At 41.8% G+C, this 65,687-nt stretch overlaps 2 protein-coding genes across 2 annotated transcripts in view; both read right to left on the minus strand.

Moving 5' to 3' along the window:
- LOC108500136 (coiled-coil domain-containing protein 42A-like) overlaps positions 1 to 254 on the minus strand; it is a 3,784-nt gene extending 3,530 nt beyond the window's left edge. The window contains exon 1 of the mRNA XM_017820690.1: positions 1 to 254. This exon is cut by the window's left edge and continues 200 nt beyond it. The gene's annotated coding sequence lies outside the window, so the exon portion shown is untranslated.
- A 28,077-nt stretch (positions 255 to 28,331) lies between these two features.
- LETM1 (leucine zipper and EF-hand containing transmembrane protein 1) lies at positions 28,332 to 59,609 on the minus strand. Its single transcript, XM_017820754.1, has 14 exons — positions 59,525 to 59,609; positions 55,330 to 55,387; positions 51,779 to 52,235; positions 46,969 to 47,112; positions 45,882 to 46,019; positions 42,899 to 43,102; positions 42,320 to 42,439; positions 41,115 to 41,246; positions 40,257 to 40,436; positions 39,488 to 39,637; positions 36,439 to 36,573; positions 35,695 to 35,882; positions 33,651 to 33,789; positions 28,332 to 32,282 (listed from the first exon to the last, which is right to left on the minus strand). The coding sequence occupies exons 1-14, from the start codon at positions 59,601 to 59,603 to the stop codon at positions 32,133 to 32,135; spliced, it is 2,274 nt and encodes a 757-aa protein (XP_017676243.1). The 5' UTR covers positions 59,604 to 59,609; the 3' UTR covers positions 28,332 to 32,132.
- Positions 59,610 to 65,687: the final 6,078 nt, after the last annotated feature.

Consider the following 65,687-nt stretch of genomic DNA (forward strand, 5'->3'; position numbering starts at 1 on the left):
GGGATGAGCCCCTCTGCTTTCCTGGGACCTTCCTTGACCTGTGGCCTTTGAAGCTCTTTGGTCCTGTGGCTACTCCAACCCCTGTGCCAGGCCCTGTGGCTACTCAAGCCCTGCAGACCGGCTCTATGGCTACTCCAACCACCGTAACAGTCCCTGTGGCTACTCCAACGACCATAACAGCCCCTGGCAACTGAATGGTTGCTTGGCAATGGAGTGTTTGCTTGGAATTAGGGGGACTGACCACTCTGTCCAGAACCAAGAATTTTTTCATTCCCTTTCTCTCATTTCCTCTCATTCTTCCTCTGCTAAAATTTGGGCCCCCGTGCCCTGTGACCTCTGCTGTCTTGGGTGGGTATTTCAGTGCCACATCCTGACAGCCACATCCCACTGTCCCAGTGCTCAGGGCAGGGGGCTTTCTCCTCTCCCTCAAACCCCAGATGGAAACACTGTTAACCAGGCACATCCTCAGGGATGTGTGATCACTGTACTGCCATGGTAGTACCCTTCCCTCACAGCTCTGCTCATTGAGACCACCTGCTCAATGCTTTCTCCTAAGCAAAAACATCATTTTCCAGCCCCTAAGCCCATCATCCAGTGGGCCACGAAGCTCCTGTGCATGGCTCTAAAAAGAGTGGCTGCTCACTTCATAACAGCAACAAATTGCTCCTGCTGGAGAGTGCAGAGGATAATGCTCCTGGCTGCTCCCTAATGGGTTATTTAAATCCTCCTAATCAAGCAGTGGCAAACCATCACTCCCTGAGAGTGGTTTTCCATTTCCTATTTTTCTTCTGACCCTTCCCAAAGCCCAGATCTTCCTGCAGGAGGGTGCCCAACCGTCAGGCACCAGGCACACCAATGCAGCCAAATTAAACGGATTTAATGGCTCTTGCAGCAAAAGCTCCAGGTCCACATGCATGAGATCTGCTCCTGGAGTCTGAGGAAGAGAAAGTTTCTTCTGCTCAAAAGGAATTTTTTTCCTGTCCATTATGATAAAAGCTCAAACTGGAGATGATTTACAGAGAACGGGCTGAATAGTTCAAGGGCTGACAGTGAGATTAGAGAAGTTGCTATAGCTGGGGAGAACTTGGGAGGAACCATCTGTCCTGCAAACTCTTCTTGATGGCTTTTCTCTCATTTGTCCCAGTGCCATATATGTGTCTCTACCAAGATTCTCTCCAGCAGCAGGAAAAGATGGGTTTGAGGAGAGAAGCCGTAGGAACAACTGTGAACATCATCTGGACTCCAACACTCCCTGTTAGAAGTGCAGTTTCTAACCTCTTTTTGGTTTATTGGCTAGATTTGCCCTGGGGCTGGGGAGACTGACAGAGGAAAATTACGTTTTGGAAATCTTCAGAAGCTTCTTAGCATGGAAATGCTAAGGAAAACACACCAGCATGCTACAAAGGACAAGCTGTTGCTCCAGCCACAGTGTGGTCTACTGGTAGGAGTGGTGGCTTCAAAAAATTTTGACCAGTGTCATTTTGACCATTTTAATTTAAAAGTCTATGAATCTTCTCTTTCCCCTCCAAAACACCAGTTTTGCTTATCAAACCCTTCCAAGCAATTAGCAAAATGAAGAGGCACTGAAGAGACACAGGACATGACAGCTGCTGGTGTGGAGCCCATGCTGTGCTGTGGTCACAGAGGCCACTGGAAGAGGGTGGCCCATGCCACCACTGACTTTTCAAACTTCTAAAAACCATTAGCTTATCAGGCTGCTGATCCCATCCATCTCCAGCTACCAGATCCACACACTTTCCCCTGTGCTGAAGAAACTGCCCTGGGCAGCATCCCAGGCCACCTTTAAAGGACACTTTGCAATTTAAGAAAAAAAACAAAACAGTGCTTTTCAGAAGCAAGCAAGCAGCATCCTACAAGGTGCCCACAGAGCCTCAGCCTTACTATTTTATTGCTTTCCTAATAATTTTGTTTACTCTGGACAAATAAAAGCTCCCCTGACAAGTGGAAAGGTGCCTGGATGGAGGAAGAGGGTTGGACCAGAGGCCAGTTGGCCCCTGCAAGTCCTCATTCTCTTTTCCAGGCTCTCCAGCATCTCGCTGAGAAACTTTCCCAACTGGGGCATGGTCTGCTCTGCTGGGGTCTGCAGGAGAAGCTGTTCACTTGCAGGTGAGGCACGTCAGGAAAACTGCCAGGCAAGGCATTAAGCAATGAACTAGAAGCAAACTAGAGCACAAAGTGCTCACCAGCTGCAGCAGGAGCAGTGTCAAGGAGCCACCTAATATCCTATGTCTGCTGCGTCTTGCAGAAACACTAACTCCTCCTCTGTCTTCCTCTGCCACATCTTACCCCTCCACGGGGCTCTGGCTTGGTTTTGGAAATCTGAGAGGTAGGATTATCATCTTGGTTTGCTCTGGTGTGGTATCAAAGGGCTTTGGGAGCATTAGGGTACAAACAGTGGTCAGTTCCCCTTGCCTTGACCCAATGTGTGGCTGGCAGGCAGTGTGACAACACACTGCCTGAACCAGTGCTCACTATCACAGCCTCTTCTTGTAGCCAAAATCTCAGCACAGGCAGAGGCAGTGGATGGAAATCAAAGTCACATGTTTCAGACACAGGGTCAAACAGCCTGTGTGCACCACTCTGCAGGGAAACAGGCATGGGGACAGGCTGAGTGGCCACAAATCTGCTTTACCACCAAGATCTTTTTCCCCTGGGACCTCCAAGGAGCACCAGCCTGAAATGGGGCAACTCAGGAGCTGTTCTAGTTTGGGCTCAGTGCTAAAGAGCAGGTCAAGCTAGATTCAGTTGCTTCTGCTGTCTCCTCTCCACACCTTTGCTGGGAGACACATAGAGGCACAGAGCAGAGAGGAGCTTATGGAGATAGAGACTTGCTGTTGACCCTGCTTGGAGATGGAAGTCAGACTGAAAAATTCCAGAGGGCCCTGTCAGCAGGTCTGCTGAACCATTAACTGACCCTATAGGCTCCTCATGAGCCTTCCTCCCCATACTGTGACCCTTCACAGAAAAAACCCACCCAGGTGAGGACAAGGGCACTTGGCAGCCCTTTTCCCCACAGCCTGGGTACATAAGGCAGAGCTTTCATCTCAACCCCTGGTACTTTGAAAACCTCATGAATTTTTATCAAACACTAATGGTTTAACTCCTGCTCACATATGTAGAAACCTTGCCATGAGACTGAGCTTTCTGGGGGGGTTGTTTTGTTTCTTTTTAACTTTATAACAACTTTAATTTTACAAGTTCATAGATAAACTCTTCTTCCTTGCTCTGCCCCACATCTCCTGTCTAGGTGTGGCTATAAGCAAATGAGACCATTGAATGAAAACTAACTTTTTTCTTCTTTTTTTTTTTCTTTAAGAATCACTCATGTCTCCTCACAGCCTCAAATATTTCATGCAGGTTGTGCCATGTATTTCTTAAGCTAAGCCAAGCAAAACACTGCCTTCCATATACACGGTAAAAAAATGTTTTTCAGGCTCAAAGCATTTCTGTCTTTGGCAGAATCTTTTCTCAAAGCATACCGAAGGAAAAGTATGGAAATTAAATACAAAGAGTGGTTAAAATAATATTTTGGGTAGAGATGAGCCCAAACCCCAGATTACAAAGCCAGATACCCCCTTAGATACCAGGCCTAACATGAGGAGGTTTGTTGTGATACTTGGAGAACAACTGGGAAGCACTGCAGGTCTCCCACCAAGTTTAATTTCTTAATTGAACTTATAAAAGATTTAACCCCTACCAGTCCTCAAAGCTGACTCAGATCCTATTATATTTATATCATAGATTATGTTTACCCAAACTGGCCCTGGGTGGATTAGATATGGGGTGGGCAGGCTGTGGAGGGGCAGATGGGGGTCCAGCATGGCAGAGAGGATCCACAAGGCAAAGAGGCTGTGCTGAACCTGGGCAGTGGACCCAAAACTTCCCTGGGTTTCGGTGTGGTTATATCTGCTATTTGGATCCATCCCATCACTGATGTGGGCACAAACTGTGGTGTAATTTGGGGTTTCAGACCCAGCATTTAAGACTGGATCCAAAACTCAGACAGAAGAAATTTGGGAAAGAGGCTTTTAAGAGTCTAATTTGAAACAGAAAACCCATGAAACTATTTTTGCCCTTGGTCTTTAATTGAACTTTTGTTTTTAATCTTCTAGTATGCCTGGGCTCTTCAGGCATCCAACAGCAATGTCTCAGTGTTAAATAGGATACTTTATGCTGTAGGAATGATGAATGACTGACAAACTCAGCTCTGTGTGAACCTGGTGTTCTGGAAAGGTGAACAAACAGCATGTTACAGCTCCATACGTGCACTCAGCAGCCATAAGGAAAGCTGACTTTAAGGAAAGACTATCTTAACAGAAGATTTCAAGACTATAATTGCACCTACGAGTTCTTAAATACTCTCAGACACTGATAACCCAAGTCTTAGACTCAGAGGCATCTTTACTTTTTGTACCCCAGCAGAGAGTCCATATATTTGACTATAAATTAAGACAGTTTAATAAAGTGTATTTTACTTTCTAGTTTAATATTTTTTATAAACCCTGAAATAGCCTTAAAAATATTTGTCCTAGTACTTGACAGGATTTGCGTTTGTTTTTCCATCAACTTAGTGGTTGTAACACAGGTCTCAAAATAGAGAGAGAGGGAGAGTGTTCTGTTGCTCCAGAAGCTGAGGGTATACCCAGCATGTCAGCCTGTGCCAGCCCTGGTGTAGGAAGCACCTACCATCACGAGCTGAAACCACTCCAGCTCCCTGCCAGATAAGGATGGACATGTCCTGGGCTTTGGCCATTGCTCTGCTCCATCCTGTACTGCACAAGAATTGCTCCCATTCGGTGTCCACAGCACAAGCAGGTGCCCAGCTGAATCCTCCCCCATCTTCAATAAGCCAGTTAGTCACACCTCTGTTCCTCCACCCTTAAAACAAGGACAAGACTCAGATAAGGTGCTGGATCTTTGGTGAAGCACCTGCTACTAGGCAAAACAAAACCTGGCAAGCATGAAGGGTTTACAGTGCAGGAGAAACAACTCATTAAAAATCCTTTTTTTCATGAGAGGTATCATGTGTTTTTAATGTTTCATTTTGTTAAATCCTTGCCCATCACAGCTTGACAATTGTTGGTTTGCAGGGGTCATGTCCCACCTTTAATGCATCCAGAACAAGCCCAGCTCTGCCCCAGCAGTGGTGCCAGCACCTCCTTGCTCCTATTCCCAGATCCTTGCTGCCACTTGTGCACAGGGAGGGACTCCCTCTCAGCCTTCTCAAGCAGTTTTGGGAACTGCAGGCATCCAGGCTTGAAAGCAAACTCCAGAAGCCAGTTTTGTAGCAGACAGTGTTCCTGGATTCTATCAGCAACATCTTCAGACTTGGTCACCTTTGAAAAAGACAAACTCCATGTACACTGCTCACACATACATACATGCACACAGAAAAACAGTTATTAGCTTCATACGGTATCAAAATGCAACAATAAATTATCTGACATCTTTATTGCTTAGAATGACAGATTCAAACAAAGCTAACCCTTTAATTATGTTTATATAATGTAATTTGGCATAAATCATAAAGCACCCCTTTGGCAATGCCAGATTAAATATTTTACATTTGCTTGGGCAGCATATTACAAGACTGGAAGTGGGTATTTTTGCCCAGTGCTACAGAGCAGTGACTGTAGTAGTGTGGATGGGAACAAGGGCACAGAGGCTCTCTCCCACAGGAATTGCACCGGGATCAGGGGACCCCAGCCCCACATCCCACTTTACAGAGCTCCCCTTCACACTCTCACACCCGTTTTATGCCACAAACATTTTGGCTAATGGGCTTTGAGAGAATTCATACCTGGGATTTCAGAGAGAGGATGAAGCACTGTGAGCTGTTCTGCAACAGGGCAGGGAAGAGAGAGCAGTCTCGATGTCCAGATTCTCAGGGCCCATTTTCCCATCCCTTCTAAGTGTCTTTCCAAGAAAAAGGAGTTCCCACACCAGGCTTGGTGTCTGGGTTCCTCTGAAGGAAACTCTTTAAAGGTCCCACATCCAAGCTCCATGGCCCTCTTCACTATTGAACTAGAAATGCTAATCATGCTTGTTGCCTCTTTCAAAGGGATGTCAATAAACATGGCTCTCTCTCACAGAAAAGGTCCCATGAAGTCATCCCTCCACTGCCAGCACATCAGGTAAGTACATGCAGATGAAGTTAGAGCAAAGCCCTTCAAGATCCAGAATGGCTATTTTAGTATCAACAGACTAGTTACCCTTCCCAAAGGATTTTCCAGGAATCACCACCACCATGCCAGGAATCTCAGTTAGCTCTCAGCCCCCTTCTTACTCTGACCACGACCACCTACTCCAACATATCTAAATCCAGGACTGCCAAGGACCAGGTTTGTCCAGCCCAACCACATAGGTCTTCCAGAGAGGTTTCCCTGACTAGGTTCTGCTGCTACCAATAGCTTGTAGCTGAGATGGTTTTGCTTCCCCTTTCCCATGTCTGCCTGTCTGACCCTCACGTGTCAGCTGTGACCCACATGGGCCTCTGTCTTCAACTTTGCTTCCGTGGTCTTGGAGTCAAGATGAAGAGCATATCTTCATGTCATTGCCTCTGTAGGTAAAGGCAGAGAAAAGGCAAGACAACATTCTTAAAGTCCACCAAGTCCTTCAAAACTCCGGAGATGCAAAAGGTTGGGAGAGAAGCATTTTACCAGCCTCCATCACAACCTCATATGGCGTTGAAACTTCCAAATGTAAAAGCAGTAAGGTCACATCGTAGGAGGCATCCAAAGTGCTTTTGTTTTGGTTTGGGTTTTTTTAGTGTTTGTTTATTGTTTGTTTGGAGGTTTTTTTGGTGGGGTTTTGGGGTTTTCTCAGCCTTGCCATCTATGCAGTGAGTGATTTTATCAACCATGGCAGGATCTGCATTTTTCTTAAGCTGCCACCAGTACACAAAAACCAGACACGGCACTGCTGTGGGAGATGAGCAAAAATGCAGCCCAAATGAAAATGTGGAAGTGTTCAGTCCTGCAAAGAACTGTCTGCAAGCAGTGGGATGGGAAGCCACACTCACAGTCTGCTGGAGCACCCAGCATAAACTTAGTGTAACCCCACTACTTTAAGTTCAGACCATTTCACACACACACACACACACACACACACACACTCTGTCCAGCATATTCTTTGTATAATGTATAGTAGGTAGAGGTTTGTATTGCTCATTATGAACATCAATCTGGACTCTGCTAGAGTTACCTAAATCCCTCTTCACTCTCATAATAGAGTGATGGCTGTGGAGACGTCAAGAATGAATGAGGACACAAGACAGACAAAAGGACCTTGAACTTCTTCAGTAACATCTGGAGCCAAATGGTAAAGACTTGACTTAACATCAAAATTTAAAAAAAAAAAAAGGCAAAAAAAACCAACTAAAAATAATTCAAGTAGTCCACAGAACAATATATAATGTACCATTTAGAGCAGAACACTGAGTAAAGTGAAGAGACTTAGGAGCACTAAGCAGAGCAGCAGTTTACAAATTCTGTAGTATGTCATGTTTGCATCAAAGTGTTTTAATTACAGAATTAATAAATCTACCCAGACAAAAATTCCTTGGCTTCTTCAAAGACAGCCTTGACTGTTTTGTCAAAGCACTTTCCCTTTTTGCCTTCATATAAATTACGGTGTGCAAAAAAATAAGTCAAGAGAGAACAGGCATTATGAAATACTTCCCTTTGCATAAGCACACAGGTTTGCAAATCTCATTGAAATTCTGTTGACTTGCATTGCCCACACAACTTGCAATCTTAGCAAAAGCCACACAAAAGGCTTTCCTCCCTATTGTTTACAGGAGCGTTTTGGGAACTGGGCATATATTGCTACGCAGAAAGGGAAATAGAGACAGGAGTGAAATGTAGTTTGTTGAACTAATAAAACAGCAAGCCTTCCATTTGTTTCCTTAGTCCTATAGAGCCATTGCTGTTTAAGACTTGCACACTCCACTGTTCGCAGAGCTGGTGACAAGCATTTTCACTGCAGACTGTTAAAGCGTGTGGGCTGGTCTAGTTTTAACTATGAGGATGTTTCCCAGCCACTATTAATGGCAGTGGCTTAATTCATGATTTAAGAGGTTGACATATAACAACAAAGGGACAGAAAGCCCTAAAAAGACAAGCTGAACCATCAACCTGACTAGTTAAACTCATTTAGAGGCTACAACAACTCTAGAAAAACATAAAATTCATCTAAATTCAGGGACTTCTAAAGTTTGCAAGGAGTTTGGCCGAAAGCAACCTAATTATTTTCATATTCCTTTACATAAAGTTACCAGTACTGCCTAATTACATGAGTAATAAAAGACAACAAAGCATCCTTCTCACACGCTCAGAACACTCTTTCATGCAGCAAGGAATGGTGTATATATAAAATAATTAAGACGGACATCAATGAAAGCAAGAAGGGGCATGAGCTTCGGAAAATCTGCCAAACCACTGGGGCTCCTGGCAGAACATCCTGAATGTCTGTGATCTACTTATTCAAATATGGGCACCAGAGTTCTCAGCAGAGGCACCCCATGCAGGTCAGTGGTCACACAACCACTGGACAGCAGTTGCCTCCTGATGCCCTTACAGGTGAGCTTCCCACTTCAGCTCCAAGGAGACAATGACAGAGAAACTGGAAACAGATAAGACAAATTCGGTAGCAAATAGCTCTGAAGCAAAAGGTATCAGAGATGCCCATCTTCACGTCCCAGGAACTGGGGTTGCTCCAGCTCCATTCCTCCACCTCTAGAAGGGCTACAGACCATTTCTGAAGACTCAAGCAACATACAGATGGAAAGAAACGCCCGGGTGTGTTAGTGTTTCTTTTTTCCCCCTATCCCAAATATTCAAATTAAATGACTAAGGAAAAATCCAACTTTACTTGGTTGGTAACTTTAGACCATCATGGCTACAGCAACTTAATGCTGCTCCATACATTTACAATGCCAATATCAAACCTTTCCACTACTCTAAAACTTACTGAAGGCAAAAGGTCGCCTTCTGCTCAGAAGAAAGGGCTAAGGACCAGCTCCAAACTGCTTTTCTTGCCTATTGGAAATCTTAATTTACCCCCTCACTGTTGAGGAGGAAATACATAACCAGTTCACTCTGGATCTTCAGTTAATTTCAGTAGGACAGTGATAATTTACAGGAGGTGGTAAAGCCACCAACAGGTGAACTCATGTCTTTCCTGATTTACGCCAGGGATGCGATTCACTATCAGCAGGTGAACCAGCTTTGTGTAGACGAGACCTCCTCAATAACCAGGTGACTTCAGTGTGGTTTAATTCTGAACCTCATGTTTGCTCCAGAGTAACAGGTGAAGGTGTGCTCCTCTGCAAAACTTCATCTTTACATGGTTGTGTGCTGGGGTATTGGGTGAAGCATCCTGAAGATTTTCAGGAAAAGAACTGAGGAAAGATCCTTTCCATAAGAAGAAAAATACTTTCTACAGGAGCAAGGCTCTGATCACAGCCCCAAGCACGTGGAAGGAGTGTTAAAGTCTGCAGATCAGCTGGTGAAGGTCATATGAGGAAACTGGACAACTTCTTTGGGCTGTGCAATCCCTTTCCCAAGCACTGACACGCCACCATGGCCTTCCAATCCAGCCTAAGTAGAAACACCTCCCGTGGAGCAGTACTGAGAGCTGAGTGTTTGAACCAAGTCATCCTTTTTTTGTTCAGCCTTCAACTCAGAGTCAAACCTCCCTTCCTGTGCTTTCTCCTCACTAATCCACACAACGTGTCTACCTGGTTTGGCCCATGGCAATCTCAGGTGGGTGGTCACTCCCCTGCTGTGGCTGCAGTTTGCTCCCATGCCTGTGGCCATGCACAGCCCTAGCAGCTCTCTGGCTACCAGGGAATTTGCAAACCAGAGTGATGAACTGTAGGGACTCTTCTGGGAAAGCACGTCTGGCACACACATGCTTATGCAGCTGGAATTAAAATCAGGTTTTATTTCCCTCTCTGGGTCAAGTGGAGTAAAAAATCATCATTTGCCTGGTAAGCCCAGAGCCTGGGCCAGCCTCAGTGACAGATATATACCCACAGCAGCAAAAGATCTTCTTTCACTTGCAGTGTGTTGTAGCCTGTCCCTTCTTCCCCCACTCCTGCATGTTTTCTGCTTATAACAATTAATTGCTTCGTTGCTGAAGGCAGGGTTTAATCCCACAAGCATAAATTCTCACGTACAGTGATGTGATCAGTGAGGCTTGTGGGATTAAGTCCTTGGGTCCACCAAAAATTTTCACAGGAGTGTAATTATAATCAGACATGCAGCTACATGAGTGTTTCAAGGGAAGCACACGTGCAATTCCTTGTGATTTGTTGCAGTTTTTAAAATCAGAAAAATTGTTCAGGATCAAGTCAATATGAGCTTCCTGGGCAGACATGCACAGAATAAAACTGTTTAGAAAAATCATTTTTTACAGATTCTCCTGTTGATCCTTTACCTAGTCCCTCCTCAGACCCCAAAACCTTTCTGAAGAAGTGACTTTCCTCCACCAGACTTTATACTGTTACTCTCCTGACCTGAGCCCCTCCTGACACCTGCATTAGTCCTGAACCTGAAATTTCAACCAAACACACTAAAACTTTCACCTGAACATCTCATTGTTTTTTCCTTGCAGCCCAAAAGACAAAGAAGCATAAATATGCAATTAATATTTTATTAATGGTATGTTTTTCAACTGAACCCCCATGTCAACCCAAAAATTGGGAAGTGAGGATCTTCATGTTGTCTCCAAGACGACCTGTCTGGTTCATGTGGCTAAAGAAACAGCTCCTTGTCCTCTCCTGAGGGCATGCATCTCCCCCACTTTGCTCAGCCATGTCCAGTTCCTCTGCAGGTCAGATGAAATCCCAACTTGAGGCAGCTCACTGCTGACTGCAAGGCACAGCCCGAACAACAGGCAGTCATTGCAGCAGGGAATTCCCACCAGCAAACTGCAGCTCTTCATGCCAAGACCATTAAAGAAACAACTCATAAAGATGTGTTCCTTGAATTAGGTCCTTTTGCAGAACCTCTTCAGCCAGTCACTGTCCCTTGTTTCCCACTGCATCCCCAGCAGCCACTCCTGACCCAAACTCTGCCACCAAGCCCAGCTTTCACATTAAATTTCCCACATCACTGTCACAACTCGTGTATTTACAAGAATCTGGCAGTGCCAGCCCACGCTGTGCCTGGCCCGGTGCCCGGTGCTGGTGCAACCTCCCACATGCTTTTGATCCACATTTGCAGCTGCTTCAGAGCCTTTCCCATTAAGGGCTGTTCTGCAGAAGCAAAGTGTCCTGACTACACCCCTCAGGGCTCAGGGGTTTGGAGATGAGCTTTCTCCAGGTGAACCCAGTTGCAATTACTGGATGAATAAGACATTTCAGCTGAGTAGTCCCACACCCTCTCTGCTGCTGAGAGCTGCAGCTCTGATGAACAATTCCTGAGACCTGTGGCTATTGCTCTGGGCTTTTCTCCAGCTTCACAGCAGGAATCAGATCATTGGGGTTGTGCTTGCACCCTGCAACGCGCTTGCAACAAACGTGGGTAGAGCCCTTCCCAAATCCTCATTCGCAAAGCCTAGCCAGGATGATGATGATGATGATGATGACTTGCACCCTGACTTTGGCTTTGGACCATCAGATATAAGCCATGGGCTATGCAGCCCATGTTCTGTTTGCCCTCATGATGTCTCCAAAATAACCAGCTGCACCAAATTATATAAAAATCTCACTAATTGATGAGCTACTGCAATTGGTGACTGCCAGATACGACAGACCATCTGAAAGGAGGTTGTGGAGAGAGGGGGGTTGGTCTCCTCCCCCAGGTAATGAGTGACAGGATGAGAGGAAATGCCCTCAAGTTGTGCCAGGGGAGGTTTAGATAAGATATTAGGAAAGATTTCTTCACTGAAAGGGTTGTCAAGCACTGGAAGAGGCTGTCCAGGGAGTGGTAGAATTACAGGGAGTTAGTGTTGGTCCTCTTTGACTTCTGACTTTTGAGTCAGCAGAATAGAGAAGCAGTTCTCACACCCTGTGCAAGATTCTCCATGCATTTTATACCTGGGCACAAACTAACCTGAGGCTGTGTGCACAGCATCCTGCTGATGCAGTAAAACTATCAAGGGTAGAAGGAGAAACTTCTCTTCATGGCATAAATTTTGTCCCCTTCTGATGGTATTGCCATCAGCCTGGTTCATGGGCTGTGGGTAAAACTTCTAAATCAGAGAAGGAGCCAACTAAGTTTGATTTAATAACAATTTGCTTAATGAAACAGAGTGCCAAATTGGGAAATTATTCACTGCCCTTACTAGAAACACAATATGGTAATGAAAGAGAAAAACATATATTTAATGTTTTTCCATCAGTCTGAAAATCAGACTTATTGTCCTAGATGCTTTCAGAAATATTTGCTCCCTTCGTGCCATGCTGGGTTTTGAATGAAAATGGACTGAGATAATCAGTATTTAAACTTCTACATAGAAGGATTTATTCCAAACACACAAAAATGTCCTTAAATATTACCTCTCCAGTTATGCACTGCATAAAAATTTTGCTTTCTTAAAAATGGAATTGTTAATTTCTGTACCGAGTGACAGCTGCTTGCACAGCTGATTCTACTGAGAATTTATGCCTGGTCCAGGCAGAGGAAAAGAGCCTGGAATTAACCTCTTGCTCTCTGCTACTGGTAATTACCTTTGCTGCAGAGTAGAGCATGCCAGGAGCACAGCAGTGAGGCAAGGCCCTGCCATCAGCAGCAATGGCATAAATCAAGATGTGACAGCATGAAGGAACAAATAAATCACCAGGAGAGAGATGATGTGAGGAAGGGTAAGACCTATAAGCAATGCAAGCACAGATGAGCATGTGGCCAAGGCCAGCTGTGCAGGAGCTGTTTTGGTTGGCATCAGTTGAACATCTGCAGTTGAGTTGGGTTTGTGGTACAACCTGTACCTCGAGGACAGGAAAAATGAGAGGCAGAGAAGTTAAGTTTGAGTTTTCCAAGAGCTTCAGGGAAGCAAGACACCCTGTTCTGGTACAGGGTCTCATCTAAACAAGTTTCCACAGGGTGTTAGTACCAGAGCTAGAGACAGCTTAAAGGCATCCCAGATCTTCCTCTTCTCACATTGGCATGGGGAATTTATTTCATCCTTCGCTATTCAAGTATATCAGAAGCACTTCTACAGGAAAAAATTATTTTTGAGCTTCTGCTGTTCTTTCTGAAGAGAAAAAAGAAATCTGTGTTAAGATGCATTACAGGTATTAATAAGGAAATATCCTAACAGAAACTTGGAAAGCAACACAGAGAAGGAGCCTTTCATCTTTAAACTATACATTGAAGGTGGAAAAATAAAGAGGAAATCTGCTTTTTGAGGGGGTTGGGTTTTGTTGTGTTTTTTTGGTTTTTCGGTTTGTTTGGGGGTTTTTTGTCGTTGATTTGTTGGTTTGATTTGGGGTCTTTTGGTTGTTTTGTTTTAAAAAGAGAGAATGAGCAGCAGGAGGGATTTGGCTGTTGAGGGTATCTCTTGGCAGTAGGTGCCAAAGATGCCCCAATGCTCCCATGTGACATTTTGGTGAGATGATGTGGTTGGAAGGAAAGCAAAATGAATGTAGCTGCTTCCCAGAAATAATCTCCCGAGGTTTTATCTTTAGTCTCTTTCCCTCCATGCTCTGATATGAACTACATTGAAAGAATCCTGAGGTCAGCACAGCAGCCCGTGCTGATGCCAAAATGTGTAACCACGTCCCAGCCCCTCTCCAGAAGCAATTGCAAGTGTCTCATTTCCTACAGGATCTTGAGCAGGCTCCAGCTTTAGTCGTGTCCTCACTGCCGCCAAGCCACAGACAGTGCATGGAAATACCCACGTTGGGCTGTGGGTTTCTCCAGCAGGGAGGACACAGGCACAAAGCTGGGATGTTTTAGCAGGAAAGGGCCACTGCCAGGCAGCTCGGTAGTTAGGGAAGAGAAATCTCTTCTTTGGTGGAAAAAGTGAACATACACAAATTAGCTTGCTCAGCTCCTCTGCTATCCCACTGAGGCAATTAACTAGCTGGGTTTTATACCATCAAGATGTTCCTTTCTGGTTTGGTTTCTTGTCGTGAACTCGAAGACCAGGACACGCTTACATGTGGTGAACAGCAAATACCAATGATCATTACAAGCATAGAAGCCATGTAAAATGGGGGAAGAAGAAACAAGGCAACGACTGAGTGAAGAGAAACCGCTAAACACCTGGAGGAAAACAGGACCAACAGACCAACAGGGAGCCAAAATAACATAAAATAATAATAATAAAAAAAGAACATAGGGTATTTTGAGCAAGATTCTTACTTCAGTTTGTGTTCCACAGCACTTATGAGGCCAACAGCTTGCAAAGTGCCAAAGGGCATCAAGTGGTTTTATCAGTATTAGGTCTTGGGAAGATTTTGTTAATGTGGAATGGGAGGAGAGGGTATTTTTAATTATTATTACTTTTCCATGCAACTACTTTGAAGAACCTATCCCTGAGGAACAGAAGTCCTCCTGGAAGCTGATATCAGCTAAAAACTTTAGAGCCAAAATCTCAAGGTGCTTCAGAAAACTACCTCTGGGGGGACATCTATACATGCACTGTGGAGAAAATACCAACCACTAATTATGATAAAGGGGCATGCAGAGGTGAAGAAACCTGCCTTACCAACCTGCTGCCCTGCTCCAGCAAAATATTTCTTACACTCCCTCCAGCTTGCATTTGATTTTGTGGAATCGAAATCCTGCCAGTGTCCAGCTTTCTATGTCCTTCCCCCCGGTTCTTTTGGACAGAACTGCAAAATGATAGGGTTAATAGAGTGCAGAGCAGCTGCAATCTATTTGGGTTTCACTGAAGGACTCTATGCTGTCTCCTGAAATCTTATGCTCCGTATTAACTCAGGTTGGCTCGGGCAGGAAAACACTGTCATGCCGACTGAAAGCTGACTGAGATGACTGCAAACACGGGGTACTGACTGACTGCACCACAGTGGGGCTGAGAGCTCCTGCTGCAGCTCAACCTCATCGGCCATCCGGGGAAAAGAGAAGGGGAATCTAAGAAGCACTGACAAAAACTTCCAGATGCAGTTAAAATAAAAGGGGGTTGCATCCAACTGGGCAAAGTTCAAGGGAGTTAAGAAACATTGATAAAACAAGTCAAATTTTCCATGGGAAGGAAGGGGGAAAAGGGTCGTGTACCTGTGCAGGGATAGAAGAGCACACATGTAACAGAGGGGAAAAATCCAGGAGGCAGAGGTGTTAATATCCTTGCAGCCACACAGCTGTCAGCAGAGCCAGAGGCTGCTTCACAGATTCACACATCCGTGTTTCAGCACAGATTCACACCTTGATGACATGAGAAACTTGACCAGAAAAGCTATTGCAGAATAACCCATTCCACAGTCACCATTCTGGAACAGCTCCCTGCTCAGACTGTCTTCTGTAGTAACAGTCATTTTAGGGTGGAATAATTACTACTCTCTTCCAGAGGGAAATAATTGCACTGGAGTACACTGCCTTAGTAGAGTTCAGAGGAGCAGCAGGTCCAGAGCAGCTCTTGCAAAATAGAACATTCTGGACAATTCTGCCTGGTAAACAAGCCCCAAAATTCAAACTCTTGATCCATAGCCAGAAATCTATGTGGTGACAGCAGGAAGGAGTTGTGCAGCTGAAGCAGTCAGGAGACTGCTGCCCTTGTCAATGCCAAAATCTACTAACCCATCCCACTGCTCTTGAAATCTGGGGCAATTTTGCTGCATTGATATGAGAGGATTTGATTATGGCCAGTTGCATGTTTTCAAGGAAAAAAGGCTTTCTATATTAAAAGTTTTTAATTGCTTCAAGGTTTAGTTGGGTAATTCTTTTACCACTGAATCTCAATATATTGAAAGTGTTTTAACTTTGGAAGGGCAAGAAATCTGGACAGAAAATTGAGAAGAGCTTGGGAAAATCTAGGGTAAGGGGACATTTTTAAAGAATTATGGACAGGGGAAGTTAGCTCGCATTTTCCCAAGCACTGTTGATAATTGCTTTGTTTGACATCCCTGCTTCTTCACACACAGAGTTTCCAAATTCTCCAGCAGAAAATAAAACTACAGGAACTTCACAGATATTCACCCATTGCAGTGATGAGCATTTCCCAAAGCACCCAGGTGGCTGAGGAAGTCAGTTGTTCAAAAGGCTTTAAAAATTGTTTGGTCATTCAGCTGTTGGTGTTCTTCCACTAATTTGGATTTTGCATCCAAAGCTCACAAAAACAAATAAAGTCTCAGCTCCTTCACCTCCCTGGAGTGAGCTGCACGTCCTGGGAGCGGTTTTGGATAGCTGGTACAGGGGACTGCTCCCATGGCCACTTCAAAGACCGGCCTTGAGCCTGATGGAATTCACTACAGGAGTGATTCTAGTTCCTCCTTTCAAATCCAGAAGACTCCTATCCATTTCTGCCCATGTCAAGCTTGGAAATTTGGATGAGACAGAGCTGGCATGCAGGGCAGGGTGGATCACCCCTCACACAGCAGAATGGGGATCCTTCACAGCAGAGTTCCCTGTGCTGCACGATGCCCTGTCTCATCACTGGTATTCACAACACTAACCCCTCAACACAAGGACATCTCCGGGGTGGAAAAAAGCAACCTTAAAAAGAGCCTGACTTTCAGTTTAATGCAGACTCCATAACCAGCCAATCACTGGGGACATGAGATTCAGCCTTCTTAATCTCTTCCTGACTAATATGAAGCAGATGTCTTCTATTAATGAACTATTTGCTAATTAGTAACCACTTCATTTCTCTTCCATCAGTGTTCTTCTCTAGTTCAGACTCAGGGAGGTCAGGTTGTGTAAATAAATTGGTTCCCATAGAAATGTACTGCACATAGAACAATTCAGAAGCAGTGAGGTAGGAGATGAGCAGGGAAGTGCCTCTGATGAGATGGGACACTTGACAGGGGCGTGGGACACGTCATTTGCCCCTTTGCATGTCTTTTGACTTGCCAAGTTTCTTTACCCTCCGTATTTTGGACTCAAATCCTTGCTCATACCTTGTCTGTTCACATCATAAACACTGAACAAGGAACACGTCTCTGATTTCAGTGTTTAGCAGAAATGGGCTGTGATATTTTCTATCTCCTGGGAGACTGTAACAGGACAAAACTTCACAGCAGTTTCTCCTTGTTTGCAGCGGTGCAGAGCTGAGCATTGTCAAGCCAAAGGCAAATTCCTATGCCTGGCACAAACTCATACAAAGACAATCTGAATGGACTTTGAAAGGGAACAAGGGCAAAGCCAGACCTTGTGCTCTGAGCCACAAGGATATGTGGGTTAAGCTGATGTGGCATAAAGCACAAGGACTTCTGTTAGCATGATTTTATCACTAAATCCAGAATTTCATACCTCCTTGGAGCCAGGTTCACAAAACTTCAAAAACAAAGCCCATGGATGCTGTACTCCATTGTCCTATCACCTATGGGACAGTGCACAGGGCAACCCTGTGACTCTGGATCTAGGTGGCAAATACTCCACTCAGGGTCCAGAAATGAAAAATTATTCACAGTAAGCATCCCATTTTCATGGTGGGTATTGTAGGACATATGGAACAACCCTCAAAGCAACAGGCTGCAGCCTCTGATCTGTTTTTGGTGCAGGATTCTCATGCCTTTGTTCCCAAGATATTCAAATGGGAGTGGAGAGCACCCAGAAGCTGGGACACACTGCCCAGGACCCCTGAACGTGGTACCTCTGAATTCCAGTCCAAAATGTTACATCCCAGTTCAATCAAGAGAAATTATTTTCCTCTGGCCTTGCCTTAAAAAAATACAATGATGCTTATGCATTATTTATAGAAAAGGGATGAGATTTAAATTCTGTCTGGGTCCCAGCCATCACATTGCATCTTTCTAATGGTTTCCCAATAGAAACAGATTCCTCTTCTGGCTGCCTGACTCTCCTTTCCCCTTTCCCCCTGATACCAGGGGATCTTAAAAGCTTAGAAGGCTATAGCCATGCAAATTTTGTAATACACTGTAACACTCCTTTTGCACCGTCCTGAGGGGGATTTACTCTAATGTGGTTCTTGGAAATGGCTTCTCCCCTCATAAAACACCCCAAATTGTAAAACTTCCAATGAACTCCTTACATTAAGGTATTTTAAAGTTTTATTTCGGTAATCATCATAATAAACAACTCCAGTCTTTACAGAGCTTTTCATCCCCAAGGATCAATAAGTGCTTTCAGCCACTCCAAACCAGCTACGGACAGGGATGAGCCCATTGCCCTGCTAAAAGGCAGCTGCCCCCAGGGCTGCCGAGCAGGGCTGTGCGAGGGAGGTTTCAATGTGAAGGAAGAGCAGCTTCTCTGCAGCTCAGCCGGCGCAGGGGTCCTGTTACAACGTCAAACCCGGCCAAAGCAGGAGTGGTGCATGTCCTCCACTTCTGCAACATAACCAAATCAGAGTCCAGTAGGTGGTTATGAAGAAACAAGTTATTAGTTGAGGGGTGTATTAAGTAGGAATTAACAGTGTTGACTGCCCCATGATATCAGAGAGCCAACGAACAAAAGTTGCAACATGGGAAATTATAACTGAATATAAAGGTGGTTATATGTCACAAATAGGTTGTCCAGAGGGGTAGTGGAGTCTCCATCCGGAGACTATGTCCTTGAATTCAGCTGGATGAAGCCCTGAGCGACCTGGTCTTGCTGGGACCTGCTTTGTGCAGGGCATCAGAAGAGAGAGGTCCCGTGGTCTCGTCCCAAATTTTTCTATGATGTCGTCTGGCACAATAACTTAGAGCACGAGTGGCGTTGGTTTAAATTAACACATCAACTGCTGAGCTGCAGCAGCTGTCACAGCTGTTAGCTGCAGGCCTAGCAACCTCCAGCCAACACCAGAAATGCAATGCCTCAAGTTGCACCAGTGAGAGTTTGCGGAAACCCCACTGTTCTGGTACTTTCACTGAAAATTCAGTTGCTCCTGTCTCGTCGCAGCAGCTGTTGAGGAGAATGGAGCCCGTGCAGCAAATGCTTCCAAACTTGGGTGTTCCCTTGCCTTCAGCCCCGTATTTTCTGGATTAAAGCCATGCAATGCCATAAACTATTCCTCACAGCAAACGGCCTCTCATGGTTCTCATTAATCTGGACCTGCTCCAGCTCATTGGTATGAGGGGAGGAGTGCAGTGCCCAAACCTGGCTTCAACGCACTGCACTTCAGACCTCATCGACACCCAGTGTGGCCACCTCCCTTATCTCACATACAGCCTTCCTAGGAAGCTGGCCCAGAGAGCTCTTAGGAGGCAGACAAACGGCGTCATGCTGTCCCACTTGGATTAGAGTCTCCCATAGCTTCCAGATGTTTCTCCATCGCGCTGCAGCCGCACCAGCTGCTGCCTCCTCTTTAGGAATTTGTTCACTGGATCACACCTTCTTGCTCACGTCTTCACTAAAATCTGTCTTGCTGCTGGCAGGTTTGTGGTTAACCCCTGAAAAGTGATATTTCCTCTCCAGGGAGCTGTGCATCCTACACAAGGAACGACAACTAGACCTGAGGTGGAAGACAGCGAGGCAGAGAGACTCTACCACTGCCTGGGGGTTTTCTTCAATAGTTAATTTCCAGCTAACCACTTTTCAGCTCACAGTAGATACTCAGGAGGTTACAGCATGATGTAAAGACTTGGTAGCTTGACAGCAACTATAGGCGAAGTCATTGCGTAAACCGAATCTTCCGGGGCTGGGAGCCAGCGAGTGTGGAACTCAATATGGAAGATATCACACTGTCTATTGTGTTGATATCATTATATTTTATATTCTGTTTCGTTACAGTCTGAAAATACTTTTTAATCCACTGCTTTCACTGTGATCTGCAGTCACCTGATTGCCTTGGTGATGCTTATCCCAAAGGAATCCTCACCTGGATTCAGGCTCTGCTTGGATTTAGACAGTTCCGGGGTTTAATAATTTTTTTTTAACCTTTAGCAACTGCTGGGAAATAAACAACCCAACAGTTCCTGTGGCTGTGGAGACCTTTTTGACAAACTGCAGCTCTGAACTATAAAGGCAGTATTTAAATCTCTGTTGTAGGGCAGGGAGACCTGGGGCAAACAGTGTAGATATTTATAGCTTGAAAAAAAAACCCCTAACCCACTGACTTTGGACAAAGGTCTGGCAAGTTCCAGCTCTTCTGCATAGCAGCTTCTAAACTGCAGTTATCAGCTCTGTTGAATTAACTGAAAAACCCACATTGCTATAGTTCACATCTAGAAAACATGTAGGACAGAAAACACACAATTGGAAGGTGAATTGAAGAACAACTCTTTGTTTAAAGTTTTACTCCGTGTAGCGTAAATAATGAACAGGTCATTTTTATCTTGTGGGATCAGTATGTACAAAAATCACATGAACTTTTCAACTTATAACATTTCTGAACACACATCACTGCTAAGCAGAAATAGGGTGGGGGGAGGGGAAAACAAACTTCCCCCCAGAAAGTAATGAAATGAAAGTTAGTTACAGGATTTTTGAAGAAATAGTTGTTGGACTTCATCCAGAAAGCTTTCTGTTTGGACCTGGTTAAGTCTTCCTAAGGGAAGCATTATTTTTTTGATGCAGAGGCTCAAGTCTCTATTTTTAGAGCACATCATAGTCAATGAGTTTAGCACTTTCACGTTTGAACTAACTGTTTATTAATATTTTCTTCAGACCTTCTGCAACACCACATGGTAGTTTGTCCACTTAATAATAATTTTGTAAATTGTCATGCCTGTCATTAAATTGGTTTTACCCTGAATAACCCCTTGGATTTGGCGAGTGAGACTCAGCTATCCCATACTGTGCATTAACTGTGTGACCTCCTTGTTTCCTTTCAACCCTTCTTGTTCAGTGGAGTGTTCAGCTCAGTGATCATAGCAGCCCTTGTGTGGGAGGGGAGTGAGAGCTGAGCGCAGGGGAGAAACCAGCTAATGGGAACACCATGAAGTGCTACAAAGGCAGATGCAGAGCTCTTCACCTGGGAGGAATAACCCCATGCACCAGTACATGATGGTCTTCGAGAAGTTGGACAGCATCTTTGCAGAAAAGGTCCTGGTGGAGAAGTTGACCATGATCTAGCAATGAGCCCTTGCAGCAAGGAAGGCCAACAGCTGCATTAGGAAGGACGTTCCCTGCAAGCCAAGGGAACTGATCCTTTCCCCCTGCTCAGCACTGGTGAGACACACCTTGAGTGCTGGAACCAGTTCTGGGCTCCTCAGCACGAGACAGATGTGAACTGTCCACTGTGGGGGGTCCAGCAGAGGCAACCAGGATGGCCAGGGGCTGGACCACAAAGCCTATGAAGAGAGGCTGAGCCAGCTGTGCCTGCTGGCCTGGAGAGGGGAAGGCTTCGGGGGGACCTTATTGCAATCTGCCACTACCTACTGAGAAGGTGTGGAGAAGATGGAGCCAAACTCTTCTTGGGGTCGCACAGCAATAGGACAAGAGGCAGTAAACACTAGCTGTGACATAGGACACACCCATCAGATTTTAGGAAAAAGTTATCACCCTGGAGGTGGTCAGACCCAGGGCTCAGGAATTTGTGTAATCACCATCCCTAGAGACAAGCATGACTGGACAAGGCCAGGAGAAACCTGATCTAAATTTGGCCCTGCTCTAAGCAGGTCAGGTGACCCCAGGGGTCCCATGCAGCCTGAATTATTCTAATTCTCTAATTCATACCTTTTCACCAAGCTACATTTTTTTATAACAGACATGAGTAATTTGAAGTATCACATCCAAACCACTGAATCACATCTGTGTAACCTATTTTAAACTGACTTTAGCATTTGATCCTCAAAATGCCTCATCGCAAAGAAATGAGAGTGGACTTTCAGTTTTTGTTCACTGAGTGTTTATAGCACTGAGTAACACACTTGCTAAGCCCCCGAGACAAGAGCTGAATCTACCTTTGCAGAGGAGAGTGCACTGGAACCTCTGCTTTTACAGCAATGGGAAAGTGCTGGGCTCTGTGGGGAGATACAAACCCAGATTAGTACTTTAATCCATTACAGAAGGAGGGGGGTTTGGATGTCACCTCTAGATGTGGAGTCACACGGAATGCCCTGCAATCAAAGCAGACAAAACCTCACCAGGCACGGCTGAACACCTTGCTCACAGCGTCAATACTGAAGAGTTAATAAGCAAATCTTATGCACCACCTGCACAGAGGGAAGGGCTCTGGGGAGAGCAGGACACAGGTCACTGATGAGAGAGTCAGGAAACTTTCAGAAGAGCTGAGCAGCTCTGGAGTCACCCACGGTAATGCAGCCCATAGCAGCCCCACAAAGAAAACATTGTTAGGGGCTTTTCCACTGAGCCAACTGAAGCCAAATGAACAGAAGCTGGCATTAGATAAATTTATTAGAGACACTTTGGCTTTTTGTTATTTGATTTTCCAAGGGTGGGGAGTTAATTTATTTTTTCTATTTTTAAAGACTTTTCCCCCTCTCCCTTCCTCCACAAGAAAACCTCCACAAACCACAGAGTGATAGCAATAGCAATACATGAGTACAAGAGCTCACCCAAAGTTTGTGGTGGATTCTATTTCACTGTCAAATTTTAAACCTAGATTGGAGAACTTCTTAGAAATGATGCTGTGTTTGAAAGAGGGATTCATTTTGGGAAGTCCAGCGTCTGATTATACCAAGTAATTTGACCAGACAACAAAGATTTGTTCTGGTTCATGTGAAAGAGTTATCTTGCTGACAGACAGAGAGATGAAACATGGGAAGAGGGAGAATGGGGCACTGAAACAGCCACACATCCCCTTGAGTAAACAGCATCCTCAGTGGGAGGAATCAAAGATTTTAGAAACAAGAAGCTGGGAAATGGTGGACAAAAAGCTGGACATGACCCAGCAATGTGCATTTGCAGCCCAGAAAGCCAAACATATCCTGGGCTGCATCAAAAGCAGCGGGGCCAGCAGAGCAAGAGAGATGGTTCTGCCCTTCTACTCTGATCTCATGAGACCCCACCTGGAGTAGTGTATCCAGCTCTGGGGTTCCCAGCACAGAAAAGATACAGACATGTTGGAGTGGGTCCAGAGGGGGACATAAAGATACTCAGAGGGCTGCAACACCTCTGCTATGGAGACAAGCTGAGAGAGCTGGGGTGGTTCAGCCTGGAAAAGAGAAGGCTCTGGGGAGTCCTGACAGCAGCACTTCTAGCAACTTAAGGGAGCTTGTAAGAAACATGGGGACAGACTTTTCAGCAGGGCCTGTAGCAACAGGAGAAGAGCTAATGGTTTTAAACTAAAATTGACTAGATTTAGATTAGACATAAGGAAGAAGTTTATTAGCACTTAGTGCTATGGTCTGGTTGACAAGGGGGTGACCAGTCAAAGGTTGGACTTGATGATCTTGGAGGTCTTTTCCAATATAAATGATTCTGTGATACCAGGAGGGTGATGAGGCAATGGAACAGGCTGCCCTGTACCAGAGAAGCTGTTGGTGCCCTGTCCCTGGAAGTGTTCAAGGCCAGGTTGGATGTGGCTCTGAGCAACCTGGTTTGGTGGAAAGTGCCCCTGCCCATGGCGGGGGGGGGTTGGAACAGGATGATCTTTAAAGATCCCTTCCAACCCAAACCATTCTATGATTCTATGCAACAGAGCCCGTGAGTGCAGGACAAGAACCCGGACACAAAGACAGGGCGAGGGAATCGGGAATAGGATGGGACCCGAGCAGCGACGCGCTTGGAGCCCGTCCCGGGCCGCTCCCGGCGGGGGGCGGGCGCCATCCAGCGGGAACACTGGGAATTGCCCGCCGGGCGGGGCTTGGGAATTGCCTGCGGTGCAGCGCGAGGGTCGTTCCTGGGGTGGGAAGCCCGGCGGGACGCTGGCCCTAGTGCTCTGACAGAGCAAATTGTTCTCCGCCTGCTCTTCTGCAAAACGCAAGGGGCGTATCCGCTTCATCGGCCGCCGTGGCATCGCTTAGTTAAAAGTCGAGAAGTTTGGAAGCCTTTCCCCGCTTTCTCAAGCGCCCAAGTTCCAGCTTCAGGAAGAGTATCAGGCCCGGTGGTACCTATATTACAACATCTAGATTTCTATATTTCTAGTATATTTATCTTGACTGAGGGTAATTTTATCTTCATAAAATTAAAACAAATAGATATTATAGTCTCCCATTTACTCAGGGGCAAATTACAGGAAGGAATGCACAACCAAAATGCTACCACCGGCTCTCCCCATCTATTTGCATTCACTGCTACAGATGCTCCATGAGCCTGGCTAGGTGATCCATGTCAGATTTCTCTTGAGCATTAAGGTACAAAAGAGGTACAAATAAGGTTTTTCTGTTAATGCTTCCTCCCCTGTCATTTATCTGAAGAGGTCTTTTGGGTAGACATCGGGCAATTCTTGAATTTGCAAGTCCAAAACCTAGATACCCAAAAGGTTGTCATTTTCAGAGTACAAAGGATTTTCTGTGGAAAGAGATCCTGAGTGGTTTGGGTAAACCTCAAATTAAATCATACTGAGTCACTAAGGGACCACAGCTTTAGTTTAATCACAGAATTTGATGGGTAACTGGTTACAGAAGGTTAGTCTAAAAATAGGGATGTGCATGCCTTCCTCTCAATGTCACTCTTGATTTTGAAGACTCATCCTAAGAACATATTTTCCACTGGAATGTTGTGGCTTATAGAAGAGCATACACAGTTTCCTGTGATAAGAGCACACAGAATTCAAAGGGAAAGAAAAAACATCCTGTTCTTAGGAGGAGAGACTGAACAGAGTATACAATGGAGCTGGTGTAGTTGTGACAGAGGAAGATGAGGGTGTAGCTTGATGAAGGCTGATAGTGACTGGAGTTTACATAAACCAAGCACTGAAAACCATCCAGTGAGGAGATGCTCATTGGAAAGACAGTCTCCATATTTCAACTCCACTTCCACCAGTGCAAAGCAAGGTTCTGAGAAATTGAAGTGCAAGAGGAACTCCATAAATCCTTCCTACTTGGTCCTGCATATTAAGTAAGGGAGAGAGAAAAGGCAAAGGCTGGGAGACGGGAAGGATGGAGAAGAAAAACCTGCTGGTTTTCTCACCACTGTGGGATTAGATTTGTGGAAAAAAGCCCTGTTATATTTACAAGTCTAGAATAGGCTGCAGAGATCCTCAGGTTTTCTGCATAACATGTTGTTAATTCTGATCCTAATTTAGTAAGATTCTTAAGACTTTTTTTTTTTTAATTATTTTTTTGTTGTTGTTGCTCATCTCCCAGTTGCCCTTCAGCTCCTTGCAGAAGCTCTCCTTAGGACAGAGTCTGAAAATCTTGCTTAATCTAGGACCTGAAAATGCAGTTAGAAAACACTAGAAAGGAACTTGGGCTGGAGCTAAGACAAAAGGAGGGGGAGGGAGAATTCGCAGTCACTCCCAGCACACACGAGAGACCTGACATCTCTAAGTGCTGGCTGCAGCATTCCCTGAGACATAAATCAGGCCATTCATGAAGGGGCTGCTCTGCCAATATACATAGAGAGAAATACTAGACGGAAAGAGGCAAATCTGCATTAGATCCACCTCTAGCACAGCAGAAATCCTTTACGCCAGTTAGATGAGAGAAAATGATGTTTGCAAACCACAGAAGGTTTGGCAAGGGAAAAATTGTACATGCTAATGAGCCCCCAAAGAATTTTTACCTGTGAAGGATATTTAACTACTGAGAAAGATCTATATCCAATAATACACAAAAATAGAAGTGAGCACAGAGTACGGGGAATTAGAAACACATTACAAACATCCTCCTGATCACATCAGTCTGCACTGAGAAATAATTCAAGAAAATACCAGAAACACTTTTCAATATATAAGCAGCGAGAAATTAAGAATCCTTAGCCTGAGAAACTGCGTGGTATGGTCTGTCATTGTCTGCATTCAGTATTTAAAAGCCTTATTGCTACAAAACACTGTATCAGGTCCTTGCACAAGGAGACTCTGCTCTGGAGAACTTGTTGTCTGCCCAGTCACTATCAAGGAGGTTTTATGTTACAGTGGCACAAGAGCCAAGTGATGTATTATTGATAGACTAGGCATTAACTGAACACAGATTTCTCAAGCCTCAGGTCAATGAAACAACCGCAAGACTATTCATCTCTCCACACCACTACGCAGATGTGTTCACCCTTTAAATGACATTTCACCAAAAGAGTTGGCAATAAAACTTCTATATTAATCCTTTTCAGACCATGATTTCATGGTCAGACATTTTCCTAACCAGCTTTCTGCCCAGCCTCACGTAAGAGAAGATTCCACCCAGTGAAGTCACAGCAGTATCTCCATTATTTACTGTTAGTGCAGGCAGTTGCCATTCCCTCTGTGTATATTTGCAGACAATGCATAAATTCACATCTGTAAAAAAGATTATCCCCATCTGTCACAAGGGAAGCATAAGAAAAAACCTCCTTTATTCCTGAGACTGATCAAACACTGGCATAGGTGGTGCAGAGATCCACCCAGAGAGGTTGCAGAGAGGTGATGGAGTCTCCATCCTTAGAGATACTCAAAACCTGATGGGACATGGCCCTTGGAAACCAGCTCTGAACAGGCAGCTGGACTGCATGACCTCTGGAGGTCCCTTCCAGCCTTACCTTCTCCAGGATTCAAATTTGGCTTGTGCCTACACACCAACCAGACTGGCCAGGCACCCTGTGTGGCCACAGGTACCACTGTTTTGATTCCCTCCTACATCAAGGAAAGAGAGTCCAAAAAACCACCAATTTTTCCTTTAGACTATAACAATAATTAGACATAATTGTCATAAATGTGTAATAAGGATTCATAAAAAGAGTGTAATTTCTCTGATATAACCGATATATCTCAGGAAAGATAACATTGGATCCAGCAGTCAGTCTCTCTTGAGAATTCAGGACAGTGGTAATTATGATCAAGGGCACTTGACAATGTCCACATCTAATTCACAAACTCAAGCTCCGGTTTCTCTGCTACTGTTTGACCACACTTGCACAACACTCCTCTTCATCCTAAATAAGTCTGTCATTAAAGGAAATTCTCAAAGCAAAAGCCATTTCTCAAGCTTTTTATTTGATACTTGGTTTTAAGCAAAAGAAGGAAAAATCTGCAACCCTACCTAGCTTATTTATTGTTATTTTAAAAACATGTCAAGGCAGGAGGTTGTTTTCAACCACCTGCTGAAACACCTAGACACTAGAAAGCAGACTCCACATTTCCATGTTCCCAAATCCTGTTTGAAAGCAGCCAGGAGACTACTTTTATCAATGCAGCTCCACGAACCAGGACCTTCCCACCTTTTGGGTCAGGATCTTCTCTGCTACACATTTCTCTAAGTGCCAACCACAGCTGGGCCAAGGCGAGTGCTGAAGCTTCCAAAACAGCAGCAATGCCTGTTGTTTGAGATAGCTCAGTCATTTCCAAGGGACCAGACATGCACAGGACATCTTTTTGGTTCAGGGGCTCTCTGCCTTCCCACCCAGGCTGCCGAGGCATCAGGTGGTGAGTTAAGCATTAACAGCTTTTTTAAAGCATATTGTTGGAAATGCTCAAGACTTGGCCTGAAGCTGTGTCAGGAGAGCTTTAGGTTGGGTATTAGAAAAAGTTCTTCACCCAGAGGAGGGTTGGGCACTGGAACAGGCTCCCCAGGGCAGTGGTCACAGCACCAAGCCTGACAGTTCAGGAATTGTTTAGATGCTACTCTCAGGTACATGGTGTGACTCTTGGGGGTGGTTCTGTGCAGGTCCAGGAGCTGGACTTGATGATCCTTGCGGGTCACTTCCAACTCAGCATATTCCTTGATTCTGTGACTTAAAAGTCTGCTGAATACTTTGTGAATAATATTGATTACAGAGGAATACATGTAATTTTCCAAAATCAGGAGCAAGGGGCACAGCCTGGCATAAAGTAAACTCTGGAACCACTTCAGGTATGTTTTTCCCCTAACTTGGACAAAGACCGAACAAGGATCTTTCCTAAGGCTATTTCTGTTTGGAATAGATCTTAATCTTTCCATTAGTTCTGTAAAGAGTAAGCTGCTCCCCACCTTCCCCACCTAAAATACAATAGACTGAAAGAATGGTTTATCACAATTCACTACAGCAGGCAAGCGGCCCCACATTAGTCAAGAGAATTTCTGCAAGAACTACCACTCCACCAAACCCCATATAACCCACCAGCCCCCCCGTTAAAAGATCTGTCCTTCACTTTCCCTCTTCTACCCCAAACATTTCAGTTGTAACACTCAGCTCATCGGCATCCAGCTCCATGCCTGGCATCTCATCTGAACAGCAATAAATTAGCACTAAATAATCTAAAGCAACAGAAAAATAATGGAGAGATTAGGTTTCAAAATGATACTTTTATTATAACTAAACAAAGGACACAAGCTCCAATTAACATAAAAATTTTATACTGCGTTATGGCAAACACAGGACCAGTATGCTCAAAGCACAGACAAATGATTTTCAACTTAAATTTGTAAAACGGGCTGAAATTCATCAACTGAAAAGCAAAACTCAGAATACATACAACGGACAGAATATGGGATTATTCTTTTAATTAAATATACCCAATTTTTTTATATTAACAATTTAAAAGTATTTAAATAGATGCTGAAGTAGCTAAAGTTTATATGATTTGCACGGTATGCAGATATAAAGTTACAAGAAGTATTTTGGAGTTGTATAAAAAATGTAACTTTTCCCCTCAGACAAAGCCTATGTAAGTGTAAGGTACTATCCTGGCAAGAGACTATTCCCTGCCTGCATGCAGTCCTGCTGAAAACCTCCTACTGAACCAGCTTTCTGGTACTTAACATGCAGGCAGATTTACTCTCACAGCATGCAGTCAGTGATGAAAATCTCTGTAAAAACCATCTTTTGAGTTATGATGAAATGGAAACAAGTTTTTCAATAAAATAGGTCCTATAACCCACTTGTTTTGAAGGGGAAAAAAGAAATTGCACCCTACTCTGCTTCTCTTCCCTGTTGCTAAATGGATTTTTAAAAAAGCTTTTTTTGTGTGTTTTACATTTTCCCCCTGAATAGTTTATAGTCAAAAATCTGTCTTATTTGAATCTGTAAGAATCCCAACAATGGTCTTACCAATTAGGTAACTCTGAGCTCAGAGGCTTTGCCTGTGTAAGTCATGGTCATCAAAATTTCACACATCCTTTAATTAAGAAATATTTACATCTCCTGATTAAATATTCCTTCAGGAATAAGTTCTGACCAGTTACTGTACACTCGCAAGTCATCCTTTCTCTGGAAGTACTGCAGCTCCTGGTTTTTTGGTCAACACAAAAGACAACCAAGCTTGTTATCCAAAGCTAGTCCTCAAGCCACTGATCTGCTGGAGTTGTCTGTTTTGCCGGGACAGAGCTGCTTGGGAAGGTTCACAACTGGGTAAAAGTGGATCACCGAGGGCTTCCTAATCCTGTAAAGCTTTCAGAAAATGTGCTGTTCAAGTCCAGCTGTCATGGGTTTGCCTACTTTCAACAACGTAAGGAAGACATACCCCGCGGAAATCCTTTGCTGTGGTCGATGCATCCATTAAACGCTTTTGATAACAGCGGAAAACTGGCATTTGTGATTTGACATTTAAGTGGATTTTATGTAACCTGTGGAGATTTCACAATACTCCAAATTTCAAACAAGTCCAAAAGCTAAAAATGTTCAATAAATGTATGACAATTATTTTAATCAGGATGTTCTGCATTAAAAAAAAAAAAATCAACTATTTTTGACTCCCTTCTTATTTAATCCACAGAAAATTTAAGTGAACAGTAAACACAGAATGGCATCTGTCCTAAACTCCCAAATACTACAATCTGCTAATTTACTGTAAGGACAGTTAAAGCTCTGTAAAACTCTAACCAATAAATCTTTGAAAACAGCTTTTTCTGCTACATCCCTGTTTTATATCTGCATGCATTCAAATGCATACAATTCTTAGGTTTTTATATTCCATGAAAGGTAGCAGGCGATTTTAAAGTATCTTTGCCGTGTTTCAGGAATGTCAAGTAATATCATCATACATTGTTTTTAAAATGAAAGTATGCAACAGCAAAATTTAGCATACTTCAAAGCCCATTCATTCTAACTAAATTATACGTTAAAATAGTTTCAAGACTGTATTTTTGTGAAAAGTTTCACTCTTTCAATTTCATCTAAGTGTTGGCCTAAAAAAAAAGCACCTAGTGAAGTCTGATCTTCAAAAATCTACAAAGTGAATTCCATGCTGAAATCTCCAAGTCAACCTCGATTTATGAGGAAGAGAACAGCCCCCTTGTTTAGGGACACAGGAACCACAAAGATTGTACTGATGTGAAATTTCAGCTTTGTCACAGCAATTTCACACTTCAGATACAGTTACAGTAATTCTCAGGAGGATCGTGCTGTGAGCAGCTTTCTTTGCAAACTGTACAGAACATGAACTCAATAGCTGAACTAGACACTGACTCTTTTTCTAGAACTGTACATCTCACTGTACATATTGCTTTGGAAACAACTAAATACAATGGTCCATCATGCAAGCCATGAGACTGTCAAAACTTCTCTTGTTCCACTAACTTCAAATAAGTTTATACAAATAATTTAGCCAATCTGCATAAATACTGCACATGGAATTATGCTGAAATACGCTTGGGGGTCAACATTTTCTATGAAAATATACAACTACGACTAAAAGCATTAAGTACTAACTGCCCACCTCACTATCACCGTGTACAGCGCCATTGTAAGATGTGCTCTCTATAGTGTACACAAAATCAAGACTGTTCATACATTTTAAAAGACTGGGTGCAAAACAAGAATAGAATAAAAAAGCCAAACCACAACCCTGCTGGTTCAAGCCACGCAATGTGTATTTTATAGCAGATTTTAAGAAAAGTGGAAAATTTAGGCTACCAGAAGTTATGGAACATCCCAGAGTTAGTATTTTAGTTTTAAAACTTTAAAATTTACTACTAAGAAGGAACATTAATGAGCAAAACTTGACCTACTGCCAGTATTCAGTCATACAGTTAGACAGTGACTATAAGCAATTAATTGGAAAACCAATGATGTAATTAAAGCACTGGCAATACCAGACACGACTTGTTGACTGCACAGTAAGCAAAGCCATGAGATGAACATATTTATGTACTCTTGACTATAGCTGGTTAATGACTTTATACCTGAGACGAAAATTGAGAGGTAAGAGAACCAGTTATGATGCAAATAATTCTCAGATGAAAAACAAGCATGCAGAAATATCTGCATTTTAAAAAAAATATATGCAAGATCACAACTGACATTTCCCCCTTATGATTATTTTCACTTTGCTATTTAGACAAACACTTTAACTCACTTTACCATGTGACAGAATTGTGTTCTGAAACTATTTTAAAGGCTCCTGTGATTCCAATGCTTTAACAATTCATGGAGTTTTGAGTAGAGGCAGCACACTCTACTCCCTAGTCTTAAGAAATTTAAGGCACCCATAAGTAGCAAACTTCATGCCATGTTTCCATTCTAAGGAAAAATCTGATTTTTCCCTTCAACAGAAAAAAAAAAACAACCATGAATTCGTAGAAGTGATCAGAATGCCACATTCTCTGTCAGTGAGGCAACAGCTTAGTGATATTTAGCTTAAAAAAGCCACAAACTACAGAGTTACTACTGAAGCCACAGAATCTTCACTAACAGGTTACGAAATATGTAATATTGTGACAGAACAGAAAGCTTGTATTAAATTCTGAAAAAGCTAAAAGGTAGAAGCAGAGCAAGGTTGGGCCCCAAGTAACAATGAAAGAAAATAAATGGGAAACATTTTTCCATGATAGATACACTTAATTTATACAGCAAATTTCCAAGTTTAATGGATCACTGTACCACAACAATGAGTGCAAATACATGTTTCTGTGGGCAGGAGCACTGCTAAAAAAGCATATTTTGTTTTCATCAGTATGGAATGACAGTAAATCACTTCTCTGATGAACGGAAATTTCATTCCATATGTCAGAAAACGCATCTACGATTTATTACCAGAATCAGCTCAAAACACTTCCCATAATCACAAAGCTCAAGTAATATGTAGCCATTAGACACAAAGATATACAAGATTTTGGTTACAAGTGCATTAGCTTCAGATTCTGAAGCTTAATTCTTTGCTTCTGCAGCTTCTTTATCATGTTTCTCCTTTGCTTTCTCTTTTTCTTCCAGTTTTTCTTCTTTTTGAAGCAGTGACATAATCTCAGCAACCTGACTAGTGCCAATATCAATATCTTCTTTGTCAATCAATTCTACTACCTAGATGAACATAAAATGAAATTGAGAGAGCGTTTAGTTTTTACATGATTGAGGAATTTTCCTATAATAATCTGTTAAGACAACAAAAGTGTTCAGTTCTCATGTTCAAGAAAAACAGGATTTTTTTTCTTACAAGAAAGACAAATTCAAATCACAACCAGTACCTCAAACATATCCAGAGTACTAAAAAAAAGCTAAAATGTAAAACAAATTATTTAGAACTTTTGAGCTTTTGTGTGTGCAGCATATAAAGATTCACATTAGAAAACATATCCATTTATTTTATTTATTCCAATGGAAAGCCCAGATTCAGTACCTGCTGAAACAGTATTTACGACAGTAATTTATCAGCCTACTTTTATCAAAAAAGTTCTACTGTATTAATAGGCACAAATTTAGAGTAGAGGGGGTGGGCTTTTCAGGAAGGAAGTGAAAAAAATAATCTGGTGGATGATTCCAAATTCCTTTATATAGCCTTTTATATGAATGTATTCTTGGCATAACTCCTCAATTTCCTAGAATTAATTATTCTGCAATACATGCAGAATTCAGAAGTACAGTTTATCTGTGTTGCTAAATGTACGACGGCTGTTTAGAGCAACAGGGAAGATAATCACCACTGGGACAACTTCAGTAGAGAGGGAAAATGTGTTTCAAAAGGCTGTTACTGGATTTTCTAGCTGGCCTTACTCTACGTGCTATTTCTGTATTGAGTAGGATAATGACTTGCAAGAAGATGAGTTTCAGGACATATCTGAATTTACCAAGTAAAAAAGAAACAAGAAAATGCAGGTGAAACGCAGAGAAAATCTGAGAATGTTCCGCAAAATCAGAAAACAGGACAAACAGGCAACAAATACAGGTCGTTTACAGTGGACTTAATGGACAACTGATGGTCTGTTGCCCTGCAAGCATAGGAAATACAGGTCTCAGTGACAGCCAAGGTACACAAGTAGGCAAGAGCAGCTACTATCTTGTGTTGACATCAAATATATCTGTGGGCATTTTGTCAAGACATTTGCCAACAATGGTGTTCCTGAAGTAGTTCTTCTACTCCCTCCCATTTTTAAGTAGCAAAAAAATGACCATATTTTATCAAACTTGACATAGATGTACAGAAAAATCTACAGCTTTGAAGGTAATGCGGATAACAGACACAGGATAAAGATCCTTCTTTTCCCCCCCAAAAACAGCCATATAGATTCTCAAGATGCTAGCATGTATTGCAAGATCTATTTACAATACATTACCAAAAACCTCAGTGGTATAAAGACTCTTCAAAAGACAGCACTACCAATTTAAGTCAAAACAGATCCAATGTTTGAAGGATAGTTAGCCTTATTTTCTTTAAACAGTCCACAGACTTACCTTAACAACATTATCTATATCAATTTTTCCATCCTTGTTTTCATCTAGTGCCTCTGCAATCCTAGTTAGCTTCTCCTCTGGAATCTTCTGAATTTGTTTCATTGCATTGATTAGTTCAGCAATACTGATGAGATTCCCCCTGAAGAGAAAGCACAAACTGTATATGGCAAGCAGGTACTCCAAAGGAGTAAAGTTGACAAAAGACAGTACTGAAAGTCACTACACTGCAGACATTCATTATGTAACTACTTATAATCCTGAAAGAATGCAAAAAGCAAAAATTAGTTACTGATCAACAAGCAGATTTTTATCTTACCATTGAATTTCGTGCTTCTAGTTTCCACATTTTATTTCACAAATACAATATCCAGCAGCATTTGAAAAAAAAAGTTTAGCCCAGTTCCTGTGCTTCCCAGACTGTGTATCTATTGCCCTTTGGACCCCCACCCCCATTTACCAAAGATGCAGTGCCATGCATTTGTCATCCTTTTAGATTTAGAGGTTGGCCTACAGAAAGGCACAGGAAAACAAAAGCTGAGAAATAATCACTTGAGCAATTTCTCATATCAAGGACTTGGCAGAAGAAAGGACTAACAGGTTTCAGATGTTTGCACTGTCTGCTCACTGATCTTATGAAGTTGTCTGTGCTACCTAAAGCCTCTGCTTGCCTATACAATTTGCTAGTTTGAAGAACCATCTTCCAGTACAGATCCAGCTGAAATTTAGGAGACAGTGAACCCAATAAATACTAAACAGAAGAGCTTTTTATCAGTGTAGTCTCAGCTCCTCTGGGCACAGACTGACTTTTATTCAAGAAGCATTTTTCCACCTGCCACCAAATATCCTGGACTGGTGTCATTTCTATGACTCTCGATGGCTTCATAATGACTGCACCAACTTGAGGGTTGAAAGACAAGCCTTTGACAACTAAGCAATACTCAAACCAATAATTTTCAATCATCCACAATCACCTACAAAATTATCCAGAAAACCATCCATTACAAAGTATAATTACATTCAGTACAAGCAGATTCTGCATTGTATTGTTAATTTACAAATTCAGATGGTTTTGATCAACAACTTCTCTGCAGCACCACTCACATGGTTGCCTCAATGCTACTACACAAAATCTGAAACAAATGACCGTTTGCCCTGGGGACTGGAAAAAACAAAGTTCAGAAGCAACAAAAGCAGAATCCTTGTTTCTGTTCAGTTATGCTCTTTGGGAGCTGGAATCTTCTCTCAATGAATCACACAAAATGGTGCAAGCATAAACTAGATTAATACAGCATTCATGATCACAAACCATGAGAATTTGAGTCACAGTTTCCAGGTGTTTCAGTGTCTTTAATATGCAGCATATGACTGTTTGACACAGGATGGCCTGAAAGACTCTCCAATAATATTAAGACTTGGATAAGTGTTGCTAAATGAATTTTGTAATGAAACTACCAGGAAAGACCTTCCTTTGAAAAACTGAAGTGTCACAAAAAATTGAGATGAAGTAAATTGTCTTTGAAAGGGACTGTGTAAAATGATCTCCTCGCTTCCACCAGACCCGTTCCCCCACTTCTCTCTAGAGACACCACAGAGTTCCTTGAAATCTTTTTCCTCATTAACATCTTTGCTAGTAACAAACAACAAACGTGAACACGCTCACCACACCACTGTGCATCTTTTCAGTCAGTGACACAGGGCAAACCTACTGCGTGAGGAGCTTGACTAAAGGCATGATTTCATCTGTATCACCACTAGTGCCAGAGACGTGAACAAGATGGTTAAGATAAGCTTTGACTTTCAGAACACCCTCAGGACTAGCATCTAGGGAATTAGAAGACATTTTTTCCTTCCTCATTTCAACCATATTTAACCTTATAAGAGAGAAAATCTACAGCACAATTTTGTTAATTTTGTTTTTAAAATTAATTACCTCAACATTCTAAACAGCAAGCTGTTTACCAATTCTTTTCTAACCACACATCAGACAAAAGCAAGAGTGAAGATGAACAGCCAGAGACATATCCAGTGCTTCCAAGTCACTTACCCAGCAGGAACATCACCAGCAGTCACCTTTGCATCCACTGTCTCTTGACTTGTCTCTAATTCAACAATAATTTTGTCTATCTGACCAATCATTCGGTTCACTTTCTTTGTCAACCTCTTGCTTGCCTTTGACTCTTCCACTGCCTCTTCCTGGCCAGTTTTAGAGAGCTCTTTTATCTCTTGCAAATCCTAAAAGAAATAGTCAAGAGAGAGAGAAAAGCTTTTGCTGGTGTGAATTCACAACAACAGATTTCAACTAGCATTTCAAGACAGGAGCCATTTGTAAATGAAATGCAAATGAAGAGATAAATTGAGCCAGACTGGAATTGAAACAATAAATTCTAACACTGCTGCCTATTTCATGCACCACTTAAATGTTATTTTCCACATCTTTCATAAGACTGGATAAGATTAATTTTACTTGACTTGAAGTTTCTGTCATACTGACATCTACCCTTGATAAGAAAGAACTGCAGCATGCAGCAGTCAGTCAGCTCATGTTAGCCTAGTCACCCTGGGAATAAGAGCAGGAACAGGATTCTCATCTGCTGGGAACTACTCCAGTGACAACTAGGCTTTGAACATGTTATACAAATGAGGCTCTGCATTGTCCCATACAAAGTTCATTCACAAAGCTACCAACTTCAGGCTAACAGACAACCAACCAAGTTAATCTGAATTTGTGGGTCATTTCTGCTAAAACTAAATATGCACAAAAAAAGAACTTCCATGCCCCATTCTTCACCTCACTGTACTCCTGGATATCACCCTTCAATTCCTCAAGCTCCTCCTTCTCCTTAGTTAGTGATTTTTTCTGTTCCTGCAGCTTGGTGCAAGCATCACTCAGCAAGTCAATCTCCTCCTTAGTGATTTCCTCACCCTGTAACAGAAAACATACACAAATTAGTGAAAGGCACATTCGTGATTTTCCTCAAAGATTTTGGGTCTTTTACCAGAAAAGAGAGATTCAAGATTCTTTTCCCATGTTTGAAGTCAATACTATCATAACCATTTTGAGGCTAATGCAAAGATTTTAAACAGTAAGGCAATTAGTTTGCTATGGTTCATATTTTTTTGAAGTGCAACATTAGTAAGTTCAGCTAATGTGACTGATTATGTGCATTTTGGCTATTAGAAATTCTGTAGCTAATCACCTCATTTAAGAATGTTTTACTTCATTCTTTGCTGGGTTAAGCAATTTAAACAACTGAGAAACAATTCACTATGTATAGGAAAGATAAATTACATCAAAAAAAATTGTAAAGTTTGGGAAGTTGAGCTGTAGAAAAGTTATCTTCAACAAGTTTTGTGAGAATGAGGATGAACATCCATAGTTTGTGAAGTATACCTGTCTCTTGAAAAGCTGAGAATAAAAAACTAACCTTCAAACTGGAAAAGCAAGACTTCGAGATGATTAATTACAAATGCTAAAATCCCATAATACTACCTATAGTTAGTGTATTAATCTTACCCAGACACATAAGTACAGTACAGAAAGACATGTGCAAACAAGGACGTGTGGAACACAGAGCAGAAGAATGATGTGCTTCCAAGAACCACCTGTGGAACAGGCATCCAGTCCCTTCATCAACTCAGAAGGAGTTTCAGTGTAATGCTGATATCTGGGCACCAACCTCACTTCTGATTTTAATACAATATCTATAGTTCGCATTAGCAAAAAAGGTTTAAAAAAAAAATAAGAAGCAACTCAATTTGAAAACAAATTCCTCTGCCTCAAAATTAGTCATCTTCAAGAAGCCAGCAGTCTTGCATTTCCCTTCTCAGAGGTAGGAATTCCACTGTGCTTAAAATCTTTGAAAGCATCTTTAGGGGACGGGCCACACTGCAACCTCAGCTAAGAACTGTCATGTCTACTTTTTGTTTTCTCGTATCAGTTTGGGTTGTTGAGGAAGTCCTACTCATGGCCTGGTGCCAACACATTCTCAGGGCTTTGGTGCTGCAACAGGCAGTGATACAAACGCTATGACAGATGTGGCAACAAATATCCTTGCTCTTTCCAAATGAGATCATCCCAGCCTTGCTTGCCTCCCTCCCACAGCATTCCTCATGGCTGCACTTCATGCACCCAGCTATGCAGTCAGTGAGGCAGCCAACTCACCACTCAACAACACCCATTTCCATGCACATTAGTTCCATTTGGTTATTACCATTGAAACCTCCTTGGCAGCATTCTGAAGGAAACAATGTTATGGTAACAGCAGGTAGATAATGATGCTGTCGAGAAAAATCGAAAATATTTTTCTACTTAAAACATCCATTTTAACGTAATGTTGTTATTCTGCAAAGTAACATCGGGACTGAGAAAAATCCTGACGTCAAACCCCATGGACAAAAACAAGCTACAAATAAAACACAAGGTGCAACTGGAATATGAAAAGGAAGTCTACAAGAGTTGGAAGCAGATACAGGTGACCCAGGAGGAATGCAGAGACACTGTCCCACCATGCATGGATGCGTTCAGGAAAGCCAAAGCCTAATGGAGTTAAATTTGGTGAAGGATGTGAAAGGCAACAAGAAGGGCTTCTACAAGTATACCAGCAGCAAAAGGAAGTCAAGAGAAAATGTTTATCTCACATATTCTCACTCCTCTCTTCTCTAGCCGCAATTATATCTGTGCAGTAACTTTTTTCCTTCTTAAATATGTTATTACAGAGGTGTTACCACATCTCTGGTTGGCTTGGCCTTGGCCAGCAGCAGGTCCATCTTGGAGCCAGCTGGCATTGGCTCTGTCTGACATGGGGGAAGCTTCTTGCAGCTTCTCAGAGAAGCCACTCTTAAAGCCCCCCTCCCTTGCTACCAAAATCTGGCCATGCAAACCCAATACAGGTTGTCAATGCCTTCCTCATTCGTAAGGGCCTCCAGGAATGCCAGGTCTTGGATATCAATGTCTGGAGAAAGGAAGACCTACCATCAACGGAGGAGGATCTGGTTAGAGAACGTTTAAACAAACAGAACACATGCAAGTCCATGTGACTTAATGGGATACAAACACAAGTGCTGAGAGAGCTGTTAGATGTTACTGAGAGGCCACTGTCCATCATCTTTGAAAGGACATGGTCATCAGGGAAGACTCCTGAGGACTGGAAGAAAGCAGATGTCACTCCTATCTTCAGTAAGGGAAAGAAGGACACCAGGCAGGTAGCAAATGAAAAAGAGCACTCGCTGTCTGTAGCAAAGCATGCTCTGATCACAACAAAGCATGCTAAGTCTAGAAATTAACCTATTACTTTAATGGTGGTAAATCATGTTCCACGTTATACTGAAGAAACAGAGAAAGAGTACACTGAAATGTTTTTAGCACACATACATTGCCCATTAGCAGTTTAGAAGTGGAAGTCAATAGAAATCTAGTACAGTCTAGTCCAAACCGAACTCCTTACTTAATGCTCTGATCTTAGCTACACCCTTCAAAAGAAGGGAAGAATCATCTTGACCTACTCTTGCCCTCTCACTCCTCATGTGTTAACTATACACAGCTTAAACATGCACAGACCAATTACACCTACAGCCAGTGCAAATGCCCCACAAAATAGGTATATTAATTTCAACAATGCAAACAGATGAAGGAGATACTCAGAGATGTTTTATGCTGACTTCAGTTTCTGCACTGGTGGCTTAAGAATTTTCAATCTAATAAATAGTTGTTTTCAACTGACAGAATGCGGTGAGAGGGTTAAAAGTGAAGGACAGACAAGCAACTTATTATGGTTCTTAGGTGGATGCTTTGAACCTTTACATTCAAAAGTGAGAAATCACATAGTTATCCAGATTACCTTGATGCCTTCCAACACGGGTGCTGTATCTATCAGTGTCTCCGAGTGCACTGCCACATCCGCCCTTGCCAGTTCTTTTTCAGTATCCACAGCCACCTGGACTTTTTTAGCTTGCAGAGCTTCAAGATCTACTGCTGGTTCCACCTCTTTCTAAATTTGAAACAGTCATTAAGTTTCAATTAAAAAAAAAACCCAAACCATTCTCTGTATTAGCATCAGTAAAGAATGACTTCTCAAAATAGAAACTGTTGCCAAAGTAGACACACACATTTTTATGAGATGTTAAAAAACTGCAACATAGTGAGTGGGTTTCACATTAACATACCTGCTTGCACCCAGTGAACTACATTCTGTGAGCTCGAGGCTTAATTCACCAGTAAAGGAGGCCAGCAGCTTTCATAGTCATACATTATACAATAACATTATGGGATTAATGACACACTGAGCCAAAGATAAGAACATTTAAAGTATAGGATGCAGAAAATAAAACAAAAACCAAACAAAACACAACCTCTGCTAGAGAAAAAGAAGTCTTCTTTGCTACTCTAATTAAGAAGAAAGAGAAATCAAAGACATGTAAGACGAAGCCAACATTTCACAGTAAACCCTTCTGTGTTGCAGTCACTTTTAATGTTCTCCCACATCTTCCCTATGTGGATTTAAAGTCCAGTTTCTTGCAGGGAACACCCAGAGCAGAGGCAATAACTCATAACATGTTAGTTTTTACATTACTGACATTTACTTTTCAATAGTTGTGAGCAGAACTTACCACAGCTGCAACTTCAAGCGTTTCTTTGGCTTTCTCTGCAGCTTCAGACAATCTTTCCATCTCTTTTTCTTCATTTTCTTTTCTGATGGCTTCCTCTTCCTGAAGCGTTGCTTCCAGACGGACTTTGTTATCTATTTTTTCACCTTCAACTTCTGCCACTTTCACTTGGGCCTCTTTGGCCTAAAAATAACATAAGTCTAATAAAAGTGTGTGTGTGTATATACATGTGTGTGTGTGTGTGTGTATATATGTATATATGCATATATATATATATATGTCTGCATGATTTAAGAAGTTTAGATATTCTTACTGAGGTAGGTAGTACAGGTATGCTAATGAATCAGGTTGAAATCCCCAAATGTTACCCAATTTTTGCATTTCTCAGGAAAAGATGACTCTCTTTCTTAAGAAAGTTTTCTGAACAAAGTTTCTGTTTCTGGTGGAATCATGAACTTTTCACCCTGAAATCATACATGTTCTTCATTCTATTTCTCTCAAGACTACCAATAATTTGATAATTTCTCTCTCTGCATAACGAAATCATATATTTTCATAGATTAATGTCTTTATCTGGCCCAGAGCATTCATGGTATTTATGTAAATAAAATGTGTATTCCAAACCTTTTTATGTTATTACTGTCTGCTGTCATGCAATCTACTATTGCCTTGTATTTGCTTTATTCTTATACCCCTCCACACATAACACAATTTCTTCTGCATTTGAAGGTCACTCAAACCTATCCATGGTTTAGTTTTTCATGGAAAAGAAAGGAACCAAGAAGAACATCTACTTCTCTGAATGGATTTTCAGTGATGACACTGAAAGCTGGTGCACATACTGTGCACATCAATACTTACAACACTATCTGGTAGTGTCTGAAGTGTTGTTTTGAGCTGATCAGCTGGAGAAAGGGTATCTGGAAGATACATGGCTCTGGATAAAATAAGCAACGAAGTAGGGATTTCCTGGTTCAAGTGCAGATCTAACCACTATAAATGCAAAACAGAAAACAAATCTTCAACTTTGGGATTTTTTCTTTTTTACAGACGAAGTCAAGCACACACAAAAAAAGTATATGAAATTTTTTAACCACTACTTATCAGTCAATATCCTACAACAGGAACTACAGCCTATAACCAGAATTACAGCAATTGCACTGAAATATGGGAAGAAGTATTTTGTTTGAACAAGTAATATTCAATGAGTGTTTGAAAAAGTGGCTTGTTTCATATACATATGAGAATTACAGAATGTTTTGGGTTGGAAGGAACCTTAAAGATCATCCATCTAGTTCCAACCCCTTTGCCATGGGCAGAGGCACCTTCCATTAAACTGTTACTCAAAGCCCCATCCAACCTGGCTTTGTAACACCTCCAGGGTTGGGGAGTCCACAACATCTCTGAGTAACTTGTTCCAGTGCCTCACCACTCTCACAGAAAAGAATTTCTTTCTAATACCTAATCTAAACCTGCCCTCCTTCAGCTTAAGGCGATTCCTTCTTGTCCTGTTACTGCATGGCCTTGTGAAAAGTCCCATCTCCAGCTTCCCTGTAAGCCCTTTTTAGGTTCTGAAAAGTGCTATAAGGTGTGCCCAGAGCTTCCTCTTCTCCAGGCTAAACAACCCCAACTCTCTTAGCTTGTCTTCATAGCAGAGGTGCTCCAGCCCTGTGATAACTTAGTGGCTCTCCTCTGGACCTATTCCAACACATCTTCCTCTAAACCAGGCAACAGCAAAAGAAAAAGAACTGATTTACTTAGCAAAAATTTCTTTACAGAGCGATACAAACAATTAACAAGACAAACTTCCAAAACTGAAAACATATACTGGTTATGTTTAAGTATCCATTTGCATAGTCAAAATGTCATGGCCCAGTCAAAAGGAAGAAACCCACAGCTACTACATTCTTACAATTTATGCATGATAAAAGCCTGTTAAGAAGAAAGACTCTTTTAACCAAGCCTGTAATGAGAACAAAATTAAAATGACTTCTCAGAATCAGAAGAAAAAAATCAGAGCTAGCAACTGCAACTAGGCCTGTGTATTCAGTCTTGCAAAACTATACCTGCTTAAGCTGCTCCTTGAGACGCTGCTCTGTCACACCAAGAGCTCTCATCCCTCGGGCACGACAAGCTGCCTGCAGCTCTTTAACAGTCAGGGTATCAACTCCTTCTTCAGCAATCATCTGCACAATGGATAAAGTCAACTTCAGTACATAAGAGCTCAGAACACAGGCACCACCATCACTGCACAGTTCGTGTGTTACAATGGCCACTAGAGGCTGCTGCGGTAACACAAAACAGCCTCCAGTGTTCAAACACCTCCATAATGGCCATGTCAATCTCCAAGCCAGTATTTCTATCAGCTCCCTTACAAATTACACTTTCATAGAAACGTTTTTCTTTGTAATAGAATTACTGTCATTGCAATTAATGGTAGATTAAAAAAAATGTCAGTTTTTTCGTTACAAATAAGGGCACTCGATTTTAAGCTCTTCAAGCCTTTTCGTTTTAAGTTAGCTCAAAAAATAAGACAATTACAACAAAAAAGACAAATACCTAGGAAAACAAACATATCTATTTCCACACAGTCACTACTCTTATGTGCCAAAATTATCATCCAGTGCCTATTCAGAATGACTCACCTTGTCATCTGCTTTTATGCTTCTCAACCTCATAGTCAGCTGGAAGCGGAGAAAGTTATTTGTCCCAATTGACTGAAGTTCCAACAATTTACAAAGTGCCACCAGCTGTGGCCTGGTCAGATTGTCCAGTGTCAACTCATCTTCAAACAGTTTAGAGAACCTTAAGATCTCCTCATTACTGGGTCTTTCACCAGTTTCCCTGATCTGTAGGAAAGAAAACAAACGCACGCAAAGCTTTTCAAAGCAGGTGTTAAGGTTGGGCATTATTTTGAATAAAACATTCTCCTCATTTGTCAAACACCTTGCATCCATTTTGGGATAGGAAATAGCACACAAAGAAGTAATGACACAAATTTTTAAAAAACAACTTATATACTACAAAAGGCAAAAGAATTGATAAGTGTCACAGTTTCCAACAATGCTGCATAATACCTCAAAATCCATGTATATATACATCTGAGTGAATACAAAGTTGCTAGAGAAGTCACCCTGACAAGTATTCTTTCTGGTATCACACTTACTAAACACAGAAGCACATTAAAAGCATCACCCTGTGAAGATATAGTGAGAAGTACATCCAATGGCAAAAACTTTGCAACACCGCTGTCCCTATGAAACATGGATTAGGACACTTACCTACCTACTTCTCTCCACAAGCACATTTGTTACAATATTGTTTGGCTTTCAGTTCCTAGCTGTTCTGCAACACCCCAGTGCAAATGTTCTTGTACTTGAAGTTATTCCAAAGTATAAACCACTATTTGGAACAGGGCTCTGCATCCTTCATACTGGAAGGTTCCATGTAACTACTTGCACAAATGCAAAGTTAAGCTTTTCAGTGATGTCTGGCCAAAGGGCACTTCACAGTCATTAAATCCAATTACAGGAAGCAGAAATAACAGTTCAAAGAAGTAGGAGAAAAATCATTCCCTAATCTTATCAGGTCATAGTAAAGCATTATCACCTGTATAGGTGTTGATTTTTCTATTTAAAGGATACCATTGAAAGCTCATTAGTGACATCATGGCATCAAAAATCTACAGTCTGAAAACCTAACATTACCTACACAGACTGATGTATCATGCCTAACTTTTTTACAAGCAAACTGAAATATTTTAGTAAACGGCTACCGAGAGCACAGGAAAAGGTAAAAATTTGGAAGACAAGATAGCCTTGAGTCCATTAACCTCCAGGATACTTGTGTAGCAGAGAAACCAACTCAGAGAAAGGAAGGTCAAAGGCCTTGTTCCACTTCACCGGTGTCTTCACTATGGGAGCCAAAAATGGCACTTAAAAAATATAGGAAGTATTTTCTTCCTTGTTTAAAGATGAAGAGCCAACCATGTGTTTCTTAAGAGTACAAACTGAAGCTTTCTAGTACATCACTAGCTAGAAAGCAACATGGGGAAATTCTGGAATTCTGCAGCAAGCCTATATTCAATGGTTCTTGCAGTATCAAATACTTCAACACAGAAGAAGCTGTAAAAGAACAGCAAAAAGGTGGGAAACATTTAAGCTTCATCTTGCTCTGACATTTATTATGTGGTACAATGAAATGAGATCAATGAATTTTGTCTCCACAGCACAAATGAGAAATATAATGCTGTAAAAAGCACACCCACACACAAGAAATGCAGGGCTTGAAACTTCTTTTTTAGTCATCAGAGGAACTTGGGACTTCCTCCAGCAAACGTGGAGTGAAACATCATTTATTTCCACAGAAATTAACGGCCAAACACAAATTCTCAGTAGCAGTTCTTTCAGAAGAAAACAAAATTTTCCAAACATGAAGCACGGCAGTGGCACGTTCCCAGGGTCTGCAGGGCCAGTGCTTCAGCCACTGACTGCTATAACTAATGACTTACAATGTTCTGCAGATTAAAAATAACAGAAACAGGTAATTGCATAGAAGCTTCAAAGTACATGGACTTTGCAAGCAGCTGCTGACTGGCAAAATCTGCCACTGCGATGATGTGCGGTAACCCACGTGGCACTATCAACATCATCTCATTACCCCACACTTCAGAACTTCATTCCTACCTCTGACAAGCAGGACAATCTTAAGCTGACAGGACTTGTAAAGTTCAGGTCTGAAATCCCCAGGCTTATGTGCCTTTTTCTGTGCAAATACATGCACTGCCCAAAGGAGGGGACCACAGCCTTACTTTCAACAAGGCACCAGTGATGTTGTTGGCTCCATCTCTTATTCAACAGCCCCACAATTAAGAGAAATTAAAAGTGTGAGTGGACTGAGATAAATCCTATCCTGAGAAGATTTAAGAAGGTATTTTTATCTCCAGGGAATTTTCTACCCTTACCTACAGTTTGGTGAAAGGAACCACTGTCAAACCTAAAGGCCATCAATACAGGAGGCAGACGTCTGACACTCAGTCTCTCTGTCAGCAACTGATTGTGAACAGAAAAATTTTGCACCAAACACAGCAACCACATTACAGCTAAACCCCAGACTGTACAACGTTATAGTCAGTGACCAAAAGGATTTCAGCAGCATGGCAACCGTGCATTTAAAAACTGTTTCTACAAGCAGAATTAGATCTGACCAAAAAAATTTTACTGTCTTCCCCCACGAAGTTTTAATTAGTTAATTGGGAAAGAACTCCCTTCTCCCAGTTTTCTTACCCAGGCTTAAAAAAGGTCAAAAACTACACAAATAACCACTGAGCACACAATGTTTCATGTTAGAATTAACTTGTTAACAAAATAAGAGAACAAGAAGCAAATGAGCAGAAATACACTGCTTCTAGAACAAGAGAGTAAAAGCACCAGCTAGAACACCAAAGAACAGTAAAACTTTATCACACTGAAGTATTACTTACAAAAAAGAAATTTATCATAAAAAAACTTCTACATCCTGCTTCTTCAAGTCCAACAGGATAAAGGTATCTGACGATTACCATAGACCAAATACAACACCAAGCCATTTTTCTGTAGCAAGACTAAACACATTTTTAAATTTTTTTACCTTTTGAAAGAACGTTGAAAAATCTTTTGCCACATTTCCCTTGGCTGCTTTATTTTTTAATGCCATCTCCTCAATGGTGTCTTGAAGGAATTTAGCCAATTCAAGCTTTACTCTCAATTCTTTCTTCAACCTTTCCTCCTGTTAAGAAAATATTTGGTTTTAAAAGTTCCTTCCAGAAACATGTGCACAAAATATCACTTCTTCTGGCCTCAGATAAGTCATGTGAAGTACTTCTGAACTTCTGCTGTAACACATACATCCCAAGAGGGCATTCACTCTTAGCAAATATCTCCAAATTACTCTGAAAAATAGGTTCCAAGCTCCATGAGGCATGAGATGCAATGCCTCACCTGCTAAAACTAACATGCATTCTCTAAATTAGCAACAAAAAGATTGAAAAAAACCCTGGTTTGGGTAGTTCCCAACCCTTGTATCCAGCACAGAAATCCTACACTACCTCTCATCCAAAGAGAATTTATCACAGAATTAGACATGAGTGGTTACTTAGATCCAAATACACAATCATGATTGATTATATCTGTGACTGACTGGGAACTCCCAATGTACAAACCTCATGGAAGCTTTTTGTACTCTGAAAGTGAGAATTTGTGGGGCTTTTTGGTGGGATTTCTAATTCTGACAAAACTTAACTAAAAGAAATAAACTCTAAACAAAAAATGGGTAAGAAGCTGTTTTAAATATTAAGTATACATATGAAAAACCTCGTATGAAGAATAAAGACTACAAATGTTACAATGTCTATTTTAATACAAGTCAGGAAAATTAAGCCTCAGAGCTTTCATTTCTGAATTGAAAACGGAGATGGGGATAGCAGAAAAGACACAAGAGGCTTAGAGCCCTGATAGCTCAGCACCTGCACATATAAACAGGTAAACCAGGATGGCTCTGGTTCATTATTATACGTTAAACAGCAAGATCTTCAACACAAGATAAGGAAGATAAAAAGCGTTACCCTAACACTGAAAAAAAAAACAAACCTACTTTTTAGACTTTTTCTAATTTCTTTACCAAGAAGATTTCTAATTTTTTCAAAATTTTACTGGATTATAAATTCAGACCTGCTTACCTTTTTAGACTTTGTCTCAAACGTAGAGGGTAGCATATTAGGGAACAACTTAAGAGCTACTGGAAGCAAAAATTCCATAAATGGGACAACAAGAAAAACCAAGAAAGGGACCAGGCGGAAAAGATCGGCACATATTCGAAGGAACTAGAAGGGAAAAAAAAAGAAATGTATTGATAAGCTAAAATTTAAATATTTATTTTAAAAATACGTTATATGATCATCCAATTATCACTTAGGCTCATATATATATATTTGATATTAAGAAAATTTAAAATAACACAGAAAAAGGATGTGACAAAGTCAGTTTTTAGTATGTTTTTCTTCAAGTTGCTATATACCACAGAGTTTCAGGACTTTTCAACACTATAGAAAGTATTTCAAAAGCCTCACTGTGTCTCAATAGGATTATTGAACAAGTATCTCATTTAAACCTCTTAAAAGCACCTGAAAACAGGAGGTGGTCATTTGTTGTCATTAAAGCTGCTTAACTCCTTTTATGCATCTTTATTTGTGCTCCACCACTTCTTACATGCATGAGCTACTATGGACTAAGTAATCAAGAACAAAATGAAAGATCCCTCCCCCTGTGACTTATAACAATTGTAATGTACATTTAAATCCAGGGTAATGAGCCCAGCTTGGTAGCTTCTTTTTTTTTTTTTTTTAAATCACTGCTTTTCTAGAGCAGTAATCCTCTGAAGCAGGCCAAGGCATTGGTTACTGAATCTTCAGCTGCATGAAATACCGTCCTTGTGATTTCTGTACACTCACAAATATGTATATTAGGCTGCACAGTCGATAATCAAATCTTTCAGTAACTGTTGAAAGCTTAAGAACTCAGTTTATATTAGGGAGTGCAGATATTGCTTGATTCTACCTCATTTTACAACAGATATAACTGGTTGTTGGGAATACTGTCCGTTCCTAAATCAGAGACCAAAGGCCAGATGTGCACTATGGCACACTACTGCCACAGCAGATGTCATTCAACATCAGGATTTGATAAACACAGCTATGAGTGGTAAAAACTGGCAACCTAAATGCTATTACAAAACCAAACACATGCTTCCCCCTCTCACCCCTTCCTGCAGCTCAAAGCAATCGAGGGGAACAGCAGCAACAACCAGCACAGACCTCACGTGCCTAGGACTGATTTGCTAGAATAAAACTTCATTCAAAATTTTCTTAGCATAAAACCAGACAGAATCTTAAATACTGTATGAGGAATGCACATGCTATACAGATTCAAAGTTCCACTTTTTTTTTTTGTTTAGTTTTTATACATATAAAAAAAATTCAGTTTCCCAGAAGGGATGCTTTGGTCCATTGTTTAGAGGCTCAAGGATTTTTCCATTCATTCCAACAATAGAAGGCAAACGACTACCAGGGAGTTAAAAAAAAAAAAAAAAAAAAAGGAAAGAAAGTTTGGAGGAAAATTTTAAACCTCAAAAGAACAAGTTCCAAAAAAACCCACCTCAAAATTTTCTAGAGTACAGAGTGCCTATTTTAACCCAGTCTCTATTTTCAGTCAGTGCGTGCAAGTATTTCTACGAAATCCATATCCAAGGAAGCAGTTTTACCACTGGATTAAGCTACCCTAATGCTAACCTGAGACAAGGTATAAAGAGCCATGAAGGTGCACTAGCAGTCACACCTCTGATCCAGGTAAAACTGGCCCATAAATACATACATAGACAAGTGAAAAAGGATCAGTACAAACCAAAGAGGAGAGCTGGGGGCAGGGGGTGTTGCAAAACTTGATTAAAGCACCAAGCAGGACCAGCTTTTTTTTTCACAGCAGCACTGTCCTGGATCATCTTACATAAATCATGGAACTGCACTCGGCTAACTCAAGGAAAACAGCTTTACACAGGAACCTAATACAATGGTGTACGATTACACACACGTTATTTGGCAGCACAGCAAGAAGACCTTGTGACTACCTTGTATCTGCTGCTACAGCTCACAGATTCCACTTTTCCCCCCTCTGCAGGCTTGAAGAGTTTGTAAAGCTGGCAGACCTGCCACAAACTCCATAGTGTTTGCCACCTCACTTCCACGTCCTGAACCATCCTGTTGCAGGAACCAGCACTAGAGCCATTAGTTTTTAACAGCCAGTATCATATTTTGCATGTTTTACTTCTTCCTGCCTTCTCTAAGTGTAGGTATGTGACCCTGTTTAATCCAAACCCTGCCAGCAATTGTACTAGCAGAATTTTGGAACTGACTTTTAGTTTACATAAGCAATAGCTCCCTTTGCATTAGCCATGCTGCAAATGCTTGTTCATGTGGTTAGATTACTTGGATATCCTTCCATTATTGCCTCCAAAGAGGAAGGAAAGGGCAGGCAGAAATAACTCATTTGTCAGTCTGCATGAAGATAAAATTTCTCTAGGACTGTCAGTTCATGTACAGCTTAATACATTTAAGGCAGTATGTACTTCAATTTTAATTTTACGTTTTTTAAAGTTCAGGAGCAACTTTTGCAAAGTTTTAGGGAATTTGGCATCAAAATTTTAAGACTTCTTCCAATCAGTCAGTATACTATGATTTAAGGTTGAACTGATAAAAAGAAATTAACTATGTTAAAACAAACTTGAAATAAGGTTTAAAAAAACACCGTAGATAAAGGGTTTTGTTTAGCTGCAAGATGGCTTTGCTTTTCACTGATGCTGGGTTCTAAATCTACCATGCCTTCATTCCAGAGATAGGATGTCCTCTTCCTCCAATAAAGAAAACACAAAACCTAGACTGAGAAACTAACATCACTGCAGTTCTTAAAACTATTTTCTCTACATCTCCTACACCAGATTACGTGCATATACATTCACACAAACACGCGTCATTAGGTAAGAGACAGGCTACATCAGTGTAAACACCACTTCATATCTGCAAACAAAAAAACTTCTGTTTTATTTAAAACAAGAAAAATTGAACATCTGCACACAAGAACAAAACTAATCCAGAAAGGCCAAATGCCAGATCACTACTTAAATATGAGAAAGATAGATCTATGATCAAAGGAAAATCAAATTAATAAGTCCACCTACTGATGGAATATTACTGCTGTTTGTATAATTTCCCAGAAGTATAGCTCAGTGAACACAACACAGGCAGGAAAATCAATGGTTCCAATCCACCCTCTGGAGAATTTCTGATTCTGTTTGAAACCATGAATTAATTTGTCTCACTTGGCTTTCCAAGTTTCCCAAAGCTCTCAGTAAGCCAGCACAAGCCAGAACTGCTGCTTCACCAAGTCCTGCAGTCCTCACCTTCCCCTGTCCTCAGTTACTCCTTCTTGGCACCACATAATCCCCTCTCACGTCAGCACACACTGTTATATTTATTGCTGAGCAACGTCTCAGCTGGATCAGCTGCCAAGCATATTCTTGCACCAGCATAAGGAAGGTGTCAAAAATAAGGAGCATGAAAATGCTGAGACCATCAACTGGTGCTGTTCTTGGAAAGAGACCACAGGTACCCACAGCTAAAAACTGCTACATGTGCATGTAACAATTTTTGCTATTTGTTTCACCTTGTGAATATAGGGAAAACCTTTGCATTCCGCATTAGGATGTGATGGGTTCTGATTACACATCAAAATGTTCACCTGTGTACCTAATTTTATCAGGAAATTATGAAAACAATGAGCAAATATTCATGTTTTTTATCATTTATCAGAAGTTTTGAGGGCAGAGATGTGACCCTAACACTTCGTGTGTGCAAGTGCACAAACTGCAGAGCGCCAGACTGTGCCCACGAGCAGCACTGCTCACTCCTACTGCAGAGCACATACACTTCTTGCTCTCCAGCATTTCTTCCAGCACATCTTTTTTTCAGCAACAGCTGAAGCACTTTTTTTGTATTCAAAAAAGGCAGGAAGGCAGACTTGAATTTTTAATCTGTATAAACTGCTTAAACATCTTGTCCTTTAAAACAGTAAAATGAGAACTATCAAATCAGCACGTTGCATATTTTGCTAATGAACGGGTGAAGCTGAATATCAACGCATTCTTAAAGTAAAAAAAGGAATTAACTACACCAGTTTATTATTTTATAGTCTTTTTATATATGAGCTCACATCAAATGCTTTTAAATATCCATATAACTTTTTATTCTAATTGAATAAGCTTCCATTTGCTTCATCCAGAACCTGAAATTACTACTGAAATGCACGTATGTTATTCAAATTTGAAAGCACTCATATTTTACATCTCCCTTTTCCTTAAAATTATCAGTTTCCTTTTTACAGTTTCATACATGTAAGCTACATGTCATGAAGAAAACAAATGTATCTGGACTAAAATTATTTCAGATATATTTATAACTGAGATAGTACATTATCAGTCATGAATTTCAGCCTGCTGCTTTAATCCCGTTCAAAAAAAAAAACCAAGCAAGCAACAAACCAGAAATAGAACTGGCACAAATCCAACCTTTACTAGAAGTGTTTTCCCTCTACTTTTCCAGCTGGAGTGAAAAAGCAGAGAAAGTGACCATATACAGAGACGTAGCACATGGATGGGAACTTGAGAACAAACCACAACTGCTGCCCACATGACAAAACAGAAGAATCCCCTGCTGTTCCAACTAGAAAATACCAAATTTATCTTCAATAACAGGGAACACAACTGAAATGTTTTGGAGCAAAAATATCCAAAAATTTTAGTGTCCACACAGTGAGCAGGAGGGAAACACACCTAGCAGTTTTAATTCTAGGAATAGAAGACAACAGAAAGAACTACCTCAGTTCAAATAAAATGGAGGAATCACTGAGGACACTCAAGTGAAACTGGTGTTTATTCAGTACCTGTCTCCGTTCTCGACGAGACAAAGTGTTTCCGTGCAGGATTCTCCAGAGCATCCTTGCAGCTATTTTGGTGTCAATCCACAGTAATCGAAACCCATGGTAATAGTGCTTCAGTTCATCCATAACCCTCTGTCCGAGAGATTTTTTCACAACTTCCACTTCTGTTGGACTATACACAGGACCTCCTTCTTCCAGCTTCTTGTTTTTGTCCTTTAAGGACTTCAGTGACTTTTCAACTATAGAGTCATCTTGAAGGGGACGTGAAGAATGCCACCATCTAACTGGGAGATACTGGGGACCTAAAACACCCAGGGTTGCTAGTGGCGTCCATGAGCCAGAAGAGCTCATAAGAGTAAAGTATATTTGTCCAGATCCTTTAGTCCAACAACAGAAATGATCTTTTTTGGAGTATGTGTAAACAGGAGGGACACCAGTGCAATATTTAAAGTGTACAGTCCTTCAAAAGAAAATGCATTCAAGAATTAGCAACAGATCACAAACTATTTATATATATATATATAATATACACTTGTATAGTTATATATATTTATGTATTATAAAATGCATCATTTGAAAAATATCTACAACATATTTATGAAAAAGAATGCAAACTTTTGTCTCTTAAGATCAATGTCTATACCTGAAAAGAACAAGTGGTTTTACTTCATGACAAAAAAAAAAATAATCTGCAGGGAATTTTCCATTAAACAACTTTGAAAAGGTAGTTTATTTTACTCCAAACAAATAAAAGAGTAGCCATCAGATGTACTTTACATTTAGAAAGCTACATTTGAAAATTATTCTGCAAATTCATAAGTAACATAGAGACCCTTTTACTACTTCTCCTGTTTGAGCAAAACACTTGAGAAAAAGAAACAGAATTTGTAGACCTGGGATAGGTGTTGAGTCAGAGGAAGAGAATTACTATCAGAGAAATCTGATTTCATTAGAGTTCCTCTCTTATTATCTCTCTTATTATCATTTAGTTTTCCTTTTTCAGTGGAAACTTCTGCAAAAAATTCCATCATGGTACTGATCCGGGGCATAGAGAACCAGCACCTTGTTCAGAATTTTGTTCTTTTCTTTAATTAAATGTAGACTGAAGTTAGCAGGGAAGCACTGCCCAAACACCCCAAAAGCTCCTGTTACACGCAGAAGAACTACTCCTTATACCCAAGTAGAACTCTACACACCTTTATAAAAAGACAGGACAAAAATAAAATAGTAGATAAAATATTTTATATAAATGAGTTCCATTAGGTGTCCCTCAAATTGAAATGCCAGCATTAAGTCACCTACAGGACAGAAATGATTGGGGTGTTTCTTCATGGAGCCATTGTACTAACAAAACAAAATCAGAATGTGATTTTTGTCTTCAGTCAAAAACAGAAAATAGGAGCAAATGGCTCTGCAGGTCTAAATAACATTTTAAGAAAAAAAAAAAGTTTATTGAACACTTGTAAGTATTAACCTCCCTCACTCAATTTTCAGGTAGAAGCACTTTTTAAACTTAATTATCACATGTTCCGATGGATTTTAAACTCCTTTAATGGTTTTGTCTATTTCATGTTATTCAAACAGAGCTTTGAACAAAAAAAAAGAAAGACTGAAATTATTACTTTTTAAAGAGACATTATTAGTTTCTAGTTTAAACTAAAGTTTTAAACACCTGACCATTCAATGGTCAGACAACTGCCAAAACAGACACAGTTACACAAAACAGTCTCTTGATCAGCTAGAAGAGTACATATTTGCACAGATATTAACTGATGAGAATGACAGGTCTCTTAAGAAAATAAAGTACATATTCAAAACCAGATTAAAACATTTCAATAAATCAATCCAGCCTGACTCTAAGCTCTAAGGCACCTCCCAAAAGCAGAGCTCCAGGCCTACAGACCAAGTTCCACCTACATAATCGACACTCTTCTGCATGGAGAGAGGAAGGGAGCTCTGCCAGCAGAACTGGTTCTGATTCTGCAGAGAAAAAAAAATTTGCAAGAAATGTGCCTCTCTGAACATACTTTCACAAGCAGGAGGTCAGAGAGACTTCTATCCTAGTCTGTCCTCAGTATTTGTAATAGTAGAGTTCCCTGCTTTCAGATCTGGGTCATGTGGAGTGCAGGCACTAGTTTGTTTTATTTTAAGCAGCCACCTTACATTAACAGCAATTTTTGTTAAAAAAACCCCAACAAAACAAACAAAACAAAAAAACCCCAAACAAATTACAAAAAAAAAAAAAAATTTGTTTGATTTGGAAGGGACCTTATAGAGCATCCAATTCCAAACCCCCTGCTATGGGCAGGGACACCTTCCACTACATCAGGTCGCTCAGAGCCCCATCCAGCCTGTCCTTGAGCAGTTCCAGGGATGAAGCATCCACAGTTTCTCTGGGCAACCTGTGTCAGGGCCTCACCACCATACAGCAAAGAATTTCTTATGTCTAATCTAATCCTACTCTGTTTCATTTTAAAGCCATTTCCCCTTGTCCTGTCCCTCCGTGCCCTTGATAAAAGTCACTCTTCACCTCTCTGTAAGCCCCTTTAGATACTGGAAGGCCTTCCCGAGCCTTCTCTTCTCCAAGCTGAACAATCCCAATCCTCTCAGTCTGTCTTCAGATGAGAGGTGCTCCAGCCTACAGGCTTAAAATCCTAAGTTTCCAAATTTCCAAGAGAGAGGTCTTATAAGACTTACACTAAAAGTCTTTACAAATAAGTACATAGATATTTGGAAATGCTTCATGTATTTTTAAAAAAATAACCACAATTAATTCTACAGCAGGTGATATAGAACTAACATGTCTGAAAAAGAATTAGTTTGTTTTGCATTAAAGGGTTGTGTCTAGAGACACATCCTTATGTTAAAATGGAAACTCAAGAAATCGAAGAATAGTCACTGTGCCCTGGTCACTTTGACTATAAATGAACTACAGAACACATATTTTAATACTCTAAGGAAAGGGATTAGGAAATTCATGTCCACAAGTACGCCTTGTGAGCCAAGTCAGGAACAGAGAATGGATTCTGCCAACATTCAACTCCTTAAGCTCCATAAGGGCACACAACAGCTGGATTCATTTTCAGAAGAGGACACCATCACCCAAGGCTGTAACATATAATAAACTACTTTCTCTGGTTTCACAGAGATACAAATCAAATGATTTACATTCCCAAGTGTCAGCTATGATTTTCAAACTAGTTGTGATTCAATGTTTACGGTACTCCACAGAGAAAGTATGCAGGAAACTCATCACATCCCGTTATGACACCTGGAATCACCCAAGAAAAATATTAATATTCTACTGCTTTCACATCAGAACTGAAACAAAAAGGGAGGAAGTGGGTGGAAAAAGGAAGATCTCGGTTTCTTTCTCCCACACACAACCAAGCAGGTGAAGAGAGTAATACTCAGACTTCCTTTAATCTGTCAATAACACAAGCTGAAGCTAATATTTTAGCACTTGGTCTAGATATAAACCTACGCTCTACAACACTACACTAACTGATTTTCTGTACAGTTTTGAGTTCAGAAAAATGTTCATATTTACTCACATCTTGTTTGCCAGCCTCAGAGACGTACAGCTAAGACACGCCCGATCTCCCAAGTTACCTAGAAAAAACATCAATAATTAGCATTAATTCTGAAATTCAGCACGACATTTATTTACACAGTGAGTTGCACACAAGCACGTGATTTACAAGACCAACCTTTACAGAGGAATGGCTACTACTGAAAGCACAAAGATGCAGCTTAACAGCAACTTCCCTAAGCACTGTTTGTCAGCACATTCACACTTTGGATGTTCCCAATTCTGTTTTGCTTTTGACAGTAGGCATGTGAAGTACTGAAGCCCTATTCCAACAGAAGTCAAAGCACATGCCTTGTTCTTATTTCTCTCAATCTGTAACCCAAATTTACAGCACAAAAAAGAGAAAACAGGTGGGAAGCAAGGCAGATGAGATGTTCAAGTGAACTGCCTGTGCACGTCTGTGGATGTCTGAGGTACTGCTTGCTCTTGTTCAGTCACCTGAAGACACATTTCCAAGTCCCTCGGGCAAGTGACTGTATTGCAGAAAAACTTCACTGAAAGCAAATGTAATTTTTTAATAGCTCAGTGACAACACAGGATTAAATGATCCAAATGGAGCACTTGCCGAGCATTTAGGATGAAAACAGCTTTTTGTTTGTTTTAAGCAAAACAACAAATAAAACATGAGTAGGAACTTAAACACATTTCATTAGAGAAGCGAAACCACATCACTTCAACACATTGCTGTCCATTTTGATTAGCACCTGGTAAAAACAGCCCTACTCTGTGATCTCTCTGCAAAGGATACAAATTGTCTTGAAGGGCGAGGACCTGACCCAAAGCATATGAAAGGTTAGCTTTCCAGAAAAAGCCATGTTCCTCAAAATGAATTTTATTTAAAACACTAACTCAGAATCAATCCTAATAATAGCTAATAAAGTCCACAAGCAGGACTGACACCTATATACAGGCATCCTCTATCCAAGTATAGAGACAAGCAGCATCCACTCTGGAAATAAACTGAGGAGAGACCATGAAATGATAAATCATTTCACAGGCTTCAATAAAGGGCCATGCTTCAAAGCCTTCAAACCATGGCAGAAGCATCAGCAACATGAAATGCTACCTAGTGGCTGTACACAATCTACAATCAGTGAAAATCATCCCTGAAATCACTGGAAAGGAATTAATCTCCCTAAAGAGACTTTAAAAAAATAAATCTTGTATCGACACCTAGCTACAATAACTCAACAGGTAGCTGAGTTATACCAACTGCAAAAAGATTTCTGGACAAATTACAGGAAAATCACATAAGCAAGACTCCAAATGCCTTGACGCTTTCTGGCCAATCTTCTCAGAATTCATTGTATCCAAAACAAAACTGGAAAGCTGGATAGAGCAGGTATGCTGTGGTTTGTTTCTCCCATCTGGAACCTACTATTTCTAGTCAATCCTAAGAGACAGCAGGATAGAAAAGTCATTTTAGAGTTTAGTTGTACCCTTTTCTACCATTAAAGCCAAGGCATGGTCTATGACAGAACCTAAAGTAGAAACTCTGAGAAAACACAGCATCCAAATACAAGATAGTTTAAGTATTAAGGGAAAAGAGATACCACAAAACCAGGTGGGACAATCACAAAGTATAGAAGATAACTTATCTGATGAAAATCTTAATAACCAAGGGATGTCCCATGCTAAGTGGGCTCTGAAGTAATTACAGCAAAAGCCATCGCATTATCAAGTCAAAGGATTTACCCATCTCAAGTTATATCAAACTCTAACAGGCACTTACTGCCACTGCAAGTAGAGCCAAAAGAAAAACTGTCTCTTTCTGGCTCAGAAAGCAAGCTTTGAGAATCTGTGAAGGCATTCTGATACTTTCCAATATTTAGAGAAAGAACAGCAGCTAAATTTCTAAACCCAAAAGGCATCTCACAGGATGTCCCTGACTTTAAGGAAGAGCTGACCAAAGCAGATAAGTACTCAGTGTCTAGACAGGTAAGCCACAGCAGGGTAATCTGCTTGTCTCACCTGAGTGCCAGGCAGCACACAAAGCCCATGTGCCAAAAACCAGAGTCCTACTAGGAGAGGACACTGCCTGCTATGGACAGGTGCCCCCAGAACAAACAGAGATGATCTGGAGATCAAAACTGGCTTGGAGTTTCTTAGATAAAACTCCACAGGCAGCAAGACACTTTCACTTCACTTACTTTCTTTCCAACCAGACTTACTTTCTTTCCAAATGTTAAGGAAGGGGTCAAAGAACAAAATTCCAAAGTTGCCATAAGAAAACATGCTGACTCAAATGCTTCTTGTTGTACAGCTCTTCAGAGTGTGAAGAGACACACAGAAACCGTTAATTCCAGCTTTGCCAGTCTTTGCCAGACAAGAGCTCTTTATGTTTTGCAGTGTCTGTTATAACCACGTACCTAAGAGCAAACCAGCCCTGAAATAAAACACATACTTCCTACAAAAAGGAGCAAAGTCCATAATCCTTGCTTCTAGGGTAACCCAGACATCCAGAAGTGTCTGAACAAGGTGAATGTTGCTTAACCACACTCAACACTGTTCATTTAAGAAACTTGCATTAGCTTTGTAAGAAAGAAAGGCAGTAGTGCCAGAAAAACTGTATGTTGACACGTTCCTCGTGAAAAAGGAGTAATGAGAAACTTTATTCACAAATTTAATGAAACATCAAAACCAAAGGTTTTAATGTAGAATAGCTGTGTACTGTTACTATGTTTAGAGTTTTTAAAAATAAAATGCTAACATGAAGTAAGTCCCTACAGAAGTGTAAGCTTGCAGTACTTAACAGTCTGATCTTGACAGGAAGAACATTTAGGATTCTTAGAAGCACTTAGCTTTAACTTAATCTTAGACTACTTACACGTAGAGCAAAAGAAGATGAGCTAAGTAAAGCAGAACACCACACACAAAAAAAATTACACCTTACAATAACGCATTAATAATAAATTAACACCCCCAATAAAAGCACTGATTGTATCATAACCATAGTGCACCACAGCACACTAATTATTTCATTCTATCACAGTATTTCAGCACAGGTTCTCTAAGATTTATAACATGCAAAACCAGAGCGATCATTAGCACTTCTTATGCTATGCAACCAGAAGAATCAAATTTAATCCCACATAATTTGAAGGTACATGGATGTGTTTCTTCCTGTTATAAACTGGACAGCTGAGATACCCCAGTTGTTGGGTTTTTTTGAGGTCACTGTACAAGCTCAACCTAAATAACTGCCTTTACAGCAGTAGTTTAAAAAAAAAAAAACATCAACTAGAAGAAGTTATCGCATTTGAGTGATTACTCGTAACCAAGAGGATAGCCTGATCATCATAATGGACGAGCCTCCTCTTGGCTGACCAGGTTGGCCTGAATCTGGACGTGCCGCCGGCCTGTTCTCAGTGACAGCGCTCCAGTGACAGGCCGGGGCCGTGTCAGTGACAGTGCCAGTGACACGCCGCTGCCTGCCGAGCTTTCCCTCATTCCTCACTAACCCTCTGCCATTCCAGCTCTGGGACGTAAAGAGCAACCACAGGCCTCGCACGTCTCAAGTTACCAGCTGTTTCATGCCACTAAACTTCACCACCCAGAGATCCTTAAACCGTCAAATTATCTTGGTTATTAATCGGTATCTCGAACTGCCTTTACTTTTTATTTGCCAGGCTTTCAAAGCCACGCGGAAAAAGACGAATTCACATATCCTTCCTGATGCGAACTAAGAAAAAAAAAACCCCTTGTACTTTCTTAAAGGGAAGGAGCACATAAACTAGCGAGAACTCCACTCCACACCCAAGCTACGCTGAGAACAAGGCGGGCAAGACCGAGACGTAGTTCCTGCACCTTAGCAAAAAGCACGTGTTTTCTTCTTCCCCGGCCAGCCGGCATTTAAAGGATACGCCTGCCCCAGCTGCCCTTAGGGCAGAGCATCCTCTCCAACCACGCTGGTAGGGGAAGCACATGCTTAGAGGCCGCAAGACCCAGGGAGCGCGGGCCGGGACAGGCCGGGCCGGGAGCAGCGCCCTGCCCAGCCCCGGCTCGCCCCCGGCGGGGACTCAGCGGCGGCCCTTCCCTCCCGCAGCGGCCTCTCCGCCCACGCCGGGAGCCCCCAGACGCCGCCGCCTCCGCTCTCCCTTCCACCCTCCCGTTTCCCCTTCGCCCAGGCCCAGCGAGCGGCCCCGGGGGAGCCTCACCGGGCTGTGGCCGGCGGCGCAGCGCTCGGGGCAGGCGGCAGGCGCGGCGCCCGCAGCTCTGCAGCAGCATGGACGCCATGGCGGCGCTCGGCGGGCGGGCGGCCCCGCTCCTGTCCCGTCCTGCCGCCCGGGCCGCGGCGATCTCCCTCCCACACAGGCTCAGCAGCGCCGAGGAGCCGCGTTCGCCCAGCACCGCCCCCGCGGCGCCGGGCACGCCGGGAGTCGTAGTCCAGAAGTGCCCGGTGAGGGCGGCTGGAGCGGGCTGTGGGGATGGCGTCACCGAGGGGCAGGCGCTGTGGGGTGTGTGGCTCCGCAGCCGCCCGAGGGGAGCGGCGGGTGAGTCTCGGGACCTGCTGCGGGTACCGGAGGCTACCCCGATAACGGGGCTCCTACGCCCGAGGGTGGCTCGCTCGCAGCCCGCGGTCGGGAAGGTCGGGAAGCCCGAGCCCGCTGCGAAGGGCAGGCGCTGGTGCCTCACGGAGCCGCCCTGAGCCGCTCGCACCGCTGTGGCCACACAGAACGCCAGCCCGAAGTACAGCGGTCCAGCACCAGATGGTGCTTCCTGCCCTGGCAGCGGGGTCGGACTGGACGGCCTCCAGAGGTCCCTTCCAACCCTAAGAATCCTGGGATCCCGCGGTGTGCGCGGCAGCGTTGCCGCACGCCCGGGGCCAAAGCTCAGCGTGCCGCTGGCGTTTGGGGACTGCTTGGCAGCAGCAGTTCCAGTGCGCACACGTGTATGGATTGCGGTCCAGGGATGTGTCATGAAAATAGCTTTCTTGTGGAGCTGTGATGTCTTTGATAGGAAATAGCACATAAATCAGTCAATTGACAGAGGTGCCTCGCTAGTGCTAGTTAATGGTTTGGCTACAACATAGCATGATATTCTTAAAATATCAGTTCTACTGACCAGCGTTAGGATCTCTTATATGTGTCAGTAGTCAATACAGCATTATGTAGTGCCACTCATTTTGCATACTTTCGACTGCAGAGGCAGATGCAGCGAATAACTGGAATCAAACTGCAGACATTATAATTTAACCTGAGAGCACTGAAATTTTAAAAGCTGTGTACATGAGGTTTGGGTGTTAATGCCTTGCTTGTTCAAAAAAAAAAAGGGGGGGGGGAGTAGAAGTTGCTGGAAGTGTCTGTGGACAAGATGGCTGACAGCCCTGCCAACAAGATGGCTGCCCCAAGGACAGGTCTCCAGAGGGATGAGGGTGCTGTGGGCTCAGACCTCTCCTGCCTCGAAGGCCATTTACAACACCAGGCATTGCATCACCTCTACACCTACCTAAACCTCAAAGAAAATAGGTGCTATTTAACCTATATTTACCCTTACATGTCAAGGGTAGCAGAAGCATCAGGTTTGACCCAAACCGTGACTGAAACAGCCTCACGCTAATAAAAAGCCGAATGAGTTCTGCGGTTATCCTTTCATGCTTGAGACTTTGCAAATGCAGGAAATTAATTAGTGATGTTATAAAGTTCTTTTGTGTATTTAAAGAAAATCCTCAGAGGTTTCTCCTAAGTGTGAAAAATTTAGATGAAAAAGATTCAAAAGAATATGTGAAGAAAGACTATGCAATTGACTGAATATTTAAAAATAAAAAACAAGACACCCTTTTCTCACATCTTTTCACTGTGTTGGCTATAGTAATACTAGTGTTGTTTATATTTAATGATCGTTAACAAATTAATTGGTATTATTACTTATGTACTCTAATTACTAGAGCTAGTATTAAAATGTTAGGTTCCCAAACGCACTAACAGACTTTTAGCCATCTATGTCTGGTTTACAAGTATTTAAAAATGTATTGCATTTAAATGGTTAAAATTATTTAAAATGTGCAACCTCACAATAGTGCTTTATGTTAATATGGCAATCTTAAAAAAACAAACAAGCAGCAACAAAAAAAACCATCTTCCCAATCTACACATCTCTCTCACTAGACTGGGTTTGTAGCTTTCTCTTGTTATTCTTTTTTCTTTCTGGTTGGCTGATAACAAAACCAAATGAAATGGGGCAACTAATGGCAGTTCCTCTAACAAAGCTGCTTAATTATGTAGAAACATTATATGAAGCCTATACAAGAAGAATAATATGCTCTGAAGTCATTAAACTATTGACAAGAGATTTCAGACAGCAAACAGATGATTACAGAGGTCTCAATACATTTGTGCAGACAAGTAACCAGTCTTTCAATAGTTTCATTAAATTCATTAGTATTCAGGGTGGCAGACAATGTAGATGCATGTGCCTTTTCAGAGCTGAATTCGTTATGTTTTTGTACAGTCTTTTGTTCCAGATTTGTTTATACCTGGAATTTACATGGTTTTCTACCATATATGAAAAGGATTGATAATATACTCTGAAAAAATTGTAAATAGATACAGTTTCAAAAAACTAACTGTGTGCATTTACCAAGCATTGCGAAGTAATGTTTAAGATAAGATGGAGTATTAATAATTTCCAAGTAGTTGTACAAATTGTTCCCACAGGAAAAGGCCGAGTGACTGTAGGTGACACATGGACCTTCCACACAGGTCAGCCTTTGTCTTAAAGAAAAACATCTTTCACTCCATCCCGAGCAACAGACCATGAGTTCACAGAGAAAACACTCATCCCCAGAATAAATCACCATACACATAATTACTAGGGGTTTATTTTTAAAAACCTCAACTGCTACAGCCATTTTAGACCTGGTTCTTAAAGCAACCATGTTGCTTGGAAAAGTTGTCAGCCATCTTGTTGAAAAACGTGTTTTCTAGGACGAATAGGATGAGGGACTGAAAGGAAGAAATACAAAGCCTTCTTTCTAGATGGATTTCACAAGGATCTGAAAATTATTAAAATAAATGTAATATTTGAACGTTAAGATTTAAAAATTTAATTTTAAAAATAAGATTACTATTTAGTATTAAATATTGATTTCCCCCCCCCCCGAATGTTTAACACAAGCAAAAGCAAAGTAAGAGTTCTCGAAACCAATTTGAAACAACCTCCAAATAACAGGCAAATGTGATGCCTGGCAGAGCCCAGTGATAGGACAAAGGCAAGGCTGTTTTACTTGTCTAAAAGAGGTATGATGCAAAGACCTATAAAAGCACAGAACATGCCTACAGCTGTGCTTTACTAGCACAGACATGACAAGGAGCAGATGAACCCATAATTCTCAATGAGGAAGGTTCGAAATCTGTCTGGAAATTGGGGAGCAAATGTTAATATCAACAGGGAGCAAAACTGTAAGGGAACTACTATATATGCAGTATTCTTGTTCAGAAAATCTCTGCTTCACAGCCAAAGTAATAGTTACGTGAAATTCCTGTCTGCTGTTGTGCAGTACTCCTTCCCTCACCAGGCCCTAACGAGCCCTCCTTGGTGGTGGGCAGGTGCATTTGGGGAGCAGGATTCCTTTGTGGCCTGCCAAAGATGCCTGCACTGTTGGACAGGGTGCCCCTGCCCTGAGGACATGTCCTAGGAAGCACTTCCTAGATCCTGTTGATGTTTTTGAGGATGGATAAGAGGACCCCCCCACTGCAAACTGCAGGTGCCCTGTAGCTTGTGACAGTGGCTGTGTAACAGTACCAGGTCTGTGACACTCCTGCCAGAGCCACCATGGCACAAACACGGCCTCAGTCCCCTGGAACACCTAGATGAGAAGCCAGGCTGGCAGCAGAGGCAGGAAGGGACCGGGGTAGTGGGATTCAGTGAGTGGAGGGGAAGGAGGTGCAGTGTTGATGCTCTGGGCTGCAAGTGGGAAGAATTGGGAGTGTAATTAGCGTTTGATGAATTGGGAGACAGGTTTGCCATTTCACTGCTTCAGCATCATGTTTGTGTATACACAGTGCAATTCTGTAAGATACATATTAGCATAGGTCCATAGACAGTATTTAAAAGTAGGATTATGCTTTTAGTCTGTAGAATCTGTTTCCATGGCAATCCCCAGGTTGTCTCCTTGAATAGGTTTAACAATACAGGATTAACCTCATCTTTATTCAGCATAAATCTAAAGAAAGGAATAAAAAAAAAAGACACTACTGTGTAGCAAGTTGCATTAAGTTTCCACTCGAGGGAGAAAACCAACAGATTATTAGTAGTTTTTAGAAAAAAAAATACTCCCATTCACCATCATGGATTTTTAGGAGAGACTCGTGGGATACTGAAGCCTGTTGCTCTGTCGATGTTAAACCCAAAGGTAAAAGTTCAAGTGGTGGCTGGATTACAGAGTTGCTGTATGTACGTCCAGGTCACAAGTTCACTCCTGTCTGTAAATGCGCCCAAAACAAGCAGCACTGGCTACACATTAGCACAGAAACAGGCGGCCCTGGGTGCCTCTTCAAACACTGCCCTGAAAAGCTACAACAGAGATTGTCTTGATGGTAATAACGTGCTGTAAACAGTCATTCCTGATCCAAGGATAATTACCTGCTCAAATTCTAGTCAAAAAGTGGTATTTTAAAAGATTGCGTAGGCTTGACCCAAATTAGCAACATAAAATGACAAATACAATTAACGTTATTAGGTTGTCATTAGTTAGATTTGACATGCAGGCAGACAAGGAGAACACAGCTAGGGGAGCACAAACAGGTAATTTTGAAAATCTTTCCAAATTGGGGGAAAAAGTACCACTTGCGGTTCCGAGAGAAAACCACCGAGGTTCTCGCTTTACCCACCAGATGGAGCTTATGTGAAACAAACAGGCGGAGAAGCTGCGTAATCACCGCACAAAGAGGGGTTTGGGGGGCGGAAGGAGCACGAGGGGGGAAAGCCAGAAGGTTCTGGCCCAGACAGGATCAAGCAGAGGGAAGGCAAGCACTGTTCAGGCTATATGCACAACAAAAAAAGGGAAGAACATATCTATAACAAGCAAACTGATTTAGACCTTGAGAAAAACGGAGGGGGGGGGAAGACAAAAGGAGTCTTTAGTGTTAAAAATGCACCTGTTAGTTCCAGCTGGTGTGAGGAGGACTGAGATTTTGCTGCAAAACCACTAACCCTGTATATAAGTAACCTGTTCTGCCTCCAAATGCATCAATTTGATTTTATGAATGACAGGCTGTATTTAGACTCTGTATTTAGAGTTATTCTTTCCTTCCAGGATTTTTTGAGTCTGTAAGGTTTGCAAGTTCCTGTCTGCAATTAGAAACACAGAAAGCCAACAATCATAGGTCATCATCTGCCTCTCAGTTAGGTCTTTTCTAAGAAAACACCAAATGTTGTGTTACTGTCAATAAAAGCCCTAAATCTGCCACCTCTGCTTTTGTGCACCCATCAAGAAGCAAGACAAGAAGCGCACGTGACCAGGGAAGCCCTCCCCCCACCCATCCCGTATTTTGTGGACCTGTCCCTGCACTCCTTATATATCATCAAATTCCTGGTGAAGTCAGGCAATGTTACAGGAGTGCTGGAGAAACAGGTCCCTGCAAAACAGAGATACCTTCCAGTTTGTGTCTGTTAAAGAAACAATAGGTCAGTACACCATTTTAGGAGAATTTTTACCTTTTTTATTCTAAAAAGGAGAAAAATGTGCTACTTCCGAGGGCCATTTTAATGGCAACAGCATAACTTTCTTTAGCCAATTAGTGAGGCTGAGGCTGCTTGTGGTAGGCACTGGTTTGGAGGGGAGTGGATTACACCAGCACATGCCCACAGCTGTATGACTTGGTAACAGGCAAAATGCACCGTAATCCCATTGTCCCCCAGGCACATTCAGGCTTTCTTTGCCTCCAAGGAGGTGAGCAGAACTAAGCATTTCTGTTCAAAGAACAAATGAGAAAGATACTGAAGATGGAGAGGTTGATTTGCTGGAGCCCGATGCTTGAAATTCATATGGCAGAATTTAGCCCTCTTGGGCCTCAGCTGTTGTTACCTCTTTCTTGCAGGTTTTGCAGAAGATCTTATCAGCCTTGGCTCATATTTTTCCCTAGCAATCAGCCTTAATAACCTCACCGGAATGTGTCTTTCAAACCTTTGAATCGCTCTCTCTTATTTACCTTTCAGCTTTACACTTTCTACCTTACATAATCCAGACCAAGCCTGTAACACAGATCTCACACTTTTTTATCCTGTTCTCCTTGACCTGGCTAACACTCCCATATTCCACGCTGCCGTACAATGACCTCCCCATTCCAGCGTGCAAGCCCACAGCCCCTCCTTTATTCA

Source organism: Lepidothrix coronata, unplaced genomic scaffold, assembly GCF_001604755.1.
Source record: "Lepidothrix coronata isolate B3197 unplaced genomic scaffold, Lepidothrix_coronata-1.0 Scaffold85, whole genome shotgun sequence".
NCBI classification, from domain to species: domain Eukaryota; kingdom Metazoa; phylum Chordata; class Aves; order Passeriformes; family Pipridae; genus Lepidothrix; species Lepidothrix coronata.

Bases quoted from the DNA above. Each gene is read 5' to 3' on its own strand.
- LETM1 (XM_017820754.1), bottom strand. From the start codon at position 59,603: ATGGCGTCCATGCTGCTGCAGAGCTGCGGGCGCCGCGCCTGCCGCCTG. The intron at 42,440-42,898 runs GTGAGTCATTCT...TCCATTGTGCAG, and splicing joins GCATAAAAGCAGATGACAAG to ATGATTGCTGAAGAAGGAGT. The intron at 40,437-41,114 runs GTAAGTATTGAT...TGTTATTTTTAG, and splicing joins AGACACTACCAGATAGTGTT to GCCAAAGAGGCCCAAGTGAA.